This window comes from Tursiops truncatus, chromosome 8, assembly GCF_011762595.2.
Source record: "Tursiops truncatus isolate mTurTru1 chromosome 8, mTurTru1.mat.Y, whole genome shotgun sequence".
NCBI lineage: Eukaryota > Metazoa > Chordata > Mammalia > Artiodactyla > Delphinidae > Tursiops > Tursiops truncatus.
Window position 1 is genome coordinate 107,621,332 of NC_047041.1, and position 55,262 is coordinate 107,676,593.

Sequence of the window (55,262 nt, forward strand, 5' to 3'; positions counted from 1 at the left end):
GCCCGGTCCCCCAGGGCCCTTCACTCAGGGCTAAGGCCCGGCTCTGGCTCACCCTGCGGCCCCTCGCCCCGCCCGCCTCGGGCACAGCCGTGTGCCTGCAGCTCCGCCCTCCGACCCGCCAGGCCCTGCCGGGGCACCTCCCCCAGACAGGCCCCGGCTCCCTCCTTCCCTCCCCCCTCCCTCCCATGACGGCCACTGAGCGGGACCCCACCAGCAGAAAGGGGTTCTCTGCTCTACTCCCCCGTGGCACTAACGCGTGGCCTCATTCCCAGTGATCTGTCCACTCTGCCCGCCGTCGCCAGGCTCCCGCTGTGCGTGGCTCCGCGCATGGCCCGGTCCCTGCACGCGGCTCGCCCTGGGTCCCGGGCTGCCACGTGGCACAGCTCCTGGCGCAGCCCGGGCCCCGAGGTCGCCGCGGTACTTCCCGCGCCGGCGGCAGCGCCCTCACTCTTTGTCAGTTGATCCGGATATCTGAGGACCTTTGACGTCCATGCAGATTCTGCAGTGTTCGCTGACTTCCTCTGAAGACCGGGCCACGAGGCTGTCTGGGCCACGCTCACGGAGACGCCTGTGTGATGGCCCAGGCCCCACGTGTCCCCACGGGGTTGGCTGTGAATCGCCAATCCGCTGCCCAGGGCCCAGGTCAAATAGGTCAGAGCTGTGACCTGCATGTGCCCAGGACCAGGCCGGCCGCTGGCGCCCGGCTCTGGCCTCAGACCAAGCAGCCCTCCCCAGTGGTTCGGGCCTGGGTGGGAGTCCAAGTGTCCCTGGATGGGGTGGGCTTGCTGGGGGCAGAGGTCAGGAGAGGGCTGCAACCCAACCTGCCCACCACGGTCACAGGCTCCCCAGTGTCCTGTGTCCCTGTCCATCTCCTTCCCCATATCCAGGAGCCCCCAGCGCCCTTTATCTGGGCAGAAGCTGCCCCTAGTCAGGTCCCCCCAGCATGAGGGTGGACGCCCCTTCCCCATCTGCCTGGGGCAGGACCCAGAAATGAAGGGGTGTCCCTGCCAAGGCCAGACTCCACGGGGGCCAAAGGGGTGGGGTGTGAGCCACAGAGGCCAGCCCTGGCCCCGGGACCTCTTCTGGCCATGTGTCCCCACCCCCGTGGTGACAAATCATCCCCCCTCCCCCCCAGCATCCAGCAGGGGGGGGCCCCAAGCACAGCCTGGAGGAGCCGCCCTGCAGGCAGAGCCGTGGACGCCTCGGGGGGCCGAACCCGGCTCTGTTGCTCTTCCTGACACCACCTGGCCAGGGCTGCGGTTCTGGTGTGGCAGCAGGGACCCGTTATCTGGTTACTCTTGCTGCCTGGTCACAGTTCCAGGCAGGGGAGGGGTTGTGCACTCCTGCGGGGGTGGAGGGTTAGTCACTGTGTTGGCGTCCATCCCAGCCAGAGAGGAAGAGGGGGCTCCCTCCGACACCCGATCCCCCCCGGGGGCAGTGGCGCTGATCAGGGTGCCACCTGCGGCTACAGGGCCAGCCGGTCTCTGGGGCAGCAGCTCCCAGATCCAGAGGGCCGGGAACTTCCTGCTCCCAAGGAGGGCGTCCCATGGGGGTGGCAGTGACTTCCCTGCCCGGACCTCGTTGCCACGTCCATCCACCTCCCACTCAGGCTGTCTCCTGGGCCCAAGGGGTCGTGGGGTCATGGCTGTGGGAGCGCCTCGGCCCCTACCTGGTCTCTGACAGGGGAGGTCAGGCTGTGAGGTCAGCTCCACTGCCCACACGGCCGGCCGGAGCAAACAGCCGGGTCAGGCGGGCCATGGGGGCCTGGACCAGGGCACCAGGCACTTGGCGCTCAGGACGGGGCAGACAGGGGTGGGAGTGGGCAACGCCGGCCAGAGGGGTGTAAACTGTAAAGGGCGGTCCTCGCCCTCATCCAGGGTCCTGGAGGCCCTGCGGACCTCAAGGGGCGGCCCAGCCTCAGAGGACGTAAGCCACCTCCCTGGACCCCTGAGACCCCTGACTCTGCTTCCTGAGCCCCTGGCCCAGCCGGAGGCGCCAAGACCACTGTGCTGCCACCTTGTGGCAGTTCAGGGACTGCAGCCCGGTCCTGGAGGTGGGACTTTTGGTGTCACCAGCCCCGGACCCACCCGGCCCCGAGACCCAACTCAGCCTGGCCCCGGTTCTTGTGACCAAGGCAGCGTGAGGTGGACGCAGTGGGCATATCTAATTCCAGGAACCGCAGCAGGGACATGAGGACATGAGTCCAGCTTCCTGTGTTTCCACAGCTGACCTCCAGCAAGCTGCCCTCCCCAGGCCTAGATTCCAGCAGGACTGAGAGCCTGCTCCCACCCCCCATGTTGTCGTGGAGGACAGGTGGTGAGGCATCCGCCCCTGCCCTGCATCCACGCCTGGCCACTCGAGCCCACTGCCCCGTGTCCTCAGGTCCCCGAGGCCTTCTCTGGCCCAGCAAAGGGGCCCCAAGATGCCGGAGCGGTGGGAAGCTCGGCAGGACTGTTAGCCCCAGGCGACCCTGGTGGCCGGCACGGTCCAGCCTGGCAGCGCCCGCCCCGTCGGGGTCCAGGCCAGGCTGGCCTCCCAGCAATGGCCGGGGTCGGCGGGCTGGCACCTGGCCCCGTGGGCTTGTCTGCTCTGCGTGCCCCTTCCTGGCACTCAGGCTTGGGGAGCTCGGGACACCCTGTGCATTCCTGTGCTGGACCCTGCCCCCTGCCCCCCTCCACTGCCCTGTGTGGGCAGCAGCCTCCCTCCATGCCTGGAGAGGGACATCCGCACGGCCCTTGCCCACCCTCCCAGTGCTGCTGTGGGGCTGGGTCCAGCCTGAGGCCAGTGTGTCACCGGGGGTGTCGGGGACTCCCCTGGGGCCTCTGAGGAAGAGGGGGCGGGGTTTTCGAAACTTGGAGGTTCTCAGGGCAGGGGGCAGGGGTCACGGAGGGGAGGGCAACAGCACTGCTGGGGGACTGGTCTCCCTTGGGCCTGCGTGCACACACGCATGTGCACACACAGGTGCACCGCACACCGAGCTTGACTTTGGTGTGACGGGAGAGTCGAGATTTGTAGAGAGAAGGTGGAGCCTTCCCAGTCCGACGGCTCAGCTGGGTGGACCCGCGGGACCCCCGCCCTCCGTCCAGCCAAGTGCACAGGAGACCAGGCAGCTGGCCTGCCCTGCCCCGGGCCCACGTCTGCCCTCCGACCTGCTCCCGGCGTTTCCGGACAAGCTTACAAACCACACGGAGCCACGCCTGCAAATGCTCCACGTGTATTTGCGAAACCGACGGCCCCTTCCTGAGGCCCAGGGCCGAGGCGGGGTGAGGCTCTGCCGCCCAGCGGCCGGCCGAGCAGTCGTTGCTGCATCTGAGGGACCGCTGTGGATCGGGCCCTTACGTGATGCTGAAGGTTGGGACCAGCAGGCTGGCCCCACAGAGGAGCCTCCCCCACCCCCTGCCCCCCGGGCTGCTCCCGAGCAGGCGGCTGCAAGCCCGTCAGGGCCACTGCACACCCGGGGCCGCTGGACTCGGAGAGGGACGAGAGGGGTGGACCGTGCGTCCTAGGCTTGGGTCACCTGGACCGGGGCTCAGGTTCCACTGGCCCTGGAGGCTGAGACTGCAGCGAATACAACCGTTCTTGTGGGCCTGTCCTGGGGGGACAGGGCGGGGCTCCAGCCCGTCTACTGCAAAGGCCGGGGAGCCGGGGCGCCTCTGCTCCAGCGCCCGAGCCCCGCCTCCTGGCTGTGCTCAGCACCCTGCGCCTCCCCTGAGCGGCTGGAGCCCCCGTGCGAGTCGCAGCGCAGGCCCACGCAGCCGCACTCCTGCACCTCGGTGTAGCTGAAGGCCTGGCTGGAGCCGTCCCCACAGCGCAGGGTCACGGAGCGCACAGAGGCCCGCAGCTCCCGGCAACACCTGCACCTGTGCTCCACGGCGCGGGCCTCCAGGGAGTACCTGCGGGCAGGGGCCGCCTGAGCCAGAGGTCGCGGGGGCGCTTAACAGTGGCTCCCGCGAGCCAGTCACGGCAGCTGAGGGCCTGTGGTTCCTTCTGAGCCCCCAAAGGCTGGGGGGGCCCAGCAGCCTCTCAGCAACCACTTGACCAGCAGGTCACCAATGGGGACCCCGAGTCTGGGGTCTCAGTAAAGAGAAGAGTGTGAGTCCAGACAGGCCGCGAGCCGTCCTTGGCCCCCGGCCCCGACCCCTGCTGGCCCCCGGCCCCCCATCCTGCCCCTGTCTGCCCGCCCCAGGCCCTGCCCTGCAGGAGTCTCTGTGGGCCGGGGGTGGGGGATTGCGGGTCTGCCCTGGGCGAGTCAGGGACTCACGTACATGGAGGTGGTGTCCCCACAGTTGCCCCGGCAGTAGGTGAGGCGCACGGGCCCCAAGGAGCTGCAGCCTCGCTGCCGGAGGACCCGAAGCTCGTGGTACACGGCACAGGTCGACCCTGGGGAGGGACACGGGAGGCGGCGCAGAGGTCAGCCCTGGCCAGGCGCCCCCCGCCCCCCGCCGCCTCCTGCGTCCCCCGGCCCTGGCAGACACGGCCACTCACTGTTCTGGGCTGGGGGTTGGGGGCAGGAGAGGCAGCAGCCGTCCTCGCTCAGCCGAGCCTTGTCCTGTGAGGACAGAGATGCCGTTGGCGAGGGCAGGGACGCAAGACGGTGGCGCCCACTCCCATGCAGGGCCCCATCCTCCCATGGCCACTGTCGACCCCCCTGGGCAGGGCAGGGCGGGCGGGCTCCCCGGACTCACCGCTGGACAGCCGAGGGGGGCACACGCCTTCTTCGTGGTCACCACCACGAGCCCGTCCTGCTGCTTCTCACACTTGTGTGTCACGCAGCGGCTCCCGGGGTCTGACCAGGACTCGCCGGGCTGCAGGGAGGCCCAGCCAGCAAGTGAGTGGCCCCCCCAAGGCCCCCCTTCCAGCAGGGGAGGGTGCCGCATCCATCTGTCTGTCAGCTCCCGCGGCCTCTGCCCTGCGCCCGCCTTGCACTGACGGCTCCCCAGGGGCCCCAGTGCACCAGGAAGCCATCCATCCAGCACCCCCGCTGTCGCTGTCGCTCCCGGCGGCCCCCTGTGCAGGGGTGGGGCTGGCCCCCCTGGAGCCTGTGGCCAGCCCCGCCCGGAACTCACCCCAAGGCCCCGTGACCGCTACTCACGTAGAAGAGGTGAGCAGAGCTGTTGCTGGTGTTCATGACACAGGCCACCTGCACGCACTCGCCACAGCACTGCCCGCTCTGTGTCTGGTACTCGAAGCCCTGGGAGGGGGGCAGGATGTGTGGCCTGAGCCCCGGCTGGACGCTGCTTGCGGGTGGGAGTGTGGGTGTGGCCTGAGCCCCGGCTGGGCGCTGCGTGGGGGTGGGAGTGTGGGTGTGGTCTGCGCCCCGGCTGGACGCTCCATGGGGGTGGGAGTGTGGGTGTGGTCTGCGCCCCAGCTGGGCGCTGCGTGGGGGTGGGAGTGTGGGTGTGGCCTGAGCCACGGCTGGGCGCCGCGTGGGGGTGGGAGTGTGGGTGTGGCCTGAGCCCCGGCTGGGCGCTGCGTGGGGGTGGGAGTGGGGGGGGACGCTCACCACGGGGCAATGGGTGCTGCAGATCTGGGTCTCACAGCTGATCACGACCGTGTCCGACTGGGGGCCACCGGGCAACTCACACCAACACTTTTCGCACAGGTTCGAGGAGACTATGGTACCAGGCTGGGGGAATCAAGGCGACAGTGTCTTCCCAGCTGGGCCTGGTGCCCCCGCCCTCCCGGACATCCCCTCCAGGCCTGCCCCCGCCAGGCAGACTCTTCCCCCAAGGTGACCCTCAGCAGTGCCTCCTGGTTGGGGTCCCGGTCTTGGGGACAGAGCCCCAAGGCTGCTGCTCCAGGGAGGTCACATGCTCTGGAGGACCCGGCATGGGGAGAGAGAGGCTGGGGACCTTCTCAAGTTCAGGACAGGGGCTGTGGTCCCAGAAGAACCCACTGCTGCTCCAAAGGCCACCCAGGCCCGCAGGGACGCAGCCTCGGGGAGAAGCTGGCAGGACGGGGGGACTCTGGTCCCTGTGCACCAGGGGGCCTGACCTTCGGCTGGTTCTTACCTGGTACAAGGTGCCGTTGATGCTGCAGACGGTCCGGCCTGCTCGGGGGAGAAGGCAGACCTGCAGACCCACCGTCCCCTTGTCCCGCCAGCCTCCTGAGCGGCAGCTGCCCGCGCCACCACTACAGCATCCCAGTCCCGGGCGACGGTGCATGTTCCCCCAGCCTGGCCGCCGCTGAGCCAGGACACTCACTGCAGTTTTGGGTCGGGCAGCACGTCCCCTCCTTATAGGCCAGGATGGAGCGCGAGCCTTCCGGGCAGTCCACGGGCGCGGGGCAGTGTGTGGTGTTGCAGACTGCAGCAGACGGAAGGGGGCGTCAGGGCACCTGCCTCCCTCCCGAGCCTGAGTGTCGCCTCTCCCTGGGGGTCTCCAGGAGTACTGACTACCCAGTGGACACGTGGTAGGCTCCCCAGGGGGTGCCCACGCCACGGGGGACGAGACTTCTGCTCGGCGCTGACCTCCATGGTACCCCTCACCCTTGAGCCTTCCTGCTGGGGGTCAGCAGCTGAAGCCACATACAGGGAGGGTATGCCCACCACCCTCCTGGGGTGTGCCGCCAGGTGCCAGCACCTCGGGACCCTTCAGGGGCAAAGCTGGCCAGCCCTGAGCCTGACCCGGCCTGGGGCTCACCGCAGGTGTACTGGGGACAGCACTGGCCGGTCTGCAGGGCCGCGGGCACTGGCACGAAGCCGGGCTCGGGGCAGGCGGGGGGCGGGGCGCAGGGCCGAGTCCGGCAGCTCAGAGTCCAGGTGCCGTCCTTGCAGGTGCACTCCTGGCAGCCCACGCTGACAGTGTGGCCAGGCTGTTAGGGGAAGGACATGGGACCCCCGGGCCCACGGCTGAGGGCCTGCAAGGGGTCTTCCAAAGTGTGGCTGGGGCTGAGGGCTGCTGGGGCTCTGGGAGGCCCATGGGGGCCAGGAGGCGGAGTGGGAGGGGGTTGTGCGGGCGACCGGCCTCCCTCCCCACCGTCCCCACCTTCACTGTGTGGGAGCAGGGTGGGGGGTTGTCTCCAGGGAGGGCGGGATGCGGCCAGCCTTGGGGCCAGCACCCACCCTCCTCCAGGGCCGTGCAAGGAGGCCTCCTGAGTCTTTGCTCAGGAAAACCTGGCCCCTCCTCTGAGTCCCCCGAGGGTGCCACACTCACCTCCACAGGCTCCCCGTCGGGCCCCACGCAACCTGGAGGAAAAGAGAAGACGTCATCGCTGGGCTTCCATGGCCCCCAGCCCGTCACGGGCAGACCCGGTGTCAGGGGCAGACCCGGTGTCAGGGGCAGACCCGGTGTCAGGGGCTGGGGGAAACCTAGGCTGTGGTGGGAAGCCCTGGGGTCTGGCTGAGAAGTGCAGAGCCCGAGGGCCCAGTGCGTGGAAGCCCCAAGCCCAGCCCCAGGGACGTACTGCTGCAGTTGGCTGGCACGCAGACCTCTGAGCTCGAGCTGAACAGCGTCATGTCCTCCGGGCAGAAGCAGCCTTCTGTGATGGGAATGGCTTCCGGGAGGGCCCTGTGGGGAGCGGAGGGGGAGCGGGCCGTGACCTCCAGGGTGGGGAGAGGCGGCCTGGGGACACAGGGCGGGGTGGGCGTGTCCCAGAGGGAGAGGGCAGGTGCTTACAGGGTATTGGCACTGTTGTTCATGTAACAGTAGGAAGGATTGGACGGGCCGCAGGGCCGGTACACCTTGTCAGCAGGGCAGGTGAAACCTGTGCGAAGGGTGAGGCCACACCTGAGGCCGGAGGGCACGAGAAGCGAGGCCTGGCCTGGGCCCCGCTGGCTGGAGCTCTTGGCCCAGGCACCTGCTGTGTGCCCTGCACCGCCCAGCCTGTCCGAGCCCTGGACCCCTGCACCCTGGGCCCAGGTGCTCTGACCTGGATTCCCCTCTTGTCCCTCCAGGAAACAAATGCACTCCACCCTGGGCTCAGCCCTCCTCCTCCCGGAAGCCCACCCTGACCGCCCAAGCCCACCCACGGATTGCCCAGTGTGTCTGTCCCCTCGAACATGCTGATTGCCACCGCCCAGCGGGACGGGGCACTCTGGGGCGGGGGGGGGAGGGGGCACTCACGGCACTCGTGGGCGGTCAGGCCCCGCCAGTCGATGCACACGCTGAGGGACGCGCAGAGGGCGGCGTACAGCTCCAAGCTGGAGCACCTCGTGTCCACCGTGGGCGCGTGGCACTGGTCAAAGGCGCAGGCTTGGTAGTATGGCCACGGGGGGATCACCGAGTGACACGGCTTGAAGACCCTGCAGCACAGAGACACACGCGTCATGGGGCAGCTCCGTGGTGGGGTTGCCAGGCTGTAGGCTTTCCCTAATGAAGGGCCCCGAGGGAGAGGCGTCACTGGGCCGACCTGTGTGCCGAGGGACCCCAGCCTCTGGGGCCATCTGTGTGCGGCGGGGAGGGTGTCTGGCTGCAACACAGCTTTTCTTTCTGCAAATTCTCCGCTGGGCTCCCCTCGTGCCCTGCATGCCCGGGTGCTGCCGCCGGCTGAGGACTTACGCCCGGAGCCACCATGAGCTGCCTCAGCGCCTCAGAGGCCGACCCGCCACGAGCCCCGCTGGGCTCTGCGCCTGGCGTTCCAGCAGCCGTGACCCCTCTCCCTTGGAGCCCCCTGCAGGCCCGCCCACTTCTTCCTATCTCCCAGGCAGCGTGGGATTAGCAGGGCTACTCAACACCCCCCACACCCCAGCCCTGCCAGGGAATCTCACTTGCTCAGAATTAGCTGGCAGATTGGCGAAGGTAGGCACGAGGTGGACGTTTTCTTGGGCTCAACTGTGGTGGGCGTCAGAGGAGGCCTGCTGCAGGATGGCTGGCCGGGGTGTGTCACATTCCAGTGGCCGGGCATGTCGGAGCAGGAGGGTACCACCGCCCCCCCGGGCAGGCGGCACTCGTCCTTCTGGTCATTGGTACAGGTGCCTGGGGTGTGGAAGCAGCGGTCAGTCAGCCGGGGAAAGCAGAGGCACCCTCACCCTCCCTTGGGGTGCTGGGGGCCGGGCCCCAGCGTCTCCGCGCAGCACTCGATGGGTTGCTGTGGGACCTGTCCCCTGACCTCCCTTTGCTTTCTTTTGCCTCCAAGAAGCCAGACCCTGGGGCAGTTCCCAAAGAGGCCTCACGTATGGGCCACATGGCCAGGCCCCTGGGCCGTGTGCCACACATTCTTGGTGCAGCTGGAAAGCAGGATCACCTGGAGGCTCCGCGCCACACGGGTGGCCTCACCCCCAGCCAAGAATGCAGTTCTTGGAGGGACACACCCGAGGCCGACCCTTCGCACACCAGACACTCCCGGCCAGAGAAAGGGCCCAGAGTGCGGAGGGCCAGAGCGGGGCTGGGCCGGGCGCTCACCGCACTGCCCCTCCGTGTTGTTGGCGAACTTGCTGAAGGGCAGCTCCACAGAGAAGATGAGGCCACTGAACATGACCTGGACACCAAGGGCGGGGATGGTCACGTACATCTTGATGCCGATTTGGGAGACGACAATGCCGTCTTTCCGGAAGCCGGGTCTGACCACCTCACCGTTGAAGATGATCTAGACGGGGACCCAGCAAGGGAAAGAGAACCGGGTGGCGATCAGCCAGTGCCTGGCGCCCCGAGTCCACCCGGCACAAATGGGGGCTGCCCGGAGGGCGTCCCCACCTCATTGGTCATCACCCCTCCGACGGGCTTGCGGGTCAGCACGACGCGGTCCTGCTGGTACTCGATGATGATGGACTGTAGGCAGGGCAGCCCATCCTCAGCATCACAGAAGTAGGTGTCGATCAGCACCCGGAAGTGTCCGAACACGGGCACGATCTGCTGTACCAGCACATACGTGCAGTTGTCCAGAAACGTGTAGTACGTACCATCAAAAGTGATGTAGTGGGGTTTGCCCCAGCGGCTACACACGCCTGCGGGAGGACGAGCCGCCTTACCTGGCCGCACTATGGGCCTCCTCCCACCGCCCCGGGGCTCCCGCAGGGGCAGGTGTGTCCCGCGCCAAGCGGAGCAGGCGACTGCCCTGTTGTCGGGACCCACACGCCAACAGCACACAGAACTCTGTCCAGTAGGTGCCCAAAGAGGCCGAGAAGTGGGACCAGACTCCGGACGCCCCCTCGCGCCTGCGTGGCCCGGCTGCTCTGGGCTTGGGCAGGGTTCCGCCGGGCACCTGGGGAGGAGGCTGGGCGCCACCACCGCTGCCCTGACCTTGGGAAGTCCTTCCTGGGTCCCACTGATTCCGTCCTGCCTTCTCTGCCATGGCCGCCACGCCCGGCCCCGCCCACTCACACTTGCACTCGTAGGGTGGGCAGCAGTCCTCCGGGTGGGCCACTATCACAGCGGGGTAGCCGTTGGCGCAGGTGGGCTTCTGCCTCTTTGGACACTGGCGCGCTCTCACGGTGATGACCCCGTTGCCCTCACAAGTGGCCTCAGAGCAGTTGGGCATGGCCCAGGTTTCGCCATTCTGCGGAAGCAAAGACTGCTGCAGGGCCTTGCCCTGACGTGGCGCCCACCCCTCGGGGCTCAGGGCTCGCCTGGGTCTCCGAGGAGAGAAGAGCCACCAGGATTGGGACCAATACTCACACCAGGCCTCTCCTCCCCCAGCACCCCCCCGAGCGCCCGGCCGACTGGGAGGGGCTCCGGGTGTTGGAGGTTGCCCCCTTCCCCCTCTGCCCATTTCCACCCACCCACCGTTTCCACTCCTTGGCCGTTTGACCCTGTCCGGAGCATCAGTCACCTGCTCTAGCCCCCTTTATAGGCAACAGATTCTCACCCTCGGGCCCCACGCTCCTGGCGCCCCCTCCCAGAAGTTCTGGAGGACCAGAAATGGCCGCTCGCCATGGTCAGCCTACGTCAGCCGAGGGGCCACCAATGGCCTCTCGCCATGGTCAGCCTACGTCAGCCGAGGGGCCACCAACCTTCATGCACCCTTGACGCCACAGCCTACTTTGAATGATGCGGAGGGTCCCTGCCCTGGCCGCCCCGAGCCCCCGAGAAGGGCAGAAAAGGTGAGGTTACCGTTCTTGGGGGGACTGCATTTGGGCATCCTCCCTGAGTAACGGACACAGAGGCAGAAGGGGAGGACACTGGCGTGGAGGTGGCCGGGGCGGGAGGTGGTGTGCTGGTGGGACAGGTGTGGTCGGTCCGCCTGACCACGTGGCAGTGCAGGCTGCAAAGGGCATAATAGCAGTGCCCGGAGAGGTCCGTCTGCTGGTAAATGATGGATCCTGCAAGAAAAGGAACGGGAGAGCACTAGGAGAGCCAAGAAGCGATCACCAGGAGGGACTCTAACCAGGCTGGTGGTCCACCTGGGTGCTGGGCTGGCAGGTGGCCTTCCTTCCCAGGTGTAGATGGCATATCCTCAGAGACGGCTTACTGCCTTCCTATACAAAAGACCTAGCCCTTTCGCAAAGACAAGGCACCCCTCCCTCCCCTTAACACCATAGTTTTGTGAACAGGACAACAGTGACCAGGGTCAGCACACACCACACACCCAGGTAGAGTACACATACCTGCGGAGTATAACCTGGATGCCACACTGCAGTAGCACGTGGATGTGGAGGGCTCTGCGGAGCTAGGGGAGGTCACCAGGGAAACCGTGGGGGTGGTGGACTCTGGAGAGAGTGAGGGCTGGGGACTTGCAGTCACAGAGCTGACAGGGCAGCCTTTCTGGGGCTCACAGCACAGCATGCGCACCTCGTAGTTGAGGCACATCCTGAACTTGCCCTTCTGGTCCCGGTTCCGACACACCAAGCCCACTTCCGGGCTGCACTGCACCACCTGGCCCAGCGTCTGGATGCCGACGTCTGGGTGGTTCTCGGCTCGGCACTCCAGGGCGCTGATGTATTCGGGTCGGCGGCAGATCTTCTCTCCTCTTCTGACGATGTTGCTGTAGGTTTCAAAGTCTCCTCCGTGGGGCCCAGGAGATGGGAAGTCCTCATCGAACCACTTGGTCCACGTGCACCGTGGCTGGCAGGAGGTGGTCCAGGGTTGGGAGTGGGTTGTTTCAGGTATAGAGACAAAAGTTGTGCTGGTTGTAGGAGCGGTGGTTGGGCCGGTTGTCTCCACAGTGGTGGTGCTGGTTGTAGGAGCTGTGGTTGGACCGGTTGTCTCCACAGTGGTGGTGCTGGTTGTAGGGGCTCTTGTTGGGCTGGTTGTCTCCACAGTGGTGGTGCTGGTTGTAGGAGCGGTGGTTGGGCCGGTTGTCTCCACAGTGGTGGTGCTGGTTGTAGGAGCGGTGGTTGGGCCGGTTGTCTCCACAGTGGTGGTGCTGGTTGTAGGAGCTGTGGTTGGGCTGGTTGTCTCCACAGTGGTGGTGCTGGTTCTATGAGCTGTGGTTGGGCTGGTTGTCTCCACAGTGGTGGTGCCGGTTGTCTCCACAGTGGTGGTGCTGGTTGTAGGAGCTGTGGTTGGACTGGTTGTCTCCACAGTGGTGGCGCTGGTTGTAGGAGCTGTGGTTGGGCCGGTTGTCTCCACAGTGGTGGCGCTGGTTGTAGGAGCTGTGGTTGGGCTGGTTGTCTCCACAGTGGTGGTGCCGGTTGTCTCCACAGTGGTGGTGCTGGTTGTAGGAGCGGTGGTTGGGCCGGTTGTCTCCACAGTGGTGGTGCTGGTTGTAGGAGCTGTGGTTGGACCGGTTGTCTCCACAGTGGTGGTGCTGGTTGTAGGGGCTCTTGTTGGGCTGGTTGTCTCCACAGTGGTGGTGCTGGTTGTAGGAGCTGTGGTTGGGCTGGTTGTCTCCACAGTGGTGGTGCTGGTTGTAGGGGCTCTGGTTGGGCCGGTTGTCTCCACAGTGGTGGTGCTGGTTCTACGAGCTGTGGTTGGGCTGGTTGTCTCCACAGTGGTGGTGCCGGTTGTCTCCACAGTGGTGGTGCTGGTTGTAGGAGCTGTGGTTGGGCTGGTTGTCTCCACAGTGGTGGTGCTGGTTGTAGGAGCGGTGGTTGGACCAGTTGTCTCCACAGTGGTGGTGCTGGTTGTAGGAGCGGTGGTTGGGCCGGTTGTCTCCACAGTGGTGGTGCTGGTTGTAGGAGCTGTGGTTGGGCCGGTTGTCTCCACAGTGGTGGTGCTGGTTGTAGGAGCGGTGGTTGGGCCGGTTGTCTCCACAGTGGTGGTGCTGTTTGTAGGAGCGGTGGTTGGGCCGGTTGTCTCCACAGTGGTGGTGCTGGTTGTAGGAGCGGTGGTTGGGCCGGTTGTCTCCACAGTGGTGGTGCTGGTTGTAGGAGCGGTGGTTGGGCCGGTTGTCTCCACAGTGGTGGTGCTGGTTGTAGGAGCTGTGGTTGGGCCGGTTGTCTCCACAGTGGTGGTGCTGGTTGTAGGAGCTGTGGTTGGACCGGTTGTCTCCACAGTGGTGGTGCTGGTTGTAGGAGCTGTGGTTGGGCTGGTTGTCTGCACAGTGGTGGTGCTGGTTGTAGGAGCTGTGGTTGGGCTGGTTGTCTCCACAGTGGTGGTGCTGGTTGTAGGGGCTCTTGTTGGGCTGGTTGTCTCCACAGTGGTGGTGCTGGTTGTAGGAGCTGTGGTTGGGCTGGTTGTCTCCACAGTGGTGGTGCTGGTTGTAGGAACTGTGGTTGGGCTGGTTGTCTCCACAGTGGTGGTGCTGGTTGTAGGAGCTGTGGTTGGACTGGTTGTCTCCACAGTGGTGGTGCTGGTTGTAGGGGCTCTTGTTGGGCCAGTTGTCTCCACAGTGGTGGTGCTGGTTGTAGGGGCTCTTGTTGGGCCAGTTGTCTCCACAGTGGTGGTGCTGGTTGTAGGGGCTCTTGTTGGGCTGGTTGTCTCCACAGTGGTGGTGCTGGTTGTAGGAGCTGTGGTTGGGCTGGTTGTCTCCACAGTGGTGGTGCTGGTTGTAGGGGCTCTTGTTGGGCCAGTTGTCTCCACAGTGGTGGTGCTGGTTGTAGGGGCTCTTGTTGGGCCAGTTGTCTCCACAGTGGTGGTGCTGGTTGTAGGGGCTCTTGTTGGGCTGGTTGTCTCCATAGTGGTGGTGCTGGTTGTAGGAGCTGTGGTTGGGCTGGTTGTCTCCACAGTGGTGGTGCTGGTTGTAGGAACTGTGGTTGGGCTGGTTGTCTCCACAGTGGTGGTGCTGGTTGTAGGAGCTGTGGTTGGACTGGTTGTCTCCACAGTGGTGGTGCTGGTTGTAGGGGCTCTTGTTGGGCCAGTTGTCTCCACAGTGGTGGTGCTGGTTGTAGGGGCTCTTGTTGGGCCAGTTGTCTCCACAGTGGTGGTGCTGGTTGTAGGGGCTCTTGTTGGGCTGGTTGTCTCCACAGTGGTGGTGCTGGTTGTAGGAGCTGTGGTTGGGCTGGTTGTCTGCACCATGGTTGCACTGGATGTGGCCTCATGGAAGGTGGTCCCTGTCTGGCTGGTGACACTCACACTTGAGGTGCTGGAGACTGTGACACGTGTGACAGGGCAGCCTTTCTGGGGCTCACAGCATAGCACGCGCACCTCGTAGTTGAGGCACATCCTGAACTTGCCCTTCTGGTCCCGGTTCCGACACACCAAGCCCACTTCCGGGCTGCACTGCACCACCTGGCCCAGCGTCTGGATGCTGACGTCTGGGTGGTTCTCGGCTCGGCACTCCACCGCCCTCGGTGCTCGGCAAACCCGGTACCCATAGGCACGGAGGTTCTCCAGCGTGTCGAAGTCACCGCTGTCTCTGCCCCATCCCGGACGGCTGACATCCAGCCATGGCGACCACTGGCATTCCTCCCCACAGCGGGGCCGGGACGAGGGCGGGGCGGAGGCTGTGGGAGGGGTTGGTCCAGGGGATGTGCCCGGGGTGGTGGCCGGGGCCGAGCTCGGAGCATGTGCTGTCTTTTCGGACGGGCTGGGGTGTGTGCTGGGTGGAAGCGTCGAGCTCACGACTGAGGGCAGGAGAGAAAGGGCGAGCGTCAGGGGCCAGGGCTCCCCACACTCCTTGAGGACAGCCCCCCCGCCCCCTCTGTCAGTGTCAGCTGCCTGTCTGTCTCCACCCATGACGGGAACTTGGGAGACAGGGCAGTCGCCAAGCGTCCGGGATATGCCCAAACCTGGCAGGGGTAAAGCTCACTGCAGCTGAGTCAAGGGGTGAATTAAGCGCCCCGGAATCTAAAGCCAGAGCTACAGGGGCTCTTCACCCTCGGGGGAAGCTCTAATAAGGCCCTAAGTCACCCTTAGAAGAGGTTAGGACGCGGAGGTGCCTGGCCCTGGTGCGACGCAAGGCGATCGGAGAGCAGTGGATCCAGGCAGGGACTCCCCAGCCGGCTTCCCGTGGTCCTCTCCCCAGGAGCTAACCTGGGGTACCTTTGCTCACAGCCCCTGCCCCATGCTGGGTGCCGCAGCCCTGAGAGCATGACTGGGGACACGGGTCCTGCCAGCCTCGCGGTGGCTGCGGGCTGACCGGCACAGGGACATGCCCTCTGTCCCGTCCCGGCTCCTTCCTGCCGCTCGGGGCCAGGGGTGGGGGGACGGCACCACCCGGTCGGCACCCCGCCTGTCTGCCTTACCGATCGGTGTAGAGAAGGCGAAGGTGGTTTGGGGGGTGGGGGTGGTAGTGTTGCAGTCTTCGACCCTCCTCTCGATGGTGCCGTTAGCCCCACAGTGGGCAAAGATGCAGCCCCCCGTGCCGTCTGTCGTGTGGTAGATGACTTCCCTGGGACGGAAGCGCCTCCCGTCGTAGGTGCAGACACAGGCTGTGGGGAGGACAGCAGCCAGGCGGTTAGGGGGCCGGGGCGCAGGCGGGGACCCGAGACCCCGGGCGCAAGGAGGGCCGCCCACCACTCACCCTCAGAGTGGTAGGTGCACTGCACGCCGCTCTCGGTGCAAACGCTGGCGACAGAAGGGAGATGAGTCTGGGGGTGGAGACTCACCCAGGGGCAGGCAGGCAGGGGAAGCCCCACTGGGGTCCCTGGGGGCCACGCCTCAGCCCCAGAGGTCACGCCCTCTCAGGGAGCCCTTCCTATCAATGACCAGAGAAGGCAGCTCGAGCATGGCCACTGAGCCCCCTGGACCTTCTGAAGGCCACTCCCTCTCCAGGGTGTCTTCCCAGAGGTCCTTGGGCCGTGTCATGACTCAGCTTCCCCTCTGGCCCCTTTCTTCACCCCCAGACCCCCCACCCTCATCCTGCATAAAGGAAGCTCCCTGTTGGACCCCACAGAAAACCCAGGCTGGGGGACCCTCTGGCCCTGAAGGAGGGAGGCTGTGCTGGGGGGTGGCCAGGTGGGGCCTTTCCCCAGTAGCGGAGGGCTGGGCGAATCCCCCACGTGCTCCAGGGTCCTCGCGGCTCCCGCCAAGCGCCTCACCAGTGGTGGCAGTTCTTTTCCGAGGGCACCACAGAGCCCGGCCGGTAGGACTTGCCCTGGACGCGGCAGGGCAGTGGTGGGGTCGGGGTTGGGCATGAAGCTACACATCGCATCTGGTCCTCATCGAAGATGGGGGCCTCTGATGGGCACTTGGGGTAGCAGCCTGGGGACCAGAGAGGCCTGAGTCCCAGCCACACCAACTGCCCAGTGCCTCAGCCCCGCCTCGACTCAGCCCCCAGCCCTGGACCCCACCACGCCATGGGGAGCTTGAGGCTATGGCCGCAAAAGCACCCCGAGGGGTCAGGAGCCGCCCAGCCTGGATCCCCAGGACAAACCTTGGCCCCAACCACCGTCTCCCCAGCACGGCCCCGCCCAGACCAGCAGGGCAGCAGCGCACCTTCCAGGCCACGGACGTCGTGCAGGTACTGGCCGCGGGGGTTCCGGCAGGTCCTCAGGTAGGGGGCCCCGCAGGGCTGGTAGTGCCACTCGCAGTGGCCCTTGGGGTTGTCGTAGTCGCAGAAGAGGGCTGCGGACAACGGGGGCGGGCTCAGGGCCAGGCGCTCGGCCCAGGGGGCCCCAGGTGGAGTGCCGCCCTTGCAAGGACAGCCCCGGGGGCTCCCCCGTAGCCCGGTCCTTGACCAAGTCCTGCGAGCTGTTCTGAAGACGCGTCCCTCCTCTGTGCCTCCCGGACGCGGCTTCAGAGGACATGGGCCTGGGATGCCCAGGGGCAAGGGGGGGCAGTGGGGAGGGGGGCTGGCTGGCTTGTCAGGGACGCCCACCCACTGCGGCCAGGCTCCATGGAGGGGGGGTGCTCTGCTGATTCCCTTCAAGCCCTTCCTCCCCTCGCACATTCAATACCACTCTTGTCACTCTCTGTGTCTCCGCCCCACCCTGACGGACACATCCGTGGGCACTCACGGCAGATGTCCGGGGTCCGCCAGGACACGCACACACCCGCTTCGTGGCAGGCCTGGGCGTAGGCGGCCACAGCCGTGCAGAAACACTCGCAGTCGCCCCCTGAGTCACAGGCGCACGCGTCACTCACGCAGGCCTCGTAGTACCTGGTCGATTCCACCTACGGGAGAGAGGGGCTTCAGATGCCAAGGGACCCGCCATCCCTGTGGGCTCCGGGGAATCAGTGCAGCTGGTGTCGGCCTGGGCCGGTTTCCCCTGGAGCTCGTTGTCCCACGAGGCCAGCCAGACGGGTCCTCATGGCCACAGCTGGCCCTAGAGGGCGGCAAAGAGCCACTGCTCCCATTTCTGTCCCTTCTTCCCCAGGTGCCTGGAGGAGCGCCCCGCGTACGTGGGCGTGGCAGGCGCTGAAGGTGGCGCTGTTGATGATGCTGCACTGCTTCTGGGCCCAGGACTTGCGGTACGGGTTGGCGGTGCAGGGGTCCTTGGGGGCCTGGGCGTCCGGGCAGGACGGGGAGAATTTCCAGCTGTTGCCGAACTCCAGCACGTCGCCCACCACGGACTGGCTCCGCGTGGTGAAGTCGTTGAGGGCGTTGTCGTCAAAGTTCCCGCACAGCCCGCAGACCCTCCCCTGTGGACGGACAGACGTAGAGACGGCGCAGGCTCAGGGCAAGCGCAGGAGGGGCCCTGCGACCTCACTCGCTCCCCCCCACCCCGGGGCCCTCAGGAAGAGCCCCACTGGGCTCTGAAGTCTCCAGGAGGGGAGGGCACAGGAGAAGCAGCCTAGTGGCTACGGAGTGTCCCCCAAAGACAGGCTCAGGTCCTGACCCGGGACCCACGAGTTGGCCCAAAGCGGAAGGAGGGTCTCTGCGGATGCAATCCAGTTAGGATGAGGGCATCCTGGACTGGGGTGGCTGATCCAGTGGCCGGCGTCCTTACAGGACGAGGGACACACACAGAGTGAAGACAGTAAAGGGACGTCGTATGCAGAGGTTGGGCTGACGGGGCGCCTGGGGCCACGGAAGCTGGAGGAGGCGGGAAGGATCCTCCCCTCGAGCCTCTGGAGGGAACGTGGCCCTGGGGCACCTGGTTGGACTTAGTGTCCAGACTGCGAGAGAAGGGCCACCAGTTAGGGATCGTTTCTTCCAGCAGCTGCAGGACCCGGACACGGCTGAGGGTCTCCTACTGTCACCTCCTCTCTGTCTCTCTGCCTCTCGGTTTCTGTCTGTCTGTCTCTCTGTCTCTCTATATCTCTCTGTGTCTCTCTGTCTGTCTCTCTGTCTCTCTATAACTCTCTGTGTCTCTCTGTTTTTCTATCATCTCTCTCTGTCTCTGTGTCTCTCTGTTTTTCTATCATCTCCTCTGTCTCTCCCCCACCCGCACCCCCGTCTCCGGCCGGCCCTTGGTCTGGGGTGAGGGCGTCACCCTTCCTGGGCAGGGCCTCACCTTGAACTCGGGGCTGAGTGTGAGGAAGATGCTGGTCCCCTTGTCCCACAGCAACACCAGGCTGACATCCGTGTCTACCACCAGGTAGTTGCCCATCTGGCGAATGGAGAAGGGCGGCAGCTGCCCCTGTTCCTTCTCGATCACCTCCATGTTCCCGTCACTCAGCTTCAGCTCGTAGCTCTGCATGGGGCAGGACCAGCGAGTGTCTGGGTGAGGACCCTGGCTACCTGTCGAATGGGTCCATGGCCCTGCGGCCCCTGTCCCAGCTCAGCCATGGGAGCGCGGCCTTCCTGGGGGCTCCCCACCAAGGCCCCCACCCACTGCTCACCCCCAGGAAGATCTTGATGGCCTTGGAGCAGGTGGCCCCCGTGGTGCCACAGGGGGCGTTCTCGGTGATGACATGGAAGCCGTCCTGGGCGCTGCCGTCCCCCCCACAGTGGTCCTAAGAGGCCGGGATGGGACTGAGCGTGCCCCGCGGGGCAGCACAGCAGGGCTGCGGGGCGGCGGGAGGGCTCGGCAGCCATACCTGAAGCAGCGTGTACTCGCAGTCCCCGCTGAAGCTGTAGCGCTGCCCATCGAAGGTGCGGTAGTGGCCGTCGCCGTACACCGCGCAGGTGGCCGGGCAGGGCTGGTCTGTGCACTGCCACATCCTGCTCTTACAGGTGCTGGGCAGGGGCGGCAGGCATCAGGCCCAAACCTCCCTCCTGGAGGCCCAGCTGCCTGCCTGGGCGGGGGCAGGACTTGCCGGCCGGGCTGTACCTCCCGCTGCAGGGAGCCCTCCCCAGGTGGGGTCCGAGCCCCTCCCCGTACCAGGTGTTGCAGCCCACCCGGATGACCTGGCCCGGCTTGTAGCTGGCCTCGTTGTGCACACAAGGGCAGTCGGACACGGGGATGCAGCCGCCGTCGCCAGTGGCCACCAGCCCGTGGGGACACACACAGCCAGGCACACACTGGGAGCTGTACTATGGGGGGGGAGCAGACACAGCTTAGTGGACCCCCAGGGCCTGCAGCGGGGCCACAGGGATACAGGACCAGCAGCCTGCGGGGAGGGGTCCCCTGGGGCCAGTGAGTGGGCTTCTCCACAGGTGCCCATGGGGGCCGAGCAGGTGTGGGGTTGTTGGAGGGGGGTCACTGGGGACACTTACACAGTCCATGTCCAGGGTGTGGCAGCTCTTCTGACAGCCAGCCCCAGCGGCCCCAGGCGTGGTATTGTGGCAGTCGAAGTAGACCATGGGTGGGGTACAGACTGGCGAGGGAGGGGCCATTCAGGGGACCCTGACGCCGCCTACCAGGCTCGCTTGAGGGACGTGTCTCCCGACGGCAGAATTTAGCCGCCCCGGGGTGAGCGTGTGAGTGCGTGGGCAGGGTGCCCACACTGCTGAGCCCAGAGACGCTGATTGACACCCAGCAGCCTCGCTGACTTGTGGGCATTTAACCCCGAGCTTAGGTAACTTTATGCAGAGATAACCGAGGGCCCCCTCCCCCACTCCGGGCTCACCTGGAGCTGGGGCATGGCCTCCAATGCAGGTCAGTGTGCCCTGGGTGCAGGTGCTGCAAGGAGAGAGTGGTCAGAGAGCCCCCCAGCCTCGCCCACGCCACCCACTCAGCAGGGGCTCTTACCAGACGACCCCCTGCTCGTGCGTCGACTCCCCATTGGGGACCACGGAGCCCCCATGGTAGCAGGGGCAGCTGGTGGCCGGCACACACTGGTCCGTATCATCCAGGAAGGTGCCGTCAGGGCAGGTGCAGCCGTCCACGGGGACGAAGCTGATGCTGCAGGTGACGTCCGCGTCACTCCGGGCCCGGCAGGTGGGCTGGCAGGTGCTGATGTTGTAGAGGTAGGTCAGCGACTGGGGGCAGGTGGTCATGGCCTTTGCTGCACGATGCCAGGAGGGGGTAGCACTCAGGACAGGGCCGGCCCCCCGGCTTCCCTGTTCCCGCCAAGCCCTTCGTCCTTGATGGGGTCCCGGGGCACTGGCCTGGGCGCTCCTTGGCCTCTGAGCCTGGTTGGGGGACGGGGGCCATGGGACATCCACCCTGGGACACTCACTGCACATGCCGTCCCGCCAGCCGCCGAGCAGCACGCCCCGGGCGGCACAGGCCCGCACGTAGGAGGACAGGGCCGCGCACATGCAGTCCTCACTCTTCTCACAGTTGCACGTGTCAAACATGCAGTTCTGTGGGGGCATCAGGATGTCAGGGACACCAGGCCACACACGGTGAGCTTCCCCCATGCTGCTGCCGGAGCCCCTGCCTCCCCAGGACCCCTCCCCGAGCCTCACGGGGGTCCCACTAACGTGCACAGAGCATCTTGCCATCACGCCCCCGGGCTGGCGGGCGGGGGTGCTGGAAGGACCCAGCCCCTCATCTGTGTGGCCCAGCGGCCCATCCCTGTGTAGTCAGCCTTAGACACCAGTTTCTCATTTGCACCCTGGGGCCAGCAGGCTACTCACTCCCTGGGTGTAGCCCCTGTGCCTAGCATGGAGCTGGAGGAGAGGACGGACTCAGAACCACAGCAGTGGGTGAGTGAGTGAGTGAGTGATGAATGAGTGAGTGGATGAGTGAGTGGATGAATGAGTGAATGAATGAATGAGTGAGTGGATGAGTGAGTGGATGAATGAGTGAGTGACGAATGAATGAGTGAATGATGAATGAATGAGTGGATAGTGAGTGGATGAATGAGTGAGTGGATGAATGAGTGAGTGGTGAATGAGTGAGTGGATGAGTGAGTGGACGAGTGAGTGGATGAATGAGTGAGTGATGAATGAGTGAATGATGAATGATGAATGAATGAGTGAGTGGATGAGTGAGTGGATGAATGAGTGATGAATGAATGAGTGAGTGGATGAATGAGTGAATGAATGAGTGAGTGAGTGAATGAGTGAATGAGTGAGTGAATGGGGGTGGGAGAAACTGGAGACTGAGAGACCTGCTGGGCCCAGACGCTGCTGCCATGGCCCCTGGGACCCTGAGGGTGGCCGAGTGGTCCAAGGGCAGAGGCAGGTGGGTGGCATTACCGAGTAGTAGGCGCTGGGGCTCACAGCAGCGTGACACCGGGTGAAGGGGCCGCGGGGGTCTGTCAGCCGCGAGCACCAGTGCTGAGCGTATTTCTCTGTGGACAGAGGAGGGGGGCGGTCAGCGAGGCTGGACGGCCACGTCAGGCGGGAGCTACATGGAGATGAGCAGCTTTCCTTTTAGCCGGAATCCCTTATGCTCCGTGTGAAGGAGTGCCAGGTGTCAGCAGACCTAGGCTGCTTCCCGAGCGCCCCGCGAGCCCGGTCCCCCAGGAGAGCAGGCAAGGAGGGTGGGCCTCCACTCCCCCCAGCACCCTGATCCTCTCCTCCCGGGGCTCACCGGCCAGAACAACGCATGTTGAGTCCGCCTGTTTACCAACCACCTGACGCCCCCTTCAGGCCGGGCCCCCAAGGAGCGCATGCTCAGACCTCTGGCCCAGGGGCCCCGGCACCAGGTTGGCCCGCGGGGCTGCTGGACACACACACCGTTCTCCACGCTGAGGGAGCAGGGGTCCTCCAAGCTGTTCTTGACGTTGGGGCAGGCGGCCTGGGTCTTCCAGCTGTTGGCGAAGGCGGCGGCCGTGCCCTCCACCACGCCGCTGATGGTCCGGAAGTCGTCGGCCTGGTTCTGGTTGAAGTTCCCGCACAGGCCTGGGGGCGGGGGTGGCGTGAGGCCCCTGTGTGCTGGGCTGCGGAGGGTGGGCTCGGGTGCTGGGTGGTGACCCTCTTACCGCAGGTCTGCCCCTGGAGCTGGGGCGCCAGCCTCACGAACACCTGCATGACGGGCACCAGCTGGATGTCCAGCTGCAGGCCCAGCTGGGTCTGGGCGATGATGAAGAAGGTGGAGGGTCTGAAGAGCGTGACGTTGGCTGCAGACACAGGGGACCAGGTCTCAGTGGGCGCGAGGGGCGGGGCTGTCAGGGGGTGGGGCTGTCAGGGGGCGGGGCTGTCAGGGGGCGGGGCAGGGAGGCGCCCTCACCTGCCGAGAGGGGCAGCTGGGTGTAGATCTGGTTCACAAACACCGCCCCGCTGGCCTTTACCACGAAGACCTGGAGAAGCACATGACAGGGCTCCCGATGGCCTCCCCAGGGCAGAGGAGGGCTGATGACCTGGCCCCCCATCCCCCAGGCTCAGCCTGCTCCGCTAAGCTTTCCTCGAGGACCGGACCGCTTTTTGGCGACGTGAAAACCAAAGAGATTTACTAAAGTAAAAAAGTCGACTTCAGCAGAGAAGCTTCCTGGCCTCGTGGGGGAGGTGTGGAGGCCCCTTGCCAGCCCCTGAGCTGTTCCCTTTGGGGACCGTCACTCAAAAGACCCACAAGAGGTGGAAGCAGGGAGGCAGTGGGCGGGTCCTCGGGCCATGCCTCGGCCACCTGCTGCCCATGTGGGGTCAAGGGCTCGGGCAGACGTCGCTTGCCGTGAAGGACACCCCAACCCCAGGGTCTGCACGCACCATGTGCCCCCCGCCCAGGGTCAGCGTCAGGCTCTTCAGGCAGGTCTCGCTGTCGGTCAGTCCACACCTGCGCAGCTCGGCCAGCACGGTGAAGGCGCTGCTGTCACAGGGCTGGAAACACAGGTACTCACGCAAAGCGCAGCGCCCCCAGCCCGCCTCATCCTCTCCCCTCCCCACCATCCGTCCGCCCGCCCAGAGCTCGGGTGGTTTCCTGGAGGACTCGGCGTCGGGGATCCCAAGGTGGCCCCAAATGCGGCACCCACATGCAGCCCAGGCTGGGGAAGGACACGTGGACCCACGACCTGAAAGCCGCTCTGTCCGGGGAGGACCCTGGGGCCATGTACCTTGGCCAGCACGTAGCTGCAGTCCCCGTGTACCGTGTACTGCCTCTCGTCGAACGTGGAGAAGTGGGCACCGCCCAGCACCGAGCAGGTTCCCGGGCACTGCACCTCCTGGCATCTCCACCGGCCCCCAGCACAGGTGCTGAGAGCAGGGAGCGCCCACGTGGGTGCTGGCCCCCGGGAGCAGCCCGCCCCCCCAAGACGGCAGGTAGACTTGCCCAGGCCTGCCTGCATCACCACATAGACTGGAGCCCATCAGCGCCTGCCCAGAGAGCCACTGGCCTCCACCCGGGGACCCGCGTGGGAGAGGACAAGGCCCCAGAGGGGCCGGCCCGGGCGCATCTAGGGGGACCAGAAGGCGGGGGCCGTCCCTGGGCATCTCCGGGGAAGGGGAGGGCAGGGGCCCAGGGTCCTACCAGTTGGTGCAGTCTGTGGAGTAGCCGGTCCCTGGAGTGTAGGTGGCCCCGTTGTACACACAGGAGCACTGGGGCACCGGGATGCAGCCAGTGTGGCCGACGTCATCCAGCACCGTCCCTGCAGAGGCAGGCAGGCCACGTGGCAGGTGCCGGACTGTGCCTGCCATGTGGGTGTGTGGAGGGGACAGGCCCTCTGCCCACAGTGGCCCTGCCCTGGAGGGTTCCTCAGACCCAGGGGTCCAGGGACACCTCGGGCCACGTCAGAGGGGCCTTCCTTCCTGAGCACCTACAATGCATCTGTGTGATTCTGGGGGGCCAGAGGGGGTGGGACTCCGGCTCACCCTCAGGGCAGAAGCAGCCGGCGACGCAGTGGTCCTCGCAGAGCTGGGAGTGCTCGAGGTTGGAGCAGGTGTCCACGCAGGGTGAGCCGCACTCGCGGTACAGCATGTTGAGGGGGCACGTCTGGGCTGCAGGGAGGAGATGGGGCACGTGTCACGCCCTGCCCCTGCCTCCGGCCCGAGAAGGGATGGCATGGCAGGGCCGGGGTCACACAGGGCACTCACGGCAGAGCTGGGGGCCCCGCCAGTCCAGGGGCAGCCCCCCGGCATGGGTGCACTGGCGGGAGTACTCAGCAAGGGTGTGACAGAGGCAGCTGGTGAGGTTGGCCTGGCCACAGTGGCAGAGATCTTGCCGGCAGGCCTCCACGTAGCTGCTGGCGTCCACGAGGGCGGCGCAGTCCAAGAACGGCTCGCTGCTCAGCATCTCCTCGCAGATGCCCTGGGGCAAAGCCGGGGCACTCAGTCCAGGCTCTGGAACATCCCCTGGCTCACAGCCCCCTCCCCGGCTTGTCCCCGGGGCCGTGGGAGGCGGACGCCACCCCCGTTCACTCTGGGACTTACAAAACCGGTCAAGCAGTTCACGGGGGGCTCAGGGGCAGGGTCCTGACACTGCTCCGTGGGGCCGTCCATCTTCTGCAGATTCCCAAACTCGGTGGCAGTCAGCTTGATGTCTGACAGAGCACAACACCGGGCTCTTTGCAGGCTCCCAGCGGCCCTCGCTCGGGGCGACCGGGCTACGCCGGCCTTCCCCTTCCACACCGCCAGTTTAAGCGGCGGCTACACAGCACTTTCGGGGAGTCTGGAGATGAAGTGAGGAACTCCCAGGCATTCGGGGCTGCAGGGCAGCGGGTTGAGGTCCGTTAACTGACGCTCCGCTGGCCCAGGGCTGGAGAGTGACCTGGGCCCCTGCCGGCCACTGCTGGGCACGCGGGCAGGCTTCCCCTAAGGGAGTCCCTTACGTATGGGCTCTGCATGGGGCTTCCTGGGCCTGACAGTGGGGGCCCTGGGATCGGGGCTGCAGCGGGTGTGGGTCACATAAAAGGCCACTGCCTGGCAAAGTCTCAAGGACCAAGAAGCAGAGACAAGGTCTGGATGGAGGCAGGTCTTCGATTTCAGAGGAGGGTGTGTGACGGGCACTGAGAACGGGAGGGCTCAGCGGGGGCTGCCCCACCGAGAGCGTGTGCTGGGTGGGATGGGGTGGGGGCGAGTGCACGTGAGCGCGCGCCGTGCGTCTGTGTGTGCTGGGGCGTGCCCGAGTCTGTGCACACGCTCGTGGTGTAGGTGCGCGTGCATGCTGGACCTTGAGCGTGTGGGTCTGCATGCACGTGTGGGTGCGTGCACATGTGTTAAGACTGAAACCTCTGACTTGGGACCCTGGAAGGCAGGCTTCCAGGGAGCACAGAGCTGGAGCAGGCGGCAGGGAGGGGAGCTCGCGCCCCGGGGCTTACTGTGGGAGAAGAACTCGTTGAAGACGGGGACGCCATTGAAGTCTCCGCAGAGCCCGCAGGTCTGGTTGGCGTACTTGGGGTCCAGCTCCAGCTGCAATGAGAGGACACATCAGACTCCAGCCGTGCCAGGGACAGCCCCGGACCAGAAGGACAGACGAGGTTCCCCAGGCTGGAGCAGCTGGGCCTTCTCACAGAGGACCCTCCCCATTTGCTCCACGCGGCTGGGACCCGGAGCAGGGGCTCTGTCCTGGAGGAAGCTACCCCCACACTCAGGGTCTCCATCAGGGGTGTGGACCCTGGGGCCCCGTTAGCATCTGGGCCCCATCCTCGCTGCCGGGGCCGGGGGTATCTGGCTTTCCCACCCTCCTTCGCCCAGAGCCCCTTCCTCCCTCCCTGGAGAGGCTGTCAGGCTGGAGGCATGTGCCTGGTCCCCCGAGCCCGGCCCCCCGCCTCACCAGGAGGCTGTCATCCTGGTTCCACATGAAGACCAGGCCCAGCCTGGCCGCCACCTTCACGCCGCTGCTGCGTTGCTCAATGAGGACTCCGGAGCGGCTGAAGGGCAGCTGAATTCTGCGGAGAGAGGGCCCAGCTGAGGCGCCATAGGGCACGAGGGGACGGGCAACATAGGTCTGGACTTCAGGCAGGGAGGGTCCCTTCAGTCACACGTATGACAGGGTCAACATGCCCACAAGAGCCTGGAGCTCTGGCATCAGAAGAACGAGGAAGGGGCTGCTTCCAGGGGCAGAGGGAGAGCCTGAGCCCCTGGGTGGGGCAGGGGGCCGAGCATGGGGGCCTGGGGGGCACCGCTCCGGGACCCACTCTTGGGACAACTGCACTTCCCTCCCCCGACGGCCCAGAAGCATGCTCGCCGTCCAGGGCCCAGACTCACGGGAGGCTGTTGACCAGGACGGAGCCCTTGGTCAGCTCGACGACCATGCCGTCAAGCTTCATGGTGACCCTGCTGGGCGCGGTGGCGTTGGGGCCGGGGCCGCGGCGGAGCTGGAGGTTGAAGTCCTCGTAGGCGGCACCGCAGTGCGCGGAGAAGACGTAGTTGCACAGCCCGGGGAAGCGGAAGACGTCGCCGTCGAAGGTCTTGTAGTGGAAGTCGCCCCACGTGCTGCACACCCGCCCGCGGTGCGCCGCGTTCAGGGCTGTGGGCCGAACAGAGCAGGGCCTTTCCGAGGGCGCCGAGTCTGGGACACCCGGACGTCCCGAAACCTGGGCCCTTATCCACCTGGGAAGCTGCGGTCCCCCGGCCCGCCCCCCAGGTCTGACGAGGCAGAGCTCGGCCAACACGGCCCCCTGCCTGGCCTCTCGGGGTCTCACCTCGCACCAGGGGGGTGCTCCTCAGAGGCGGGTGGATGGTCACCCCGCGGAGGGAGTTGCCTGTGGAAACAGGGCGGGTGACGCACAGCCCTCACCCCCACCGCCCAGGCACAGCTCAGCCCCCACGAGAGGCTGTGGCGGCTCCGCGACTGCTCGGGTCTGGCGGACTGTAGATCCGGCTCCGGCTTCTGCCGTGTATATGGCCTCCCGGCCGGTGTGAACACCAAGGCCAGCGGGGACCACTGTGGGCTGAGAGCAGAGCACCCAGGGGCCCCAGCTCTCACACCCCGTGGCCCAGAATGCTGTTTGCACTGGGGCTTCCTTGCTCCCGGAATCTCAAAAATGCCTGAATCAATACCTGGAGACTGTCATGCAGAGTGAAGTAAGTCAGAAACAGAAAAACAAATATCGTATGTTAACACATATTCATGGAATCTAGAAAAAGGTACAGATGAACCAGTTTGCAAGGCAGAAATAGAGACACAGACGTAGAGAACAAACGTATGGACACCAAGCGGGGAAAGGGGGGTGGGATGAATTGGGAGATCGGGATGGACATATATACACTACTATGTATAAACTAGGTAATAACTGAGAAGCTGCTGGAGAGCACAGGGAACTCTGCTTCGCTTTGCTGTACAGTAGAAACTAACACAACATTGTAAAACTATACCCCGATTAAAACAACGAACGAACGCATCAGCAGCTATGGGCAATCCCCTGGGTGCTGACGTCAGGCACAGGTGCGCCTCCCTGGGAGCCCCTTTGGGGACATGCAAACTGAGGTGGCTGGGTCTGTCCCCGAGCCTCCCCTTGCTCTGGGGCGTCTGGCCGCGCTGTGGGCTGACCCTCACCCGCCCTGCCACCGCTGGAGTATCAGGTGTTAACTCCAGGGAGAAAGGGACATTCTGTGAGCTCCCAGGCAGCCTGTCACCCTGTCTCAGCCACGCCGGATGGGGATGGCAAGCAGCCTGCAGGACCCAAGGCGAGTGACCCATGGCCCTTCAAGGGCTCTTTGACTGCTGGGGCGGGGGGGGGGGGCTCTGACAGGTGGGGGGTCCACTCACCGCCAGGCCCCTGGGGGGCAGGAGGGAGGTCCGGGTACGCATAGCCGAGCTCTGCAGTGCTGTCCTGGGCCTGGCCTTTGGGAAGAGGAGAGGGCGCTGGGCCTGAGCCGGCCAAAGGACAGGCACGTCCCCTCAGAGGATGCACGGAGGGAGGGGCGGAAAGTCCAGATGGTGGGATTCTCTGTGCGGGCGGGGGCACTGGGAGGATCTCTTCCAGGCTGCCGAGCCTTGGAGGTCACCCGGGCCCACGGCTGGGCCACCACTCCCTTGACATCCCCTTCAGGTGGCCCCATGAGCATGTGGGGGTGTCCCCGGCCCCATGAGCATGTGGGGTGACCCCGGCTGGTCTCTCCAGGGGCCATTCCTTTGTTCACTGTTCATTCATGCCCACCGAGTGTCCACCAGGGCCCAGCCGCTGGGCCCCTGCTCGGGACGTAGGGGACAGGCAGGCAGCCCCGTCCAGGAGCATCTGCCGAGGGAGCAGACAGTAAAGCCGCGGGTCTGCGGCAGCTGGTCCAGAGCAACCGGGGCTCTGCGGGAAAATTCAGAGCCTGTTGGGGATCTGGGACCAGGAGCGGAGACAGCTGCACCCAAAATGGGGTGCTCGGGCCACTGCACAGGTCGGGGCCCAGCACCGTGGAGGTCAGGTAGGCAGGGCCCAGGGACGGGCAGTGTTGGTGCAGAATGTCGCCAGACACAGGCTTGCCATGATCCCGCACAGAGCTGGCATGGCAGGGGGGTGCCCAGCCCCCCGCCCAGAAGGGGAGGCCAGCCCTCCTCTGGATGGGGGCTGACCCAGGGAGCACTGCCTCACTCACTGGTGTGCTGGCCCCATTTCTCAGATCACCTGGGACAACCTGGACTCATCCTTGCCATGTGTCCAGGGAACATCCAGTGGGGCAGCCTTGCCCTGAGTACTCAAGGGAGAGCTTCCCAGTTCTGAGACTGTCTGGCGGCAGCGGGAGACTGGGCACCGGGATGTGTGGGCCGCCTGGGGCAGTGGGGACCTTGGGTAACACGGCATGTTCCCCAAGCTGCCATTCCAGGAGCCTGGGAGCCCCCCCTCACCCATCCAGGGCCCTGCTATCCCCTGGGAAGCAGAGGAGGGAGGTGCAGGCCCATATGGGAAGGGGCCTCCGAGGACCGTGGGGCCTGTGAGCTGCCCTCATCACACCCTCCACCTCGGACTGAGCCCACCACAGAGAAACAGACAGGGAAAGCGAGCTGCTGGACTGGGGATTCACGGTGCGGGGAGCGGGGGGTGGTGGGGGTGTCCCAGGCAGGTGGGCAGCTCTGCCAGGCTGGGCCAGGAGTTCGAGAGTCTGCTCAGACCAGGCTTGGCAGGGGGCAGAGGGCAGAGAGCAGAGACGCACGTGTGGATGAGATCCTGCAGCCAGGGGCTCATAGATGCTGGGCTGCTCCCAGCCCTAACCCCCACGTGGACCCCACAGCCCCCAAGAACCCCTCCCCAGCCCCACAAGCTGGAAGAGCAGCTCACAAATGCACTCAGCTTGACCAGAGCCCAGGACAAGGCCTCAGAGCTGCCTGCTGGATTTGGGGATTTGGGGGGGGCACAGGGGCCATGGTCAGGGCCAGCCTGGGAAAGCCAGCACGAACCTTACCTGTGTGCTGGGCACAGGCCAGAGTGAGGCCCAGGGCCCAGAGCAGGGCCAGCTTCCTCCGGCCGACACCCATGGTGTGTGGGGGGAGAAGTCCCCAGGGCGGCCTCTTAGGAGGGCTCTGCGTCTGCAGGAGCCTTTTGTAGTCCCAGAGCTGGCTCCAGCCCCACGGGCCTCACGTGGGAGGGTGGGGCAGGGCCTGTGGTTCCCCTCACCCAGATAAACAGTGGGCACTGGCTACGGGCTGGCCGGCAGCTGAAGACAGGCAGGGATGGGTGTGTCTGCCAGGTGGGACGTGGTCCCTGAGGGTCCCCCAGTCCTGGCCTCAGGCATCCTCCACCACGCCCCTGCCCCTGGACCTTCCCCGGGCACTCTCCCTTGCCGCCGGACCCCTGAGTTCCTGGCACCTGGAGTGGCCACTGGCATCTTCCCTGCTGCCGGGGCTGCTGTGGCCAGCCCCACCCTCACTGGAGAAGGGCTCAGGGCACGGCACCCCCAGTGACAGGACCCCGCCCCACAGTGCAGCCCCCAGACCAGCACTGCCTGGGAGCCTGGCTGTGCTCCAGCTGGGTGGGTGACCCCAGGCCAGCTCCAGTCACAAGTGGGCCTGTGGCCTTGGGGGCAGGGATGGCTGAGTTCACTGCGCTGGAGAGATGCCGACTGAACGAGCCCAGAAACTGGCCCAGTGGTCTTGGCCCTGATGGGTTCTGGTTGAGAAAGCGCCCTGGTGTGATGGACACGCAGCCTCAGACGGTGGGCCTATCAGGGAGCCAGGCGCTGCAGCTGGACTTCCGTCCCAGGGGTCCGCACACCCCCCCCAAGGCTGGGGGCTCCACTGCCACAGGTGAGCCCAGCCAGGAGGCTCTACCTGGGGCGGAGTGGCAGCAAGGTGAGCAAGGTCCCCACCATGCTGGGGCGGGGGCTGGGGCCAGGGGGCTCCCGGGAGCTGCTCTCAGCTTTGCTTCTGCCTCACTTGGGGCCTGTCCCAAGCTCCTGCTGGTCACCTGGTTTTTGGCCCCTGAGCCATCCCCTCCTCATGCCCTGGTACCTGGTAGAAAGAATGCCTCCCATGTAACAGGAGAGTGGGGGAGGGACATGGTGGGTGAGTGAGTGAGTGAACGAGTGAGTGTGTAAGAGTGAGTGAATGAGTGAGTGAATGAATGAGCGAGTGAGTGAATGAATGAACGGGTGAATGAGTGAATGAGCGGGTGAATGAGTGAATGAACGAGTGAATGAGTGAATGAACGAGTGAATGAGTGAATGAACGAGTGAATGAATGAGTGACTGAGTGAATGAGTGAGTGAATGAACGAGTGAATGAATGAACGAGTGAATGAATGAACGAGTGTGTGAATGAACGAGTGAGTGAATGAGTGAATGAATGAATGAATGAATGAGTGAGTCACTGAATGAATGAGTGAGTCACTGAATGAACGAGTGAGTGAACGAGTGAGTGAACGAATGAGCGAGTGAGTGAATGAATGAGTGAATGAACGAGTGAGTAATGAACGAGTGAGTGAATGACTGAATGAACAAGTGAATGAATGAATGAACGAGTGAATGAATGAATGAACGCGTGAATGAATGAATGAGCGAGTGAGTGAATGAATGAGTGAGAGAGTGAATGAATGAGTGAATGAGTGAGTGAGTGAGTGAGTGAGTGAACGAGTGAGTGAGCGAGTGAGTGAGTGAGTGAACGAGGGAGTGAGTGAATGAATGAATGAATGAATGAATGAGTGACTGAGTCCGTGAATGAACGAGTGAATGAACGAGTGAGTGAATGAACGAGTGAGTGAATGAACGAGTGAGTGAATGAACGAGTGAATGAATGAATGAGTGAATGAACGAGTGAGTGAATGAATGAGCGAGTGAGTGAATGAATGAGTGAATGAACGAGTGAGTGAATGAGTGAATGAACGAGTGAGTGAATGAGTGAATGAACGAGTGAATGAATGAATGAGTGAGTGAGTGAATGAATGACTGAGTGAGTGGGTGGGTGGGCGGGTGATCACATAGCAGGGGGCGTGGATGCCGGTTGAAGGGAGCTGGCGCCACCTCCGTGCCCCCTGCCCCCCCACCCCCCTGCAGGCTGGTGTATCACATCCTCCCCCTCCCCCGCGCAGCTGCCTGGCTCTAGAGCTTGACAGCACAGTCACTGGTGCTGAGCAGGGCAGGCCCCTAGGGGCAGGCCGCGGGGACCAGTCTGGCTCCGAAGGGCTGTGTGGGCTTTGTGGTTAGGATATTGGACATTGGGAACCAGTGCCTTGGTGGGGAGGCTCAGGGGTCTGCAGACCCAAGCCGAGGGAAGCATGAGTGACACGGGTCTCCCCCCCTCACGACCCCAGGAAGGCAGGAAGGTAACAGGTCAACCAGTGTCCATGCTCCCGGCGTAGGGCACAGGCCTGAGTCCACACCTCGCCCCGACCCATCTGAGTCACCAGGCACGCCCTGCACCGGGGTTAGCATCCCTTCCCAGGGTGGGGCAACCCCATAAGAGGGACCCATGGAGAGGGGGTCTGGAGTCGGGGCAGGTGTGGGACCAGGGACCCAGCCTTGAAAACCAGGGGCCTTCTTCCCTGTGACCTCCCCGAGCCCAGTGGGGGCTGTGGAGGGGTGCGGGGCTGGAAGGGGTCCCTTAAAGCAGTGGGGCAGTGATTCCACCCCCCTGCTCTCAGGGGCCTTCACGCTTAGTGAGGGCAGCACAGGGGAAGTGGCACGGCTGGGGTGAGCCTTGGCCACCCTCAGTTTCCTCACCTGAAAAGGGGGTCCATGAAAACCCCTGCAGGAAGAGAGTTCATGTCCAGGGGTTCACAGTAGGGTGCTGTCTGTGGGAAGCGGGAGCCACACGTGGGGATGTGGCTCGCCCAGGGCGGTGGCCCCAGAAGCCTTTGTTCCCCCGGGTTCCCGGGAGACCCCCAGCCTGCACCTGGGCTGCTGCCAGCCCCCCACCCAGACCTGCTAAACTAGCGGGTTTACTGGGGAGCAAGGCAGTGCCTGTTTGGACAGAGGGCTGGGGTCCAGCGCTGACAGGACCGCCCAAGCGTTGCCATGGCAACAGGAGGACGGTGGAGGGACGTGGGGATGGGATGCAGGCCAGGCCGCTGACTCACTCTGGCAGCTCTGATTTGGGACCAGAAGCGGGCATCAGATAGCTCCTGTTTGTATGGGGGACTGACCCAGGTGAGGATGAAACGCCCACCAGCCCGGATCCGGCCAAGAACAGGGCCCCACGGGTGGGCAAGGAGCCTATGGGTGGGAGGTGCGAGTCCAGCGCTTTCCTCTTGGGGTGGGTGGTGTCCTGGGACCCCCGGGGGCAGCATGTTCCTCACAGCTTTCTCCTCGGACACATGACATGATGGAGAAGCGGCCCCCACGACCCTCAGGACCCTGGGCTGCCTGACCCTGACCCTGATCCTGACCCTGGCCTAGCCCAGCCCAGCTGTTCCTGGCCAAGGTGACCAAGGCAGGGGACACTGGATCCAGCATTGCCTGCCCTGGGCTGGCACTCCTCCCCCACACCTGTCCCTTCCTTTCCAGTTTCTGGGCATGGCCGAGGTCCCAACGCAGGTGACCTGCAGGGCCGTTGGGGTCACTCTGCTGTAGCTGCAGGACCTGGGGGCTGAGCCGTCCCAGCAGCCTTCTCTGGACCCAACACTCCCACCTCCCTCAGCCCACGCAGGCTGCAGGGCAGAGGCTCTGTCCTGGTGGACAGGTACAGCTTAGGGGCAGAAAAAGGGGGCAGCTTCACAGCCCTTCCCATGTGGGACTCTGTGGGGTTGGCTTCCTCCCCTCCAGGGCGAGGAGGTGAGAACAGCGGGGTCTGACTGGATGCACAGACTGTCCGGCTGGAGTGGCCAGGCAGCCTGACCCAGACCTCCCTCCCCTATAGCCCGGTGCCCTGGAGGGGCTGCAGTGGGGGAAGACTTGACTTCCACTCTCCACCTGGGGCACATCTCCAACCCGGAGGTCAACACCCACACCCCAAACGCCAGGTCCCTCCAACCCCCTGCCCTGGGGAAAGAGCCAGGCCTGGACCAGCCGCACGTCTTAAAGCAGACAGTCCGCCGTGGCGCCTGTTTTCTGCTGAGACTGCGGAGCGGACGGGTGTCTCCAGGCCCCTCTGGACACTTTGCCAGCCCCGTCTCGGACGCCAGCCTGGTGGCAGCCCTCGTGGGCCGGGCACACTTCTTGGAGGCTTCACTGTATAATTCAGTCCATAGAAAATCAGAAACTCCTGAGTGGTAGGAACTGTGGTTATATCCCTGCTTTTTGGATGACACAGATGGGAGGCACCTGACCTCAGAGGGACCAACAGGAATTCGAATCCAGGGCCTGGGGCTCCAGACACTGGGAGGAGATGGTATCCTGGCCCTGAAACCCATCCGCTGTGTAGCCCTGGGCCAGCACATCACCCTCTCTGTGCCTCGGGCATCTCGTCTGGAAAATGGTGATCGTAGGAGCGCTGCTCAGAGGACGGTTGCCCCAAGGACAAAACCAACTGATGCGTCAGGGAAGCGTCCTCTGAGCTGCGTCTGGTCCCCCGGAAGAGCCCCTGCCGCCCTTGCAGCGGTCGCCTCCAGGAGGCTTCAGGCGAGTTGAAGGACCTCGTGAAGCTCCTGCTTTCTCTTCCTGAAACGGGGTGATGATGCCGCGCTGGGGCGTCCCTTCGACCTTCTGCACAGTTTAACGCATCTGGAACCTCGGTGCACCGCCAGCCTAGCCTGCACCATGACAGTCGAACAGGCAGCACCTTCCTCTATTGGCTGCACCTAAAATCACAGCCCAGTTTCTCATCAATGCTGGCTCAGCATCCGTGACCCACAGTCACTCCTGACGCAGGGGATACCGTGAGGCCGAGGGTGCGGCCTGATGTCACAGATGCGGAAACCAGCAGTTTGGGGAAAGTTTACCACGTATCCCGCGTGACAGAGCATGACTTCAGGACACAGACAGATGGAACCCTTCTAACGCGCGAAGAGGAAGTGGGCGCCACCTCGGCAGGAAGGCGCTGGGAACCTCTGACAGCTTGCAGGAATTATCATGCTGTTGACAGAAAGGGCACGGTGGCTTCAGAGTTGCTCCAAGCCGGGAACTTCCTTGATAAGGAGGACGGTGTCCTAATCCCTCCTGCTTGGCTTCGGGGCCCGAGGGGGAGAGAGCCATCTGGAAGATGCCCATGGGTGGGGTCAGCCTCCCCGGGCCGAGGGGCCAAGACCCCCCCGGTACCGGCGGCGCGGGCAGGGGGGTCGGGGGGGCACGGGGGATGCTCTCTGGGCGGCGGGAGAAGGGAGCGGAGAGTAAACTTGGTTTCATGGCAGGGCTGACCTGATTTGGAGGCTTCCTGCACGCGTCTGTTTACCTGCATCACTGGGCAGACAGAATTCCTCCCGAGATCTGACCTGGTCCCCCAGATCCACAGCTGTAAATGAAGGGCAGTGAGACCCCGGCTTGCTGCTGACAGTGGCTGCCCCCTCCCCCCACAGCTGAGCCCCTCTCTGCCCAGGCCTGGGCGGGGCAGTGCTGGCCCTGGAGTCCCTCATCGCCCTGGGCCCAGCTCGGCTCCTGGGAGCCCCCGCCCGCCCCCTCCTGCCCCAGAAAACACAAAGGCCCCCAGCCCCTCCCCACCATGCCTTCCTCCAATGCCTCTGCTCAGCGGTCACCCCTCCACCTCCTTGGGGGGACGGAGGGGACTGTCCATTGAGGCTGTTCCCTGGAGGCAACCGCATCTGTGTCCCTCCTAGCTTCCCAGGCAGCCTGGGCACCCAGGGGTCAGGTAGCAGCTGACACTACTAGAATCCAGCCTCCTCTGCCCTAAGAGCACTGTGCCAGCCCCTCCCCCAAACACCGCCATCTGCAGGCAGGGAACTGCCCGCCCACTTGCCCGCATCAGGACAAGGAAAAGTCACCCTTGACGGTCCTGTCAGCCTCTAGGGAGAGGGGAGGATGCATCCAAAGTGAGATGCCGCCCAAACATCCCTGACTGTGGCCCCCAGGGTCCTGACGCGGAGCGGGCGCCTCCGACCCCAGGACACAAGGACGTCGGCACTCGGGGGGCTGGGGCTTGTCTAACGCCATCAGCACGTTTAAAAGGTATTGTTCACAGTGTGAAATCGTGCTCATAGAAATTAGACCACCACTTCTGGGTGTATCCCAAAAGAACTGAAAGCAGGGCTTCGAAGAGATATTTGCACACCTGTGCTCACAGCAGCCCAGAGGTAGAGGCAACCCAAGTGTCCATCGATGGATGAAGGGGTACACGTGGTCCATCCACACAGTGAGATATTATTCAGCCTTAGAAAGGAAGGAAATCTGACTCAGGCTGCACAGGATGAATCTTGGGGACAAGATGCCCAGTAAAATATGCCAGACGCGGGACAAGTCCTGCGTGACTCAGTCGCATGAGGTCCCTGGAGGAGTCACATCCGTAGAGACAGAAAGTAGACGGTGGGGATCAGGGGCTGGGGGAGGGCAGGGGAGTGAGTGTGTAATGGGGACAGAGCGTCCGTTTGGGAGGATGGAACGTTCTGGAGTGGGTGGTAGTGAAGTTTGCACAATGATGTGAATGTGCTTAGTGCCTCCGAAATGTACCCTTAGACATGGGTAAGATGGTACATTTTGTTACATGTATTTTAACACAATTTTTTTTTTTTTTTGCGGTGCGCGGGCCCCTCACTGCTGTGGCCTCTCCCGTTGCGGAGCACAGGCTCCGGACGCGCAGGCTCAGCGGCCATGGCTCACGGGCCCAGCCGCTCCGCGGCATGTGGGATCTTCCCAGGCCAGGGCTTGAACCTGTGTCCCCTGCATCGGCAGGCGGACTCCCAACCACTGCGCCACCAGGGAAGCCCTAACACAATTTTTTAATGGGAAAAAAAGTGAAGCAAAAGTTGCCACTCTCACCTCGAGAAAATACCTGCAAATAATCTGGTGTCTGTGTTTGCACATCTTGAAAGCAGGCTTTTCACAACACACTCTTCTGAGCCTCCGCTGGTGGCGGCCCAGCCCCTCCTCCCTCCAAGACCGCTTCCTGTCCCTTTTCCGGGCTCATATAAATACGAAGAGATCAGACACATCTCCAGGAACATTCATTAAAATCATGGCTTGGAGGGGAGCTGACCCACAGGGGGGCCAGGCCAGCACCCCTGAAATGCTGGTGGAGCCGAGCCTTTCCAGGGCTGGCAGGATTCCACCTCTAAGAGCACACATGCGTGACACCCACTTCTGGGGCCAGAAACCCAGAGATGCCGGGGAACCACCCTGCCTGGAACTCCCACTTGGCAAACAGCAGCCGGGAGCGTGCACCCACTCACACCTGGAATCTCTGAGGACCGTGCAGGCAGGCAAATAGGCACCGCTGCCCCGGGCACACCTGCTGTGAGTCACTGCCCCCCAGGCCCAGCCGGCGGGGCCTCGAGCCTCCAGCACTGACGGAGCCTGGACTCCACCGCCCCACCTCCCCGGGTCAGGCCCCTGGGAATGGTGGAGGGACCAAGGCCCCAACACGCTTGGCCCAGCGGGGGACAGGGACAATGCTGTCTCTACCCAGGGGGACCAGGGACGTGAGCGCCAGGGGCCCAGGCAGCCGGTCAGTGATCTGGAGAGAAATGCTCACCAGAGCGTCACACTGGTGCCTGCACTACCCCAGATTTGTAAAGATAAGACCAGAAAGATGGACGGAAATCACGGCAGTGACTGCTCTGGTGTGGTCGGCGGGGCTGTGGGCGGGAGTTCCTTCTGAAAACAAGCGCGCGAACAATAGAGCTGAAACACTGTAGCTGGAACTGAAACATTGTCTCAGTAGCTGTCAAAGCAATCACACACCCCCACCAAACAGGCAGGAGCACGCGTGCAAATACACACGCACACAGGCACACACAGCGGGCAGGGGAGGCAGTGAGCACGACGCCTCAGTGACGCGGTCCCCACAGCCCAGGCCGCCTCTCTCCCCTCATCTGCTCTGCAGAGCTGGGGTGTGCAGAGGGACCCCTGACACCCTCCCTGGACACCCGCTCCGAGCCCTGGGCTGCAGGCGGCGGCAGCATAGACTCTGGGACCCCCAAGGGCTGGGCCAGGAGCTCGGCCCCCGCGGCCAGGCGTGAGGCAGCCACCCGGGACCACACGCCACTGAGCTGAGGAAGCTCAGCGCGCAGATGGGGAGCCACTTAGAGCCTCCGCCCCCTCACCCATGGGCCACAGTCCCTTGGGAAGTCGTCCCCAGGCCGCTTCCCACTGGGCAACCTCACTCCCTGCTGAGGCCCCTCTCCTCTTCCACGCCCCACGTCCCTCTGGCCCAAGACCCCTCTCTCCATCCACGACCCCTCAGCCCTGCCCCTGGCTTTCCTGTGGGATGACAAGTGACCCCCAGTGAAGGAGCGGAAGGGCCCCCTCGGGGAAGGAGGTGTCCCAGCTAGAAACTGGATCCAGCGGACATTCCTGGGCTGCAGACGGCCTGGGCCAGACCCCAGCACCCTCTCTCCCAGGACTTCTGCTCCCCTCAGGATGACCAGTAGTCCCAGTCTGCCCAGAGCATTCTGGTTTTAAAGCCAAAAATCCCACATCCCAAGAAACCCCTCAGTCCCCGGGGACCAGAGCAGTGGGTCACATTCGCCCTGCCCGCAGGACTCCCACTGACCACTTGGAAAGCCATGGGGCGGGAGCAGGCGGGGCTGGGGGTCTTGGGGGGTAGGAGGTTGCAGGCAGAGCCCTCTGCCCTGCACATGGCCAGGCCAGGACTGAGGCAGCGCAGTCACTGGTCACGGCTGGCTGTGTCCGGCCAGCTGACCCACAGAGCCTGCTCTGGGAGTGTTTCCGTCAGTGACCCCCACGTGGGCCGTTCTGCTGGGAGCAAGATGGAGTCCAGGACCACCAAGCTGAGCTTCTTCCCACACATGCTATGACACCTGGAGCCCCTCTGCTGCAGCGCAGCAAGACTTTGCCTATTTCTTTTTTTGTTTTTTCAATGAATCTTTTTAGTCTTTTATTTAAACCTTAAGTCTTTGGTTTGAAATCACCGTGAATGTCAAAATAGAGCAATCACATATAAACACTTGCATCTGTTAATAATTTATCAGATCACAAAGTTTGCAGAAAGATCAGATGTTCAAAAATCAATTAAAGGTTCAATTATTTAACTATCTGGATGAAAAAAAAATAGTTGTACCCATAAGATATGACTCACTAAACTAACTCCATCACGGGTATTTAACATTTGAATATTTAAGATAAAATTATTTTGGTAACTAGAAAAATATAGGTGAATCTGTTTATAATTCCCAAATAGAGAAAAACGTAAGAAGCATAAAAGCAGTAGAAGAAACTTAAAAGAAAAAACTTTAGGAAATTTACACTCATACATTTCAAGGCACCACCATCCATGATAGTCAACAAATGGAAACAACCCAATGCCCACATACGGTAAAACAAACAAGCAAAGACTGACATTTCAAACGCCCATTTTTTCAAAGTTGGTTTCTTTTTCTTTTCTTATTGATTTGTAAGAGTACTTTATATATACTTGATACAAGTTCTTTGTCAGAAGCTCGTACTGTGAGTACCTTTTTTAAATGTGTTTTGACGAAGTTCTTAGTTTTTTTGTTTTTTTTTTTTTTTGCGGTACGCGGGCCTCTCACTGTTGTGGCCTCTCCCGTTGCGGAGCACAGGCTCCGGACGCGCAGGCTCAGCGGCCATGGCTCACGGGCCCAGCCGCTCCACGGCATGTGGGATCTTCCCGGACCGGGGCACGAACCCGTGTCCCCTGCATCGGCAGGCGGACTCTCAACCACTGCGCCACCGGGGAAGCCCGAAGTTCTTAATTTTGATGGAACACAATTATCCTTTTCTTTCTTTCTTAGTTGATGTTTTCGTGTTCTAAGTAATCTTCATCTAACTCACAGTCCTGAAGACACGCTCCCATGTTTTCTCCCAGAAGTTTTCTTGTTTCCCATTCCACATATGGGACCGAGATCCAGCTGGAATCCTGTCTGTGTGTGGTGTGGCCTGGTCAGGTTCACGTTTTTCCATCCGCTGTCCAAGGGCCCGAGCACTGCTGTTCATGGTGTGTTCGTCACAAGCCAAGTAGCCACATGTGTGGGTCTCTTCCTGGGGTCCCCATTCTGCCCAGATGATGGAAGGGGGAGGGGAGGGGGGAGGGGCCGGGGGCTAACCACACCGTTAACTCGCCAATTACACTGTTTTGCTTTGCTTGAATTTTTGCTGGACCATGGCTAACATTTCATAAACAAGTAACATTTATTATCTTTGGAATGAGTTGCAGTTTCCCCTGGACACTAATATAGATTAATTTCTGTGACTATCTTCTGGACTGTAAAAATGAATGAATGTCATCTGTATTAGGGAATAAAGTTAGAAACGTATGAATAAATAAATCTTAGGAATCACATAATTGAAATCTTGCCTCTATGTCTGTCTATCCGTCCCTCTTGCACCTGTCATGGGGTGGGACGCTACAACCACCTCTTCGCAATTCCTCTGTGCTCTTTTTGACATCAACTCTCTGTATATTTTTCATTGTTTATTAAGGTGTAACTTATACACAGTAAAACTCTCTCTTGTTCGTGCAGAATTTTGGGAGTTCTGATGAATGCATACTGGCATGGGTGACTGGACCCTACGGTAAGAGTACGTCTAGCTTATAATAAACTGCTGGGCCGTATTCCAGCAGGGCTGTGCCGTCCTGGTTCCGCCAGCCGTGTGGCAGCCGGGCCGCTCTGTGCGAGTCTCCTCGTAGCTTTCATGTGAATTTTTCTCTAACAGCTTTTGACATTGGGGATACTTTCTATCCGTGTGTCTTCTTAGCTGAGGGGACCGTCAACACTTTGGCCAATTTTTAAATTGAACTGTTTGCTTTCTTATTGTTGAGTGTGTCTGAACACAAGTCCTCTATCAGACACGTGATTTGTCAACATCTTCTCCCAGTTCATGGTTGATCTTTGCACTTTTCAGAGCGTCTTTCAAAAGCAAAGGTTTTTCATTGTGATGAGACCCAATTTGTCAATTTCTTCTCTTATGGGTCTTGCTTTTGGTGTCATAGCTAAGAAATTTTGCTTCCACCAGGGTCACCAAGGTTTTCTCTTGCTTTCCTGTGGAAGTCTTGTAATTTTAGGTCCTACGTTTGGATCCTCATCCGTTCTGAGTTCATTCGTGTGTGAGGTGTGGTGTACGGATTGCGTTTCTTTTCTTTCTTTCATTTTTTTGCATGTGGATGTTCAAGGACTTCAGCACCATTTGCTGAAAAGACAGTTGAACATATTTTGATGCTATGGGGTTTTTTTCCATTAAGCTTTTTATTTTGAGAGAATTGTAGGTTCTCATGAAGCTCTAAGAAATAATCCAGAAAGATTCCAGGTACCCTTTACCCAGCCTCCCCCAATGGTGACATCTTACAAAACAACAGTGGGACATCTCGACCGGGATGCTGGCATTGATGCAGCCGAGACAAAGAGCATTTCCAGCCCCACCAGCATCCTGCCTCTTGCCTTTGCTCTCACTCTCACCACCTAGCTAACCCCCGACAACCACAAGTCTGTTCTCTAGTTCTATAATTTTGTTGTTTCAGGAATTGTACAGAACCTTTGGGGACCGTCTTTTTTCACTCAGCATAATTCTCTGGAGTTTCACTCAGATTGTTTTGTGTTCACTGCTTTTTACCGCCAAGTGAGACCCCAGGGCATGGACGGACCACAGCTTGTTCCTCTACCCACCTGTTGAACGACATCTGGGCTGTGTCCAGGTTTGGGCTGTTACAAATGATGCTGCTGTGAAGATGCGTGCATGGGCTTTGCTGTAAACATCAGCTCTTGTTTCTCCGGGATAAATAAATGCCTTTGTGCGATTGCTGCGCTGTACAGTAGTTGCGTGTTTAGATTTTTAAGAACTCAACAAACTGTTATTATTATTAGAGTGATTGTATTATTATTTGTTTGTTTGTTTTGTTTTTTGCGGTACGCGGGCCTCTCCCTGCTGTGGCCTCTCCCGTGGCGGAGCACAGGCTCCGGACGCGCAGGCTCAGCGGCCATGGCTCACGGGCCCAGCCGCTCCGCGGCACGTGGGATCTTCCCGGACCGGGGCACGAACCCGTGTCCCCTGCATCGGCAGGCGGACTCGCAACCACTGCGCCACCAGGGAAGCCCTCTCCTTGTGGTTTTAATTTACATTTCCCTCCAGGCTAATGATGTTGAGCGCCTTCTCATGTGCTTATTTGCCTTCTCTATGTCCTCTTCAGAGAAGCGACCCTTCATGCCTTTTACCCATTTTCTAATTGGATTGTTTGGTTTTTAATGTTGCTATGTTGAGAGTTTGTTATATATTCTAGATACCAACCCTTTGGTGAATGTGTGGTTTGCAAATATGTTCTCCCAGTCAGTACCTTCTCTTTTTATCCCGCAACAGGGTCTTCCATGGAGCAGAAGTTTTTAATTTTGATAAAGTCAAGTTTACCTTTTATTTCCTTCTACGGATCATGCTTTTAGTGTCAAGACTAAGAACTCTTTGCCTAATCCTAAATCCTGAAGATTTTCTCCCGTTTTCCTAAAAGCTGTAGAGTTTTGCATTTTGCCTTTAAGTGTGCGATCCATCCTGAGCTAATTTTTGCATAACATGTGAGTTAGGTCCACATTCTTTTTTTGGATGTCCAATGCCTCCAGCAACTTGTGGAAAAATCAACCCTTCGTCCACTGAATTGCTTTGGCACCTTTGGGCGTATTTGTGTGGGTCTGTTTCTGGGTCTCTTTTCTGTCCCACTGATCTGTCTCTACCCCTCTACCTATACCACATAGTTTTGGTTATCCAGCTACATAAGAAGTCCTGGAATCAGGTACATTGATGTCTCCCAATTTCTTCTTATTCACAGTTGCTTTGCCTTCTCTAGTTCCTTCATGTTTCCATATGAATTTTAGAATAATCTTGTCTATATCTACAAATACCCTTGCTGGGATTTTGATAAGAATTGTATTGCACTTGTATGTTGATTTGAGGAGAATTGACACTTTCACCATGTCAAGCCCTCCAGTGCATGAGCCTGGTATGTCTTTATGTGAGTGGGACCCTGTGGGGCCTTCCTGGGACAGACCCTGCCCTGTCCTCCGTCTGCCTCTTGTTTATAGAGACCTAGCTTCCTAGGCCTCCCCTGAGTTCCAAAGAATAAATTTAATCAGAGAAGTGAGAAAATGAAGAAACAAAGGAAAACAGTCAAACAAGATGAAATAATAGTTTAGCCATTAAACAAAGTCAAGGACCTTTAGTCCCTCCTCCAGGGCTATAGATAATATCCTGAGCCATATCCTTTGAGCTGTTTTGCAGATACAGAAACTGGCACTGAATGGAAAAAGCTGACTGCGTGGTGACCAGACTGTAGCCATGACATAAGCTGCTCCGTCTTGCACAATTCCAAGAACTGGCCTCAAGGAAAAGGGAACAAACCGACCCTGGAGCTGAAGATTAACTGCACTTAAAACAATCAAGATGACGCTGGGGCTTCCCTGGTGGCGCAGTGGTTGGGAGTCCGCCTGCCGATGCAGGGGACACGGGTTCGTGCCCCAGTCCGGGAAGATCCCACATGCCGCGGAGCGGCTGGGCCCGTGAGCCATGGCCGCTGGGCCTGCGTGTCCGGAGCCTGTGCTCCACAACGGGAGAGGCCACAACAGTGAGAGGCCCGTGTACCGCAAAAAAAAAAAAAAAAAAAAAAAAGATGACACTGATCAGACCACTGCAGACCAGTTTCAAAATGACTTCCAGCGCTGACTCCGCTGTTTCTGCATTGAGCCCCTCCCTCCGCCTATACAGCCCTGAAACTCCCCTTTAAAAGCTCCTGCCCTCTGATCCGCAGCTCAGGAGTTGGTTCTTTGGGACACGGGTCCACGTTCTCCCCAGGATTGCTGGCTTCCTCCATAAAGCTACCTTCCTTTTAGCCAACACTTGTCTCTAGTATTGGATTCTTGAGCTGACGAGCAGCTGAACCTGAGGTCGGGGACACTCCATCTGTTCAGATCCTCTGTGATTCCTTTCATCAGCGTTTTGCAGTTTGGGGCACCCAAGTCCTATATAGGCCTTGTTAGATCTACACCTAAGTTTTTCCATTTATTTGAGCAATCGCAAATAGTATTATATTCTGAATACAATGGTCAGTGACCACGTGGTCATTGGTAAGATATAGAAATACAGCTCATGGGCGTATGTTTATCTTGTATCGTTGAAGCTTGCAGAATCGGCTTATTCTTAGATTTTTTTTAATAATAGATTATTTGGAATTTTCTGTGTAGACAATGGTGTCGTTTGCAAATACGGACAGCTTCATTTCTTCCAAACTGGGTGCTCTTTGTTTCCTTTTCTTACCTTACTGCATTGACTAGAACTTCCAGGCCTGTTGGAGAAGACTGGTGAGAGTGGGCATCCTTGCCTGGCTTCCAGCACTCATCTCTCCCCAAGAAGTTCAATATTAGCAGTAGGGTTTTTGTAGACGGTCCTCATCCAGCGGGGGAAGCTGCCTCTATTCCTGTTTCTCTGGGAGCTTCTATCATGAGTGGATGTTGAACTTTGTCATGTGAAGGGCTTTTTCTGCATTAATTGATATGCTCATGTGATTTTTCCTCTTTGGCCTGTTAATATAGTTGATTTCATTCATTTTTGAATATTGAAGCAGCCTGCGTCCCTGGAATGGACCCCACTTGGTGAAAATGTATAATTCTCTTTATGTACTGATGAACTCTGTGTGCCGTTACTTTGTAAAACATTTTTGTATCTATACTTACGAAAGATGTTAATCTGTAGTTGTTGGTTTTGGCTTTTAATTTTTTTTGTACTGTCTCTATAGTTATGGTATCTGGGTAATACTAACTTCATAAAATGAATTGGGAAGTGTCCCCTCCTCTTCTCTTTTCTGGAAGAAGTTGTGCAGATTTGGTGATAATTCTTCTTTAAAAGTTTGATAGAATTCTTCACTGAAACCATCTGAGCCTGGATTCTCTTTTTGGAGTTTAAAATTATGAATCTAATTTCCTTAATAGTTATAAGGCTACACAAATTATCTATATTGAGTGAGTTGTGGTAGTTTTTGCTTTTTGAGGAATTGGTTTATTTCATCTAAGTTGTCAAGTTTCTGCGTGTAGAGTTGTTCCTAGCATTTGCTCACTACCCTTTTGACGACTGTGGGTTCTGTAGTGATACCCCCTGTTCCATTCCTGATATCGGTAACTTGGGTCTTCTCTCTTTTTTCTTTTCAGGCTTTCTAGAGTTCTGTAAATTTTATTGATATTTTTCTGTCTTTCATTTCATTTCTTCCATTCGAATGAGTTAAAATTCATTCACTTCTTTCCCATTTTCCTGTTTTCAATTTCTCCGGTTTCTGCTGCTGTCTTTGCTCTTTCCTTCCTTCTGCTTTGAGTCCCTTTTTCTCTTCTTTTCCTATAGGTTCTTGAGGTGGGAGCTTCGTGTACTGATACGAGACATTTCCTCTTTCCTAGTATACACCTTTACTGGTATAAAATTCCCCCAGCACTGCTTTAGAATTTTTGATATGTTGAGTTTTCATTTCTATTCAGTTCAGTGTATCTTTGTGCTTCCTTGAGCCTTCCTCACTGGTCCATGGATTATTTAGAAACGTGTTTCTGAGTATTTGGAGATCTTCTTGTTAACTTTTGGTTACTGGTTTCTAATTTGATTCTATTGTTGTCAGAGAACAAACTCTGTGTGGTTTCCGTTATGTTAAATCTGTCGAGATTTGTTTTGTGTCCCAGGATATGGTCCGTCTTGGTATATTTTCTTAAAAAGTGTGTGTATTCTGCTACTGTTGGGTGGAGTGTTCTGTAAATGTTGATTAGATCCTGTTGGTTGATGGTATTAAGTTCTTCTACATCCTTGATGATGTTCTGTCTAGTTGTTCTGTCAGTTGTTGAGAGACGGGGGTTGACATCTCCAGCCAGAATTGTAAATTTATATATTTCCCCTTTCAGTTATATCAGTTTTCAGTTCACAAATTTCGCAGCTTTTAGGGTAGATCTTATGGTGACAGATTCTCTAGCTTTTCCTTCATCTGAGAATGGCTTGTCTCCCCCTTCCTTTCTGGAGAACATTTCCACGGGGTTGAGCATTCTGGGCTGGCAAGTCCTTTTCTTTCAACACGTGGAAGATGTCATGCTGTTTTGGCCTTCATGATCTCTAACAAGAAATCGGCCGTCATTCAAATTGGTTTTTACCCCTAAAGGTAAAGTGCTGTTTCTCTCATTGCTTTCATTTTTTAAATTTTCTTGCCTTTAGGTTTCAGAAGTTTGACTATGGTATGTCTTGGTATGGCTTTCTTTGGGTTTAACCTGTTTAGAATTCACTCAGCTTTTTCAATCTGTGGGTCTTTTGCCAAATTTGGGATGTTTTAAAACTTTATTTCTTTGAGTGCTTTTTCCAGGTCCCCTGTGGCACAGATCCCACAGGTTTCTGAGTCTCTGTTCATTTTTTTCCCATGTATTTTCTGTTGATCGGATCGGGTAATTTCCATTGTTCTACAATCCAGTACAGTGATCCTTTCCCTCCATTGTGTTGGGTTGGCTTTTATTTCATTTATTGTAATTTTCGGTTCCAAAGTTCCCATGGGTTCTCCTTTATATTTTCTCTTTCTTTGCTTGCACTTTATATTTTTTATTCATTTCAATGTGTCCATAACTGAAACATTTTCTGGCAGCTGCTTTAAACTCTTTGCTGGATAATCTAACATCTGTGTCATCAGTGTTGGCCTCTGTTGACCGTCCTTTCTCATTCAGGTCGAGATCTTCCTGCTTCTGGTCATGATGAGCAATATTTTTATTGAAACTGGGACATTTTGGGTACTGCCGTGAGATTCTGGACCTTATTTAAGCCTGTTTAGTTGGCTTTCTCTAGCACAGATTTACCAAGGGAAGGGGAGAACCAGACGGGGGTCCAACCCTCTGTTGACACCCAAAAGGCCTTCTCATTACTGCTGGGTGGGGTGGGAGTCCTGGCTCCCCATGAGGCCTCCCTGGCTGGGGGGGCAGGTGTTCCTCATTACTGCTCCCCTGCACAACCTCCACTGACACTCTGGGGGAAGCTGTTGCCTTTCCCCTCTAACTCTCCTGTGGCATGATTTTTAGATATGTCTCTTATAAACATGGAGTCAGCCTGTAAGTGTTTTTCTCCCTTTCTCACCCCACCTCCAGCTTTGTGTTCAGGGAAGTTGGATGTGCCTTTATTCTCACAGGTAAGAGTGGGCTCCCCAGCCACCCTGTTGGACGCATCCCTGCCTCTTTCTTTGGCCTCTGCCCTTCTCGTGCCGTTTGGCTTATGTTTACTTTGCCTTTTCTGCCCTGTGGATATTCACTGAGTAATGTTACCATAGAGGCTATCTTTTTCTATCAGCAATATTGAGTCACCCCTGTGGATGGCAGAGAAACCACCACCCTTCCATTCTTCCAGGCCTTGTTCTGGAATGTTCACTCTGGATTGTAATAACAATTTCACCCCTGTGTCTGTCCTGCAAGAGTTACTTCTGATCTTTGCACTCAGGGCTGTTGCCACAGCACACAGCCACCTGGAGCAGCCCCTAAACCAGACAGTTCCAGGGCTCTCACCAGGCTTCTTAGGTCAAGACTTTCCCATTCTTGAACCGAGATTGTGTCTTGATTGTATGATCTCAAAGTATGTCTTCAAGTCCTTTTAGTTTCCAGGAAAAGTATGTGGAAAATATTCTTTCTAATCCTTAGACTTAACAGTGTTCAGAAGACCCGTTCCCTCCCACTCCAGGCTGCACGTGCTTCTGAACACCTGTGTCTGACACCTGTTTCTGGACCCCCATCCATTCCCCGCTGACCTCCATCACCTGTTTAAGGGCACCTTCTCTGGCTGTTCTCTGCTCCAGGCAGGCTCACCTCCCCAGGATGAATATTCCCACAGAATTATGTTCCTTTTGCAATTATACACAGATTAGTGAGACTATAGAACCAGAAAATGATGTTCCTGCTAAACTTTACTTCCTATGAGAGCAAGGATTTTTGTCTGTTTTTGTGACCTTTGTTCAATGAAAAGGAGAGGTTCTCAAATAACTAAATAAATGAGCAAAACTGACAGCTTGCGGGCTTCCCTGGTGGCGCAGCAGTTGAGAGTCTGCCTGCCGATGCAGGGGACACAGGTTCGTGCCCCGGTCCGGGAAGATCCCACGTGCCACGGAGCGGCTGGGCCCGTGAGCCATGGCCGCTGAGCCTGCGCGTCCGGAGCCTGTGCTCCGCAACGGGAGAGGCCACAACAGTGAGAGGCCAGCGTACCACACACACAAAAAAAGACGTCTTGCTTCAGCTCAAAAATGTTTTCTTTTATCGTATCTTCAATCCAGTTATGTGATTGGCACGGTTGGGTTTAAGTCTATCATCTTGCAATTTGTTTTGTGTTTTACCCACCTGTTCTTTGTTCCTCTTTCCTGATTTCTTTTCAGTTAATCAGGTTTTTCTTTTCTTTTAGACTAAACTTTATTGAGATATAATTCACACACCAGAAGATTAATTCACTTCAAGTCAATAGTCAGTGAGTTTTAGCAAATGTTCACACTCAGGAAACCAGCATCACGATCAAGATACATTTCCATAACCTCAAAAAATTACTTCGTGCCCCTTTCCAGTCAACCCCACCCTTATTCCTGAGCCAGGCAGCCGCTGGTCTGAGTGTTGTCCCTGTACCTTATTCGTGTGTGTTCTGGAATGTTCTGGAATGTCACGCAGATGGAATCAGAAGGAGTAGCTCCTGGTGCCTGGATGTTTCCGAGACTCACCTGTGCTGTGGTGTGTACCCACAGATCGTTTCTTTTCAGTCTTTTTTTAAAAAAAAACTAATTTATTTATTTATTTATTTTTGGCTGCATTGGGTCTCCGTTGCTGCAAGTGGGCTTTCTTTAGTTGTGTTGAGTGGGGGGCTACTCTTTGTTGCGGTTTGTGGGCTTCTCACTGCAGTAGCTTCTCCTGTTGCGGAGCACGGGCTCTAGGTGCACAGGCTTCAGTAGCTGTGGCACGCGGGCTCACTAGTTATGGCTTGTGGGCTCTAGAGCGCAGGCTCAGTAGTTGTGGCGCACGGGCTCAGTAGTTGTAGCTCACGGGCTCTATAGCGCAGACTCTGTAGTTGTGGTGCACGGGCTTAGTTGCTTCACGGCATGTGGGATCTTCCCAGACCAGCGCTCGAACCCGTGTCCCGTGCATTGGCAGGCGGATTCTTAACCACTCCGCCACCAAGGAAGTCCCCTTTTTAGCCATCTTTCATTGTCTGTCTTTCCCTTCTTGTTTCAGAGTCAACGGTTTCTTGAATTAATAGATACTTTCTAAAATGTACTTTATTTCCCTGTCGTAACTTTTATTCTTACAAAACTATGTGTCTCTCCTGACTCTCATACCAGCTGATGACTCTTTCCAAGGGCCCCACTTCAGTTGGTTTTATTTGTTTGTTGTTTGCTTGCCATGAAGTGGCTTCTCCGGGCCTCTGGTACTTTCCTGTTGAGGGGACCACAGGGTCTACTGGCCCCTGGGCTCACCAGTTGGTCAGTGTATCAGTCAGTTACTTAAAAGTCTGAGGCTTAAACCAGCCAAGTTCCACTCGGGACCCACGTGACACGTCTGTCGTGGGCTCACTGTTCTGCTGGAGCATTACCATGTGCTGTGGCAGAGGGCAAAGCCTGGCCCAACAGTTTTACTAAAGATGTTCCTTTTTCCATATCTTTATTGCCCAGAGGGGTAAAGTAATCCTGAATAAGTGGAGATCTGTGCGTGAATGAGAAGGCTGGGGTGCCAGGGAGGAAATGGCCCTCAAAGGGTTAAATCCTGAGGGGGCTGAGGTGGGACCTGATGGAGTAAGAATGTGGGTGATAATGACGCGGGGTCTCCAGAAAGTCTAGAGGTACGTAGCCAGCACGGTCGAGATGCAAGGGAAACGATGCCCTGTGGAAAAGGCAGACCTGGCCCGGAGGGCCACAGAGAATTTCCAACGGTGCGTGCACAGCTGGGCGAGGAAAGCATGGAAGGTGTTCCTTGTGCAACGCCAAGCAGATACCGGCACGGTGAGGACCCAGTGGGCTGGGATGCAGTGAGGACGTGAGGGCATGAGAGGAGGAGAGATCAGAAGCTGGTGCGGTGCGCGCCGGTTCCCATACCAGAGGGTCTGAATTGCCTGTGGCAGAGGCTGGGCACCACTGGAGCACAGGGAATGGCAGCCAGGCGCCTGGGGCGGCTGCATCACCTCACAAGCCCTTAGCAGGCCCCGCAGACGCTCCCCCGTTGTGGCCCCACTGGAGGAGCTCTGAGGCTAGTGGGGGGTGGGAAGAGACAGGAGGGGGGCCACATCCTGCTGGCTTCCTGGAGGAGGTGACCGCGAGAGGAGGAAGGGCCAAGCAGGGGCAGGAGCATGGCGGTAGGGTGGGACCACGGCCTCGCCTCTCCCCCCTCTGGCCTCTCAGTGGGTTCCAGGCTCCCACAGCCTCTGTGTCTCTGCCCTCCCCTGTGGGTGGGCGGTCTAGACTGCAGGCTCCTCGGCGCACCCCCCTCCCAGAGTGACACAGGGCTGCGGCAGTCTCCCGGGATGCACACGCAGATGCGGGGCTCGGCTGAAGGGCCTGGCCTGGGAGCTTGTCCTCAGAGCCTGTTGCCCATCTGTGGACGAGGGGCGGGTGGGGTGAGGACGGACAGGGGACAAGGAAGGGCTTCATGGAGGGTGCGTCCGGCAAGGTGAGACTTCACTAGGTGGACGTGGGGCTGGGAGGAGGCAGGGGTCCCGGGGGCAGATCCAGAGCAGGACTTTCAGGGAGTGAAGAAGTTGGGGACGGGGCTCAGCCTGGCCGGGGTGGGCAGACGAGGAGGGCCCCAACGGCTACAGGTCTGTGCCCACACCAGCCTCCTCTGCCCTCCTGCAAGCCCGCCCAGGGCTCGGCCCCTCCCCCGGGCCCCCCAGGCCACCCTGGCTCCCCCCTCCCTGTCCATGGCCCTTCTCCTCACGTCCAGCCAGGAATGACAGGAAGGCTGGGTGCCAACACCCTGCCGCTTGCGAGCAGGGCCCACCTGAGCGGTACCGACTGTCCGGCCACCGGCCCGGCTCTGTCCAAGTCCCCGTGTCTGCATTGCTTTCCCCCAGTTTCCTCTCTGGGTTTATTATATTTCCAGCTCAGTAGGGATGAGGTGAGGTTCAAACCACCGGCCAGTGACCTCAGGCCAGGCAGCCGAACTCCCGACACCGCCTCCTCATTTGCTGGTGGAGGTCCCCTCTTGAGAATCCATCCGGATGGCATGTGGGTGCTCTCGGTCGCCCCAGGTGCCCCCAATACCACTGTAGACACTGCCCCGCTGATGCCCGAGGCCCCTCCCCACTGGGTGCCCTGAGCAGGTCGGGCCCCCCCAAACCCCAGCATCCCCCTCCCGGTCTCTGTCGGTGCCCCTGACACAGGAGCTCGGGAGATGCACGAGTGGATGTTCTGTGAGGACGAGCCAGGAAGGGCAGGCCTGTTGGGGACCAGAGGCCGGAACACCAAGCAGTGGGCTCCCTGCTCCCCTCCACACCCTGGCCCTCCAGGCTCCTGGCCCCGCCACCTCCCAGCCATGGGGTGGGGTAGGGAACGCCCTCCTCACCTGGGCCTGTCCAGCCCCACCTGAGACAACATCCCCACTTGATAAGGCTGACTTCACTGATTTCACGCACTGGCGCACACAGCGCTAATCTGCTTATCTGTGGGCCGCCAGGCCACACCTGAGAGGAGCTCCTGGGCCTGATAGGGGAAGGGGAAGGGGCTCTCTCCGCTGCCCCAGCTTGGCTATCCTGTCCAGCAAAGGCCAGAGACGAGGGTCCAGCATGTTCCCCTCCCCGCTTCCCTGCGCCCCACACCTGCAGTCATGTCCACCTGCACGACAGCTGGGCCAGGAAGTGGCCGCCGTCCATGGTAGTGGCCAGAATCTGGGCCAGGGGTGCCTGTCTGTGGGAGGGAAGGCTCGGGACGTCCTAACCCCCTCCTGTATGGCTGGATGGTGTCCGCACAGCCCGGGCTTGCGCCCCTCCCCATTGGGCAGCTCTGGGCAGGGCGTGCTCATGGGTGACTTGGCCTCAGGCCCCGGGTGCACACACACATCGGGGCGGGTGCACACACAGGTCCGGCTGGCGTGGGCACTGGCCACCCAGAGGCAGAGAAGTGAAGGCTGCCTGCTGCGTGGAGGGGGCTGGAGACTGAGGGCCAGCCCCTCCCGTGGGGACCAGCAGGATGGTGGGCAGCTGGAAGGGTCCTGGGGGCAGCTGTCGAGGGGGCAGCAGGGCCGCACTTGAGGGCTACGTGCAAATGGGTAGAGGTCCTGAGAAGCAGGACCCCCGTGGCCGCAGCAGTTCTGCGTGGTGGCCTGCGGGGTGCCACCTGGGCCCCTCAAGGACCACGCCCTCTCCCCCTGCCCCTGGCCACTAGGAGTGCTGGCTGCAAGGACTCGGCCATCCGTCCCCGGGAACTGCCCCCCCGGAGACCCTCCCAGCCCAAGGCCGAAACACCCCCACCCCGGGCACAGACGGCCCACAGAGCTGCTCCGAGCGCAGCCGAGGTTTCCCCAGATGGCAGGATGCAGGGCTGGGGGTGCCAGCGGTCAGCCCCGCTCAGGGCTGCCCGGGGGGGCAGAGTCTGTCCTACATCGTGAGGACTGCGACTGCCACCCCGGGGGCTCCTTCGAGGCTGAAGCGGGGAGGGCGTGTGGACGAGCCTCTTTCCTTCATTCAGGATTTCGGCCAAGGGCCCACTCTGGGCCCGGCGTGTTCCCGCACTGGGGACACAGCACGGAGCAAAGCAGACCTCGCTCTCGTGGCTCTGACGCTGGGGGCAGGGGACAGCCCACAAACCGGTGAGTGCACAGGACAGTGTCGGCTGGTGACAGACTCTCTGAAGAATTTGGACCGGGTGGTGTGGGGCAGGTCGGCGATTTCAGAAACACAGTCACAGGGCCTCTGGGAGGGGACGTGTGCTCAGAGGGCAGGGGCCAGGCGTGAGCACTGATCCCACAGACGCCCCTCCCCCCAGCACAACGGGGGGCAGGGGCGGCGCCGGGTCAGCACGCAGGCCGGGTGGGAAGGTGGGCCGTGCACAGAGCCTTTGTTGCACTGTGGGGCCTGAGACACCTGGCTGGGAGGGCTTAGACAGGCAGAGCCACCAGCCATGGGCAGTGTCCTCCCCAGATGGCCAGGAAGTCCCAGAGATGCTCAGCCCCTGGGTCTGGTCTGGGGGACAGAGAGGGGGCTGGAGAACGGGCACCTGAGGGTCTCCGGGGACCGTGCCTCTTCCCTCTCCAGAGCAGGGCCTGCTGGCTCCCAGAGGCTGTGGGTACGCCCGTCGGGGATTACTCTGCAGGTGCAGAAGTGAAGGGGGGCCGGGGCTGAGTGGGGAAGTGGCTCCGTCTCCAGTGCTTGAAGGACCTTAGTGACCTGTCACACAGCTCAACGGCCCAGGGTCTTTGTCCCAAAGGGGCGGGGCCTGGGGACTTTGCGGAAAGTGCCCAGCGGCCCAGGGGAGCTGTGACGGTGGCCTGGCGGGGTCAGGCCTTGGGGCAGCGGGGGCCTCTATTCACACCAGGCTGTGTGGGATGTTCTAGAGGGTGGACCCTCCTGAGTCAGACCCAGCTCGGGGCCCGGCTCGGGGTGGATCTCTGCGCTCAGCACGGGCCAGCCTCGGGGAGCTGCCAGGATCCCCCACCTGGGAGTCAGGCGCACCCCGCCTGGCCCGTCAGGGGCGTCCACGGGCCAGGGCCCCGGTGGGCAATACCCTGAGCTGCTCGGAGCAGAGCCTGCAGGTCCTCCGAGTGTGAAGCCTCACTGCCTGAGGGGCCGAGCCCCCGGGGGGGGATTCCCTCCCATCCTGCCTGGTGGTTGGATCGGATGGACTACCTGCCCTGCCCGCCCCGGGGACTGTGCTGTCTGGGCTGTGAGTCCTGAGGTGAAGCCAGGTGAATGGCGGCCCCCAAAGGACATGCCCCACCCCAGCCCCTAGAAGCCGTGAGTATGTGTATCTGGGAAAAGGATCTTCACAGGTGTCATTAAGTTAAGGACCTTGAGGGACCTTCATCCTGGGCTCCAACTCCACTGGCAAGGGTCCCAGTGAGATCTGAGAAGCAGAGACCACGCAGGGGACATGGCCATGAAGACAGGAGCAGAGACAGGAGGGAGGCGGCCACGAGCCCAGCAGCGCCGGAGCCCTCAGGCCTGGGAGAGAGGCCTGGAGCGACGTCCTCGGGGGCTCCAGCTTCCTGACCTCTGACCCTGAGGGCCTCCACGGGCTCTCCCAGGCCCAGGACCCTCAGGGATGCACACCGTCCTCCAGGTGCACAGGCCGGGAGGGGCTGGTCCCATGCAAAGCAGCTGCAGGCACCCTAACGGGGGACAGGCCATGGAAGGCCACACAGCCAGGGAGCTGGCCACGGTCTACCCCCCTTGCTGTCCCCCGTCACCTCAGCCAACCTGTGCTACCACAGGTCAGTGCCGGGGGGCCCCATCACCCAGGGTGGGCAGACCTGACGGGGAGACACTCCTGCCGTAGCTTCCGTGGCTGACAGGCCCCCTGGAACCAGGAGGCTCTGTGGGACAGCCAGGGCCGTGTGCTTGGGGCTGGCTCACCTGCTCAGCAGACACCACTCGCTCCCCCGCGCACACCTGGGCTCACCTGCACTCGTCCACCTTCTCTCACCCATTTATTGCACAGTGTTTATGGGACCCCTCCCTCCAGCGCACACTGCGATTTGGGGGACAGACCGTTCACAGGTCGTAACACAGCAGTGTGAAGGGGAGATGCGGGGTCAGAACGGAGGGGCAGCAGGGCCCCCGCCTCAGGTGAGTCCTTCAGAGGCATGAGCCCAAGTTCTAGACCCCCACTGGGTCAGAGAGCAGGGGCTCACACCTCTGCTTGGACACCACGACTTTGGGTCTCCAGGGCTGGGAAGTCCTCTGTCCCTGGGGCAGGGGTGTCTCCCACCCCCGGCACACGTATGTCCCGGTTGCCTTCCAGGAAGCTGTGAGGATTCCATCAGCCCAGCCCGGTGGGGGTGGCCCAACGCCGGGACCAGAGCGGATGGGGCCAGATCACCCCGTCTGCACTGAGAAGCCCCTGCAGGCCTCGCCGACCCCTCTGTCCGCTCCCCTCGGCATCACTGCTCAGAGAGTTTAGAAATTCCAACCCAAGGACAAGCGCCCAGCGGGAGGACTCGAGCCCCCCGCCCCTCCCCGCTGACTGGGCTCGTGGGAGCTGAGGAAGGTTGCCCTGGAGGGTTAGAGCGGAAATCAGAGTTCTAGGAGTGGGGGTGGGTCAGCGGGGGGCTGGAGGGTGCTGGGCCTCGTAGGAGAGAAGGCAGTGTCGTCTCCCCAGGCCAGCCCAGCCCAGCCTGGCACGGAGAGCAGCCGGGCCTGGGGCGGCTCTGAGGACACACAGGGCTGTACACAGCCCCTCACACGCTGCTCAGCTATCGGTCTCAGCCGCCTTCGGCCCCGGGGTCAGGCCGAGGTGCACTGCTGATCTGAGGGCGGAACCTGGGGTTTTCAGGGACCCTAAAGCCCGTCCCAAGACCGTTGGCGGCTGACGCCGCCCCGCCTGGCTGCCCGCCCCGAGCCCACTGGCGGCGCCTCACAAGGCAGCGGTCCCAGGGACTCTTCCCAAAC

General features: G+C 60.7%; 1 protein-coding gene across 1 annotated transcript; it reads right to left on the reverse strand.

Moving 5' to 3' along the window:
* Window positions 1-3,622: 3,622 nt before the first annotated feature.
* MUC5AC (mucin 5AC, oligomeric mucus/gel-forming) lies at window positions 3,623-29,692 on the reverse strand. Its single transcript, XM_073809458.1, has 52 exons — window positions 29,620-29,692; window positions 27,998-28,072; window positions 26,931-26,990; window positions 26,494-26,755; window positions 26,060-26,174; window positions 25,605-25,695; window positions 24,718-24,827; window positions 24,382-24,595; window positions 24,160-24,285; window positions 23,819-23,936; window positions 23,406-23,544; window positions 23,062-23,172; window positions 22,589-22,658; window positions 22,341-22,478; window positions 22,096-22,260; window positions 21,613-21,707; window positions 20,646-20,772; window positions 20,216-20,471; window positions 20,094-20,146; window positions 19,741-19,841; window positions 19,406-19,557; window positions 19,122-19,260; window positions 18,924-19,037; window positions 18,596-18,775; window positions 17,541-17,780; window positions 17,156-17,312; window positions 16,635-16,763; window positions 16,238-16,400; window positions 15,721-15,764; window positions 15,443-15,628; window positions 14,387-14,821; window positions 12,779-14,291; window positions 12,338-12,733; window positions 11,483-12,192; window positions 10,989-11,197; window positions 10,260-10,434; window positions 9,633-9,883; window positions 9,342-9,525; window positions 8,708-8,915; window positions 8,064-8,242; window positions 7,617-7,704; window positions 7,405-7,508; window positions 7,155-7,186; window positions 6,642-6,813; window positions 6,204-6,305; window positions 6,012-6,052; window positions 5,504-5,626; window positions 5,093-5,191; window positions 4,686-4,805; window positions 4,486-4,549; window positions 4,266-4,380; window positions 3,623-3,893 (listed from the first exon to the last, which is right to left on the reverse strand). Exons 1-52 carry the CDS (start codon window positions 29,690-29,692, stop codon window positions 3,623-3,625), a joined length of 9,594 nt encoding a protein of 3,197 aa, XP_073665559.1.
* Window positions 29,693-55,262: the final 25,570 nt, after the last annotated feature.

Coding starts and splice junctions, on each gene's coding strand:
- MUC5AC (XM_073809458.1), bottom strand. CDS start 29,692: ATGGGTGTCGGCCGGAGGAAGCTGGCCCTGCTCTGGGCCCTGGGCCTC. Junction 22,659..23,061: donor CCCTGGGCGGGGGGCACATG/GTGCGTGCAGAC, acceptor GTGCTTCTCCAG/GTCTTCGTGGTAAAGGCCAG. Junction 15,765..16,237: donor GAAAAGAACTGCCACCACTG/GTGAGGCGCTTG, acceptor TTCTGTCGCCAG/CGTTTGCACCGAGAGCGGCG.